The following is a 72,089-nucleotide window of genomic DNA, read 5'->3' on the forward strand; positions in this document are numbered from 1 at the left end:
TACGTCAGAGACAAACAACAAACAACAAACAAGCATTGGAAGTGCATAAGGTCTCGCATCTGCTTGAGTCAGAGCTACTGGTGTTGTAAGTGACAATGTCTTTTAGCCATGTGTTTTAGTTTGGAGTAAAGTGGATGTATGCGGTGTGTAGTGGAATTATGTGGGTTGATTGGAATTGTTATATGTGTAATTGTGTGTTGTAGAGTGAATTTGTGTAGTATAATTATGTGGCATGGTGTGCTGTGGAAATATGTGTATAGTAATTATGTGGTATTGAGTGTACTTGAATTATGTGAAGTGGGATTGTATGTTATCATGTGTAATTATGTAGATGGTATTTTGTGTTATGAAGTGGTAAGTAGTGGAGTGTGATTATATGGTGTGCTGTTGAATTTTGTGGCATGATGTGGAATTCTGTGGTGTAGATTGAATGTATATGGTGTGTTGATAAATTGTGTTGTTGAGTTGAATGATCTGGTTTGGTGTCGAATTATGTGGATGTATCAGGATTATCAGATCCAAATATGCAACGACGCTTGAAGTGTGGGCCTCTTTGTATCTGGTACTCTGAAACGTAGATTTCCATGGACGTGCTCCTCAGGGGGGTTGCAGCAGTTGGAAGCACAGGAACGCCAAAAAGGTTAAGTTCGGAATAAGTGGTTAAACCCTTCTCTTCTTTTTGTGACCTAGTTCCTGAAAACACCCATGTCCTTACAGAGCACCCCGGGTAGTGTGAGGGAATGTGGGTTCCCTGGAGCACTAGGGTTCTGTAGGCAGGATGGTAATCTGAGAGTGTACACCTCGTTGAGTGACAGTCCTCTTTGTTTTGTGTGTAGATCCCTTCAGGCAGATGTGTTATGTTATGTTATGTTAGGAGCTTTTATATTGCGCACAGCTGCCCCAGCTAAGGGGCGTCCTGGCGCATGACCGGTAAAACACAACTAACACTGAAAAAATAAAAAGGGGGGCGAAAATAGGGGAGCCGAATTTAGAACAAGAGGGTTTTTATAGCTTTCCGAAACAGAAAGAGGTCATCCATCACGCGAATCTCAAGCGGAAGCGAGTTCCAAAGCACCGCTGCTTTTACCCGAAACGCTCGACCGCCAACTCGACTGAGCTTAAACCTCGGAACTACAGCCAGCGCTTGACCCATTGATCTTAGAGAACGGGTCGGAGTGTAACAGGTTAAAAGACTCGAAAGGATCTGGGGGGCTAATCCCCTCATAATCTTAAAAGCAAGGCATAAGACTTTAAAATGGATTCTAGACTTGATCGGCAACCAGTGTAACGATCGAAGAGTACTTGAGACCGAGCAAGATCTAGGCAAGCCAACTACGGCTCTTGCTGCAGCGTTTTGAACCCGCTGAAGGCGGATGATTTCTGCCTGGTTTGTCCCTAACAGGAGCGCGGTGGCATAGTCCAGACGGGATATAACTGTTGCCTGAACCACCAGCTGCCTGGTAGGGGGGTCGAAAAACTTCAGGATAGGTCTTAAACCCCGAAGGACCCCAAAACAGCAGGCTGCAGTTTTCTTGGTATGCCCAGCGAAGCTCAGAGAGGAGTCCAACCACACTCTCAAATTTCTCAACTCCGCAACCGGAGTTGGAGACGGCCCAAGTTCCGGAGGCCACCATCTCTCCCCCCAGAGTTCCTTACCCCTCCCTACCACCATAACCTCAGTCTTCTTCGCGTTGAGCTGGAGAGAGTTGGCATTCAACCAGCTTGCCACCGCTCTCAGACCATTCTGGAACCGAGGGGCATCCACGTCCGCATCACCGCTGATAGTAACTGCCAGCTGAGTGTCGTCCGCATATGATACCATATACATGCCCCACTGTTTGGCGACATCAGCCAGCGGTCTCACGTAAAGATTGAATAACTTGGGACTCAGCGAGGAACCCTGTGGCACCCCTAGGTCCAGGGGATGGAATTTGGACTGATACGGTGGTATAGCAACGCAGAAGGACCGGTCGGCAAGAAAGGAACGGAACCACTGAAGGGCTAACCCACCAATGCCAATCTCCTCCAAGCGATGTAGAAGGATGCGATGAGAGACAGTATCGAAGGCGGCGCTCAGATCTAATAATACTAGCGCCGGCGTCTGTCCCCCATCCAGTACCGAACGCAAATGTTCAACCATGGCAAGGAGGGCTGTCTCCGTGCTATGCCCAGCCCGGAACCCGTTCTGGGTAGCATCCAGAATGTTAGCACGGGTGAGATGGTCGGCGAGAGCCTGGTTGACATGGGCCTCCGCCAATTTTGCCGGCCAAGGAAGCAGAGAGATGGGCCGGTAGCTCTCCAACCTTAGAGGATCCAAAGATGGTTTCTTCAGGATAGGAGAGACTACTGCACGCTTCCATTTAGCTGGAACGATGCCCGTAGCCAGCGAGATGTTAATCAAAGAGCAAATCGTGGACCGACCCACAAAAGACTGATCCCTAAAAAGGGCAGATCTTACCGGGTCCAGAGGAGATCCAGATTTGACCTTCTGGGCCAATTTATCAAAAGCCTCAGGGAGGAGCAGAGGAAAAGAATCCAACAAATGAGAGGCGGGAGTAATGTCCAGCGGCTCCGGGGGAAACCCCGTGCAGCGAAAGGCCTGATAAATGCCCTGCACTTTTTCCTAAAAGAAAGATGCCAAAGCCTCACAATGAGACATAGAAGCTATAACCGGAGAAGAAATTCTTTTTGACAGAAGGTCTTTAAGAGCCTTGAATATGGTTTTAGATGGATTCTTGCTGTTGCGGAATTCCAAAGAGTAGAACGCCGCACGAGCTCTGCAGATGGCACGATGATAGATCTTCACGGAGGCCAAATACACCGCTTTCTTAGCCGTGTCATAAGACCTCCGCCATTCTCTCTCAGCCCGCCTACAATTCCCCTTCAAAGCACGTAAAGCGCTGTCGTACCAGGGATTCGACCTTCTGGGGCTCAATTTACTTGTAGTAATAGGAATCAAAGAGTCAAGCGCCCTGGTCAGCCATTGACAAAACTGGTCATAACCCGTTTCAGCGTCATCCAGGGATCCTAGCGGATCGATGGCCAGAAGATGATGCAGGTCCTCTAGCCTAAGTTTACTCCAATGCCTTCTAGGGACTGATCTAACCAGAGGAGTAGAGGGACTATCAGGCAAGGGGGCCCGAATATCCACAAGGAAATGATCAGTCCATCCTACAGGTAAAATGGAGGAGACTATGGCTTCAGTTAGATTCGTAAAAAAGGGGTCCAGTATATGGCCCCCTATATGGGTAGATTGTGCTACTTTTTGAACCAACTGAAGGGCCTCGAGATCCGCTAGGAAAGTCGAGACCGCCGGGGAACTCTGATTATCAAAGTGGAGATTAAGATCTCCCAAGATCGAAAAATTGGCACAACCACAAACCAGGGAACTTACGGCGTCGGGGAAAGCTTCTCTGAACGCAGCATCGTTGCCTGGAGGTCGATATACCACCATCCCTGAAATCGAAAATTGAGGGCTGATCCTGATCTTAAAGGAGGCACTTTCGCACCCAGCGATACTTAAAACATTCCAGCTGCAGGGGAAACTAGATTTGACAGCAAGGGCAATGCCCCCTCCTCTAGTAGATCGATTAAGCGTGAAGATTGAATATTCAGGGGGAAAAGCCAAATTAATAGTAGCTGCATCATCCTCCTGCAGCCAGGTTTCAGTGATGGCGAATACATCAGGGGACTCATCCTGCAAAAGGTCCAAGATGTCTTGATGGTGTTGCACCAAGGACCTAATATTCAAGCTGAATATTCGAAGAGTACGCTCCGAACCTTTACTTCTGGCACCAAGCGAAGAAGGCTTCTGCCGGGTATGGGCCGGAGAGGCAAGAGCCCATCTTTTGCAGGCACACGAATATGGGCCGCTTAAGGGGTGGATATTTACCTGACCACAATTAAGAAAGGACAGGCCAATGGTCCGCAATGTCTCGTTGGTATATACGATCATCGCGGCGCATAAACAGAGAGTGCAAACAGAGCAACCCGCTGCGTCCCGTGCGTCCTAAGCGCGGACGGGCGCAGACTGGCAGGACTCTGGCACGACTCTGGCTAAGCGGCGGCGTCCCACTGCGCGATCCTGCTGCGCGGGAGAGAGAGACTTTAAGTAGGCGTCCCGCGAGGCAAAGCGAGCGTAATCACGCTCAAAATGGCGCCCGCCGGAGGAAACAATGCCCAAGCCAAGATGGCGCCCAACCTAAACAACCCTCGAGACCCGGACCCACCAAAACGGCGGTGAAATTCCAATTATATGCAGTAAGGGGGAGGGAGAATGCCTAACCGAATCCCAATTTAAAACCAGGGAAAAAATAAAGTAAAAGATAAAGAAAATACAAAACAGGAATATATTAAAATATGAGAGCGCTAACAGCAACGCAAGCGTGATAGGCTGTGCAAGTACCTTGTCTGGCAGTTCGTGATGGAGAAACTGCCTTAAGTAGGCGTCCCGCGAGGCAAAGCGAGCGTAATCACGCTCAAAATGGCGCCCGCCGGAGGAAACAATGCCCAAGCCAAGATGGCGCCCAACCTAAACAACCCTCGAGACCCGGACCCACCAAAACGGCGGTGAAATTCCAATTATATGCAGTAAGGGGGAGGGAGAATGCCTAACCGAATCCCAATTTAAAATCAGGGAAAAAATAAAGTAAAAGATAAAGAAAATACAAAACAGGAATATATTAAAATATGAGAGCACTAACAGCAACGCAAGCGTGATAGGCTGTGCAAGTACCTTGTCTGGCAGTTCGTGATGGAGAAACCGCCTTAAGTAGGCGTCCCGCGAGGCAAAGCGAGCGTAATCACGCTCAAAATGGCGCCCGCCGGAGGAAACAATGCCCAAGCCAAGATGGCGCCCAACCTAAACAACCCTCGAGACCCGGAACCACCAAAACGGCGGTGAAATTCCAATTATATGCAGTAAGGGGAGGGAGAATGCCTAACCGAATCCCAATTTAAAATCAGGGAAAAAATAAAGTAAAAGATAAAGAAAATACAAAACAGGAATATATTAAAATATGAGAGCGCTAACAGCAATGCAAGCGTGATAGGCTGTGCAAGTACCTTGTCTGGCAGTTCGTGATGGAGAAACCGCCTTAAGTAGGCGTCCCGCGAGGCAAAGCGAGCGTAATCACGCTCAAAATGGCGCCCGCCGGAGGAAACAATGCCCAAGCCAAGATGGCGCCCAACCTAAACAACCCTCGAGACCCGGACCCACCAAAACGGCGGTGAAATTCCAATTATATGCCGTAAGGGGGAGGGAGAATGCCTAACCGAATCCCAATTTAAAATCAGGGAAAAAATAAAGTAAAAGATAAAGAAAATACAAAACAGGAATATATTAAAATATGAGAGCGCTAACAGCAACGCAAGCGTGATAGGCTGTGCAAGTACCTTGTCTGGCAGTTCGTGATGGAGAAACCGCCTTAAGTAGGGTGGGTGAAACACAGAGACACCTGTGGAACAAGAAGACACAGGGTGTGCTCTTCGGCACCGGGAAAAATGATTTTGCTTTTCATCTTGTTGTCTTAATAGGCCATGCATAAAAGACCTTCACATGTTTAGAATTTGCACTTGAAAAGAATTACAGGGAGAAAATTGCAGTGCAAGCCCTTGTTATCATGTTTGGAGAGTTTTTTTCAGATATGCCCCTTTGTCATGCAGACAGTGGTGCTGCCGAGAGCCAGCAGGTCTGCTCTGTTAGAAAAAGGTGTCACCAGTCCCTCCACATTTCTACATTGTTGGCAAATATCCAGCAAACCTAGACAAAAATGACAGTAGGTCAGTATTCCATACTGAAAGAGGTGCGCAGAAGATGCATGCACGCTGATGCTCGACCTAAAAAACAGATCAGGACAGGCAGCCTGCAAATCCCACCTCAGCTCACAACATAATCAGCCAGTGGGATGGAGTATTTGATAGCAGAATGGCAATGCAAGCCATGGTTAACCACGTGAGCAGACTACTCAATCATACTAGAACGTGAAGACACTGCTCTCTGTTTGCTGATTGCAAGCTCTGCTGCCAATCACAGACTTCACCAAGCCAATCAGGTGACCTATGATTTATTCAGAGTCTGGGAGCAGCTGCTAGGCCCCTGTGAGTACCGGTAGGTTTCAGTCAATCATTCAATCAGGGAATTCTAAGCGAGCTACTCACCCGTGAGGGTCTCAAGGCGCTGAGGAGGGGTCCGCAGATCTGTTTAGCCGAAGAGCCAGGTCTTAAGGGTCTTCCTGAAGGTGTTCAGGGAGGGGCCGCATCTGAAGTCTGCCGGTAGCTCGTTCCAGGTCTTGGCTGCAATGTGAAAGAAGGATCTTCCGCCTGCTCTGACTCTGTGGATGAGCGGGGTTTTGGCCAGTGCAAGGTTGGAAGATCAGAGGTTTCTTTTGGGTACGTGGAAGTTGATTCTTTCGTTGAGGTATTTGGGTCGGTTGTTGTGTAGGCATTTGTAGGCGTGAGTGAGGATTTTAAAAGTGACTTTTCTCCACGGGGAGCCAGTGGAGACTTCATAGGTGTTGGTTGATGTGTTCGTGTCGGGGGATGCTGAGGACCAGTGTGGCGGCGGTGTTCTATATTGTCTGGAGTTTGCGGAGTAGGAACTTGTTGATGCCGGCATAGAGTGCGTTTCCATAGTCAAGTCTGCTGGTGATGAGTGCGTGGGTGACTGTCTTCCTTGACTCAGGGGGGATCCACTTGTAGGTCTTGCAGAGGATGAGGAGGGTGTTGAAGCAGCTGGAGGTGACTTCATGGTGAGTGATGAGTCGAGTACGATGCCGAGATTCTTGGCGTGGTCTGAGGGGGTAGGTGGGCTTCCGAGGGCAGTCGGCAACCAGGTGCTGTCTGTTAGACCTGGCACCTTGGCGTGAGTCTCCCTTCCACTTTTTGTCGCTGTGCCTCATGTGTTTTGCTGGTGTTAGCTGCTCAGAGCACTGTGCCACTGCCAACCAGTGCCACAGTGCAAGTGCTCCCTATATAAAATGTATATGTTGGTTGGATTCCATGATTGGCTTATTTGGTTTACTGTCAGACCCCAGTAAAGTGCACCAGGAGTGCCCAGGGCTTGTAAATACAAATGCTGCTGGTGGGCTTGCAGCACTGGTTGTGCCACCCACAGAAGCGGCCTAGTGAAATGTGTCTAAGGTCTGCCATTGCAGAACCTGCATGCAGTCTGGTACTGTCATGCTGAATGGGCAAGTGCACCCACTTGTCAGTCCCTAAACCTTCCCCTGACTTCATATTAGTCACCCCTATGGTAGGCCCAAGGGCAGGGTGCATTGTAAGCATAAGGTAGGACAAGCCCTGATTTATGTGGCATGTCCTAATAGTGAATTACAGCCATTTTTGTATTTCACTATTGCAATGCTACCTGTTCCCATAGGCCAGAATGGGCTGTTAGAATTGTTACATTCTATGATCCTAACAGACCCAGGGAACATGGTAGAAATTCGAGTTTAGTATGCCTGAACTCAGAATAATAAAGTACATCTTTTAGTAAAGTTTATTTTAATATTCTGTGTTTGCAAAGGCCACTTTTAGAAAGTTGGTATTTGCTTGCCTAACCATTTCAGCCCGCCTCTGCTATGATGTGTATCTGCCTGTCTGGCTTGTGTGAGTGACAGGCCTGGGGAAACCCAGAGGGGCAGGGCTAGGTAGCCTGGTGGTGAATGGAGAGGTTGACATCCAGATGGGTGGGAGGAGTGCACCTGGACACTGAATAGGGCTGTGCTCTGCCACCACAATGCTGGCTCCACCTCCTGTGGAGCGGCTGATGTCTCTGCCCTGCCCTCTGAATAGAAAGTCAGAGTCATGTCAACAAAGTGCTCAAGAACTGGTTTGGACTGGGCAAAGGCCCCTCTACCCCAGAGGAACAAAGGATTTAGGGGTATAAGTATTGGGACCCTGCTCCCAAGAAATTAGATCCTGCTTGACAAGAAGAACCGCTGCCTGAGGAGAAGGAACTGGGAAAGCTGTAAGGAGGAGTACTGTCCCTGACCTGAGGGATTGGCCTGCAGTGGTTGCCTTGCTGCTGAAGGAGAGGAGAAAGACTACAAAGACTTTATTTCAACTTGTGCTTTAAAAAGATCTCCAAGGGCCTGAGTAGAGCTGGCCTCCTGTTAAGAAGTCCCAGGAACAAAAGGACTTCACCCCCAGCTTCCCCCTGAACTCTGCTGTGTGAGTTCTGCCCCTCCTAGAGTGCTGGAACCAGTTTTGGAGCCTCTGGGAGCTGTGCCTGCTGTTAGGAAGCTAGCCAAGAAGAAAGAAAGAAAAGATCTCCACTTTTTTACGCACAGCCGGCTTAGCGAGAACATTTCCGTCGCGCCGCTCGTTAACGTGCAGAATTTTATCGCTGAGGACATCGTCGCAGAGCCTGCTGCCGCAGAGCCCAATCAGCGCTGGGAAAATCATCGCACCGCTCGTTAGCAGACCGAATTTGATCGCTACCAGCCCAAGATCCGTGCTCCACCTGTTAGCGGGCAGAATTCTATCGCTGCGAACATCGTCGCAGAGCCTGCTACCGCTGAGCCCGATCAGCGCTGGGAAAATCATCGCACCGCCCGTTAGCGGACCGAATTTGATCGCTACCAGCCCAAGATCCACGCTTCGCCTGTTAGCGGGAAGAATTCTATCGCTGCGAACTTCGTCACAGAGCCTGCCGCTGCTGTGTGAAATCGTCGCAGAACAAGCCAAGATCATCGCACCGCTCGTTAGCGTGAGTAATTTTATCGCTGCGAAAATCGTCGCAGACTCAACCAAGATAACCGCTGATGAAATTATCGCCCCGCTCGTTAGCTGGCCAAATTTTGTCGCATTGTGCCTTAGCGAGTAAATTTCTACCGGATAAGCTACACCTTGATTTTCAACGCTGAAGTGCCGCTAGGAACTTTTTATCGCATCATAAGGTACTGTGGGTTAAAACGGACGCTAAGGTGAATGATTTTGTCGCTAACCTAAGAACTCTTTCTAAAAAGCATATTCTTGAACTGTGTATGTCATTTTTGTCGTTATTTGGTCTTGTGCTAAGCCTTTATATAAAAGATCACTATTTTTGATATAAATCTAGTGTGGTGTCCATTTGTGGTGTTGTCACTGAGTTACTGTAGCACAAATGCTTAACCTATAACGCTCTGAGATAAGCCTTGTCTGCTCGCGCCAAGCTACCTAGAGGGTGAGCAGGGGTTATTTTAGGAGTGTAACCCCTTACCCTGACTAGAGGTGAGGGTCCCTGCTTGTCACAAGTACCTACCTGTGCCAACCAGAGATCCCCAATTCTAACACTGTCCCACGCAGAAGGGGTGGTACCGAGGATGAGGACTTCTGTCTTCTCAGCGTTGAGCTTCAAGCAGCTGTTGGTCATCCAGACTGCGACGTCTTGCATTCCTTTCTGGAAGTTGAGTTAGGCAGTGGCGGGGTCTTCGGTGAGGGAGAGGATGAGCTGGGTGTCGTCGACGTAGGATACGATGTTGAGGCCGTGTTGTCGAACGATGGCTGCGAGTGAGGCCATGTAGATGTGGAAGAGGGTGGGGATCAGGGATGAACCCTGTGGGTGATTTTCGTGGGGTCGGAGAGGAAGAGTTTGAGTCTGAACCTTTGGCTACTTCCAGTGAGGAATGATCGGATCCATTCCAGGGCTGTTCCTTGTATGCCTGCGTTGTGAAGTCTGGCGACTAGTGTGCGGTGGGAGACGGTGTCAAAGGCCGCTGATAGGTCGAGTAAGATGAGGGCTGTGGAGTGGCCTTGGTCCAGGAGGGAGTGGATGTCGTCTGTGGCAGCGAGTAGGGCAGTCTCTGTGCTGTGGTAGCTTCGGAATACGGATTGGGACGGGTTGAGGATGGCATTCTCTTCAATAAATCGTGTCAGTTTCCCGTTGACTGTTTTCTCTGCAAGTTTGGGTGCGAAGGGGAGAAGCAAGATGGGCTGATAGTTCTTGAGGTCAGTGGGGTCAGCTGTGGGCTTCTTGAGCAGGGGTCTGACTTCTGCGTGCTTCTAGTCGTCTGGGAAGGTGCCTGTTTTGAAGGTGGTGTTGATGGTGTGTTGTAGTTCGTGTGCGATGGCGGCCCCGGCTCTGTGGTAGATGTGAGGGTTTCTAGGGAGAAGCTCCAATACTCAAGAGAAGAAAATTGATAAGTGCTGGAGCTCATCAGTATCGATGTGTACCGGCCCATTAAAAGCACTGCCTGGAACTGCAACTTAGATTTACTTTTTGACTTTTATCTTGAGGAATGAATTCTAAGTGACTTTGTCTGCTTCACTAAATTGTTTTTCTGTACCTCAATATGCTACCTTATTCAAAGTTCAATTGAGGATTAATCTCCCGAAGATACTGGAGGGATCAGAGTCGGACTCTAATATTGAACGGTAGCTGGAGCAAACGTTGAATGCCCCATGTCAAATTCTGTAAGCAAGTCTGGGACTTCTGGGAAATCTAAACATCTCCACTGCACTGGTAGATGACTGATAAAGTTCTGTTCTTCCTTGGTCAGTCACTGGCGCGCGTTCCTTTAAATAAGTGGCCTGACCCTTTGTATTTGGAAAATTCACATTGAATAGATATTGTCCGAGCAGGCTCCCGTCGCTGCTGAATATTCGACTGATTTTGTAATGTCAATTTGAGGAGCATCACCTTGAGCCAGCGCAAAAGGAGCGCCCTCTGTGTGAGCACTTCCCCTCCTAGCATACTGGCTGCATTGCAAAAGCCGAACGGGGACTTGGAGGGTGCAAATAATTATGCAGAGTGCCACTTATCCAGTGTGAGGCGCATTCATATGGAAACGAGGGCTCCCAACCACCCTTTTGAAATACAAAGTCCTGGTATAACTTTTTTGTAACACAACCATGCCATATCAACCATAGATTGGTTGATAAATACACAAGAGATAATAATATGGTTTGCAAACCTGGCACAGTAATTCTGAGTATAAGGCGCGAGGGGCTGAAACTGTCAAATCTTCGGCGAGTGTAATGCTCCAAATAGAGCAATGTCGCTGGTGAAATGATTCCTTTAACACTTTGCATTTTTTGCAATACTGCATAATAATTTCAAATTGTTGATGCTTTGAAAAGCCTACACTTTCACGTGGCTTATTTGTCTATGATTAGAATGTAGATTTGTGCGAAAGAATATGTTAGTTCTAAAATCGTTTGGTATTTCAAAGGCATCATGAATATTCCTGCTATGTACGATAACTACACCCCTGATAAATATAAAATTCCAAGCAGACAGACATCCGGCAAAGGTCAAACAGAATGCTACATGTCTCTATTGCGCTACTATTTGAAGTTGATTCACACTGAAGCATGAAAAAAGTTAGAAATTATTTCCACTGCATCCCTTATCAGAATTGGCTCGGTGCAGCAGAGGGATTCTACAGCCTCACACTGAAGCAAGATGATGGCTGGACACAGCGAAGGCTTCACCGGAAGTCGTGTTGCCGGAAACAGGAAAAATAGTTCTCTTACCAACATATCAACAATGCAAGCAGAAGGAAACTGTAATTTACCGGTGCGCCTCAGCCTTGAAGGGAAGTGAGGTATGGCCAAAGAGAACGACTAAAGAGGCAGCAAAGATGAGCGACACAGGAGTGCGCCAATGGTAAGTAGGAGGCAGGAAAAAGTTGTATTATTGATGACAGCAGGTCTTGCAGACAGCACATGCGTGCTGATCTTCGACCTAATGAACATTCATCTGATTAAGTTCTACACAATGTGATAGGAAAGAATGCGAAATGTAGCTTCAAAGAGAGCTAGGAACATAAAAAGACCCAAAGAGGAAATAAGGGGTTAAAAAGAACAGAGAAGGACAAAGAGAGAGAGAGAGAGAGAGAGAGAGAGACTGACATAGCAGAAGCAGAATGGGCACTAACAGGAAGGGACAGACTAAAAGAAACAGCTACAGATAGAAAGAAAGAATGAGATTAAAACAGACAGGAATTCTGTATAGAAACATGGAAACAGATGGATGGAGTTGCTGTTGCACAAAGAGAGGTGGGGAGAGGCGAATATCCACAGAAAAGAACGTGGACAAAGAAGAGAGGGCTGTAGATTAGAGAGACAGCAATCCACATAACTGTATAAGTCCTTGGAGGTGGGCAGGTATATAACAGAAAATGAAAATAAACACACATAGGCACACGCACACACACACGTGTGTTAACATGCATGCTGCTGGAGCTCCAATATACATGGCCTCTGAGACCTGTTTCAGCGCAATTGCAAACCGGGACAAAGATCATCCAGGCATGGGCAGATGAAAACTTAGAAACAGAATACGGGATGGCGGAAGGCAGATACATCGTGGGAAACAGAACCGGAGAGAAAGAGAAAGGAAGCTAGACGAAATGAAGAGGGCGAGAGAGCCCCCCCAGAAACATGTAGGGTCTTATGGCTCAGTGCATTGTGCATCCACTCTGAGAATCTCTCTTTGATCAATCAATCAATCAATCAGCGTTTGTAGAGCACAGCACTGTCACCACTAGAGGTATCAGGGCGCTGGAGAGCGGGGTCTCCCGTGAAAAGCCAGTCTTGAGGAAACAGCGGGTAAAGGGAGGAAAAGAGAAGAAAAAGGCAAAACTGTGGGCAGAAAAACAAGCAGAAAAGGCTTGACAGAGGGCAGAAAAACAAGTAGAAAAGGCAAAACAGGGCAGATGAGGGCAAAACAGAGGGCGGAAAAACAAAGGAGAAAAGGGCAAAGCAGAGGACAGAAACACAGGAAGAAAGGACAAAATAGAGAGCCAAAAAGGCCAAACAGAGCAGAAGAGGGCAAAACAGAGAGCCTAAAAACAAGCAGAAAAGGCAAACCAGAGAGCAGAAAGGCAAAACAGGGCAGAAAAATGAACAGAAAGGCAGAACAGAGGGAATAAAAAGGAGCAGAAAGGCAAAACAGCAAGAAATGAGCAGAGAAGGCACCAACAGAGGGCAGCAGGTAGGCAGCAGAGGGTAGCGGACTGAAGGCAAGCTGGACAGGAGAACTGTCTCAGGGGGAGTTGGCACAAGGTCCTGCTCAATGGGGTTGCGCTGTGGCCTTCATTAAGTAGGTCATGGAGGGATGGTGGCGCGCTTGGTAGCGGTAGGAGGAAAATGGTGGGAGGAGTAAACCGTCAGGAAGAGGGAAATGGTGGAAAGAGGGAAGAAATGAGCAGCAAAGGCAAAACTGAGGGCAGAGAAGTGAGCACACAAGACAAAACAAAGCAGAAGAGGGCAAAACAGAGGACAGAAAAACGAGCAGAAAAGGCAAAACAGAGGGCAGAAAAATTAACAGAAAATGCAAAACAGAGTAGAAAAATGCAAAAAAGAGGGCAGAAAAACGAGCACAAATGGCAAAACAGAGAGCAGAAAAAGTCAAAACAGAGGGAAGATAAACAAGAAGAAAAGGCAAAACAGAGCAAGAAACCAGCAGAGGAGGCACAAACAGAGGGCAGCAGGTAGACAGGCAGCAGAGGGTAGCAGACTGCAAACAAGCTGGACAGGAGAGATGTTGCAGGGGGAGCTGGCAGGAGGACCTACTTGTGATCTTGTGTTTGAATCCTAATGGGTCCAACCAGATTGTCAGTACAGGATAAAAGGGTCCAGAGAGAAAAAATAAATAATGAGTAAAGCAGATTAGCAGAAGAATGTAGCCCACCAAGTTATATGCCATCTACCCCTCCTGTGGCTGCCTGTTACCTTCATTTCTTTAGTAGAAATGTGCTGTGTCAACAGTAATGGTTGTCTCCCTTCACAAGCACTCGTTTTGTATGCTGCCAGTGAGAGTAACTGTTGTTGATAAAAGCAGATTGAAAGCACAGATTCTGCTCTAGAGGCTGGTCATGCCCTCGCATCTGAAAATGATTCCATCCTATAATGGCAGGTAGAATGTGCACAGACTGACTTCATCTGATCAGCAGTATAGTTGATATTGTTCACACACATTATATACAGTTGCTTCATATGGTGTTTCATCTATTTGGAGGCCTTACATAGCAAATGACCATTACATCGGCATGCCAGTTCACATCTTCTCCTTCATTTACTATAAAATGCTGCTAACAATTTGCACTGATTAACACTAATTTAAGGTTGGTCATGAGGGCTAGCTCAGTAGTGCCCTGGGTATCAAAGAGAGCCTTTTTAGGTCTCGCATAGCAGCGCGCATGCGCTGCTCTGCAAGACTTATTATAAGGGGCTTTCAAAAGCTCACCACACGCGGGTAACCGCAAGCAATAGGCCACACACGCACGACCGTGGCCAATTGCTTGCGGTTACCCGCACGGGCGCCATATGTTTTGAAGTGTTGTGCCAAGACACGGGCACGATAATTCAAAACATATAGCCTGGTAAACATTCTCGCCTTATAACTATTTAGTTATGCAGCACAATATTCTTGGTGCAATAACATCAACTGTTGCATGGCTAAACACTTATAAGGTCCCAAAGGCGAGACCTATTGGCTATGCCAATGCTTGTTAGGTTAGCTTTTCCCTTTCTCTCCCTTGAGTAGCTGCTTTATTTATCTCCTTCGACTGGATGCTACCATTCCAAAGACTGTTTTTCTGGTTGTTAACCAGGTAGGCCTGGAGAGCATTCAGAAGGGAGAAGGTTTAAGGGACAAAGAAGGGTAGATAGCGATGATCTATGGGAAGAAAGACAAGGATATTATGCATTTGGAACAGACAGGAGTGAGTGGGAAAGTACAGCTAGAAGAGGAGAGAAAGGAAGAAGTGTGAGGATGGGATGGGATAATATGCCATAGGATGGACTGCACAACGAAAAGCTGATGAAGGTGCACCTCAGAGAGTGTGTTTACGTATGTTAAGTAGACAATACATCTGGCTGTTTGAAAAGTAAGTCTCGTGCTGAAAGTGTGGCTATTGTGATCCTTATAGCCACATCTCCAGTTTCTCTCCACTGACTAGACACCCCCCCCAGGCAATGCTCTCCTACCCCATCCCTTTTGTGGTTTTGTTTGTACGTCAAACACTCTTAAAAGGTGGGTGCCCTGTTTATGCTGGTGAATGTGGCCTCCACTGATTGCTTATATGTGTCTTAAAATGCATCACAGAGATTTCTGGACTGAAGGAAGGAATCCTGGAGAGCGCATTTTGGAACACATGAACACTATAGATAATAAAGATAAACATTACCTGGTGGTACGCTATTTTGCTGAACATTTTATGTTGTTATGTTTTGTTATGTTATGTTATTGGAGCTTATAGAGCACACTATACCCTGAGGTGTCAAAGTGCTAGCGGAGAGCACCCAGTACCAAAAAGAAAGCAACAAACCTCATAACTAAGGAAAATGGAGAGAGAAAAGCCAAGTTTGTTTTCAGCCGTTTTTTAATTGCGGCACATGAATTAGCTTCTAAGATGTAGGTAGGCAGGATCTTCCACAGTTTGGCAGCAGCCACCGGGATGGACTGACCTCCCCATCTGACTTTGCAGAATCTGGGAACTAGCACCTGCTTGTAAAAGGAAAATCTAAGAAACCTACTAGGGGAATCCCACTGAAAAAGCAAATTAAGTTGGCAAGAGACTTTCTGATGCAAAGCTAAAAAACATACAGAGGGACTTACAAATAATCCTTTTTTGTAACTGGAAGCTTGTGAAGGGACTGAATCCCTACTCTTACTGAAAGATGCCTTGGTATGTTCAAGATAAGTCGGGCATCCGCGTTCCGAGCAACTTGAAGTTTGTTAACACAGGAAGCATTGATACTGAGTGACAGTGAGTTGCAATAATCCAATTGTGAGGTGATATTGGCGATAATGACGGATTGGTGCAAGTTCCTTGAAAATAGGGAAAAATCTTTTTCAGAGTTCTTATAATGAGAATGCATGTAATTGTGCTACGACTGACCTGAGACTCAAACCTCAAGATATTGTCAAACAAAACACCCAGGCTTTTGGTGGATCTGACCGGGGTGGGAAGAGATCCACAATCCTCTGGCTGACCAAACAGACTTCTGAGTGCCAAAGACCAAGACCTGTGTCTTGTCAGCATTCAGTTTAATGGCGTTATCTTTCATCCACCTGCTAATTTTTAGACATAAAGTGATTGAACTTCTCGGCTACAGAACTCAGGTCGTTGCAAATAGACACAATGATATGGGTGCGCATATGACAGTAATTGAAAGTTGGAACCCAATAGAAAATAATTCCAGCATCAGGGATTTGATAATCTTTTATCCCATAGAACACATTAGAACAGGACTAGGGAAGGTAACAGAGTTTTGCTTCTTAGAAGAAAGGAATCCAGGCTTATTCGTGACCTTGAGATGAAAACCACTAAAGGTTTAAACACTGAGTAGGAGTTAAGAATTCATCTTGGGGAGCAGGCCCAGTAACTGCAATAGTTCTCCAAATAGAATCAGTGGATAGTAGTCTTTTTTTCTCATTCCATTTTTCATGTATTTATTAATGTTGAGCTGTTTTTATATTCTTTTAAGGTAGGAGAAACATTATTAAACGTTTCCCTTTTTCCACCTTGCTTATAGTGAGAGTAGGAATGGGGATCTTGTCACGGGAGGTGAGAGAAAATGTACCCGCTACCCTTTACTTTGTGTTCAACAAAAAAATTATAGCAGACCTAAGGGGGACAGGGAATGCTTTTAGGTCCAGCATACATGACCCTGGGTATAAGTATTAGAACAAAAGTATGCAGTTCCCTGGAGATATTAAAGAGAAAGGTAGAGTACAGGTCAGTGCAAATAAATGTCCAAAAGAGGGAGAGGGTGTCTCCTACTTTAGGATCCCAGCTGGGTGTCATGCTTCATCATAGGGCATGCTCTTCTTCAGGCCGGCATTGCACTGCCTGGCGGGCACCATATGAGGGGCTCTTTATCAGAGATCTTTTATTCCTAAAGCCGTAAGGTGTGGTTCGAGTATAGGGCCTCGTGGTGTAGATGAGTGTAAAGGATGTGGGGGAAATGTGAGGAGGATTATAAAATGGGACTCAGTGGTACTCAAAATGTATTTTAATCAGCAAGTCCACTTGTCCCAGTTAAAATTTAGAATGGCACACCACTGATGTTATGTTAAATGGTGGCTACAGCATAAAGTTCAACATGTTTCCTGCTTAGGTTGTCAAAAAGTTCAAATGGCAATTCTTCAGGACCAAGAATAAAATAACCATCTACACAGTGGTTCGTTTCCTTATTAGTATCCAGGGTAAACCAAACACTCAAGCAACCTAACAGTGAGGTATCTTGTAGTAATACCGATCTGGAAAACATAATGGTATACATCACTGAAAATCCTCAGAAAAGACAGCATGCAATAGATTTGTAGTCAAGCTGTTAGTAAAAAATCATATGTGATAGGCGCAGTGAAGAGGAAGAAATAAGTGGCAAGCAGGTGGCACATCTAATGGCTAAGGCAGGCGGGTGGCCTGTCAACCACCATGGTATGAAAGAAAACTGTTGTAACTTACCCATGTGGGGTGTCTCACCAGCTGCATTGATTGCTGGTAGGGGGAACATTAAGAATTTTTAATGTGTAAAAAAGAAGTTGTTTCAGATAGAATAATCTAACTGTCAAATCAGAAGAAGTACTGCCAACAAACTGGGGGGTGTGGTGGGGGCAAGGGTTCACCTCATAGTAACCGCAATGATGAAGTACTTACAGTTGAGCAGCGGCTCAGTAGCCGGTCGACCTACCCTCCACCAGCTCAGCAGAGTGTGGGAAATCCTGTTGGGCAAGGTTAAATACTCACACCAGCAGAGCGAAACAGAGCCGCAGCCCATTTGGAGAAGGCCGGCCGCGCTTGAGGGGCGAGGCCGGCAAGGGGGTGGTGGCACGTGAAAGTGTTGCATCTGGGTCTCCAGTCGAAAAATGCCCAAAATGGGCACCATATTGGAATGGTGCTTAACCGCTAGAGACTAAGTTACTGAAAGAGTACAAATAGCAGCCGGCAAAGGGGCTGAGTGTGTGATGGCAATGACAAGGTTGTATTCAAGGCTGAAACAGTGTGTGGGCCACAATAGGTTCATGAATGCATTAGAAATCTGAACACAGTGTGGATGCCAAATTTGAGCGGGTATGGTGGGGGATGTAGTGTCATTTGTTATAGTTTAACAAAAACAAGACTCAACGGGCAGAAACAGCATGTACGCCACAAAGGTATTAGTGTTCGTGTGGCTGCTGCTTTGTAATGCATACCAGGCCATCCCAATGGTCACGGTGGACAGGTAGTGCGTTGTCCACAGAAGGTTCATAATAACAATGTTTATCAGGCCACGGTGGACAGGTAGTGTGTAAGTGATGTGCTACAAAAAGGATAATAACAAATCAAGCAGCATGGGATGGTACAGTGAAATTGAGCGTTGCATAACCCAAGTTTGATGTCAGGCACCCTGGATGTCAAAAGACAGGGATGTTGTATAGGAATGCCAGATGGATGTACTCTGTCAAGGGCCATCTCACTATGGTTGTAATGTGGCCAAAGTACGACACACAGTTTCCTGGGGTAAGGGAACCAGGTTCAACAGTGTCTTAAGGTTGAGTGGCTACGTGGGGTCTGAGCTTTCCTACACTGTGCCACCCGCTTGGAGATGTATGGGTAGGCCCGGGTCTTGCAAAGGTGGATTTGCCTACTGCTGTTCCAATCACTTGGGTGCTGCATGGTGACACTTGGGGCCTAAGTGCGGCCATTGAGCAGGCAAGGCAGGGGCCTGACCTTTATGCAGTCCCTGCAACTACAGTTCTGTGGCTGTGGTGGCCTACGAGGGTTTAGACAAAATGTGGTGAAGAAGGAAGGTGCCGCTGTTACCCGTTGGGACCACCTGTGACCTGCTGCAAAGCTGTTTTGGAGTGCACTGCTTATGCTGGTGACTCCTTTCTCCTGCGGATACCACCCTCCTGGGGCCACGTGGGGCATTATGAGGCAGTAGAGCTCCGAGGACCGCGGTAGTGCCCCATCACCTGGACTACGTGTCTGTTGCCTCCGGCTCTGCTGGCCTCTGTCCCCTTAGGCCCACCCATTAACATGCTGTGCCATACCCGAGCAAAAGAACGCCCATGGGTGGTGGTCGGAGACTCCCTCCATACTCGACGATGAGACAACTCAACTGAAGTGCAGGGGCACATACCCTGTGACCGACTGGACTCTGTAAGAGCATAAAATTGATACTGTGGTAGTGGATCTTGGCCTCCAGTGAGCTGACCACCATAAGCCGGTGAGCGACTTACTGCTGCTGAACTTACCTCACAAGAAGTGATCCCTAAGACTGATGGCCTAACTGCTCAAATGAATGATGTGCTGGGACGGATCCAGATCCTGGAGGCCAGGGCAGAGGACTCTGAAGGTAGGGCCCGCAGGAGCAATGGTGGTGGGAATGCCGGAGAAGGTGAAGGTACAGATATAGTATCCAATCTGGAGAACTGGCTACGATCAGCAGTGTCACAGGAAGGCTTGTCCTCCTTCTTTGCGCTGGAAAGGGCACACAGGGTACCTAGGGTGGCGTTACACAGCCCCTTGTAGGATGCCTGCTGCATTTTAGGGATCAAGACCATGTCCTCTGATGTGCCAGGGAGTTGAGTGAACTAAAAGTTGACAGTAGCAAGGTGATGATTTTCCCTGACTTCATCATAGCAGTCCAGAAACACAGAGGCTCATTTCTGGAGGCAAAGCATAAACTAAGGGACATGAACATCAAATATGTGATGATCTAACCAGGACACCTGCGCATTGTCACTGAGCAAGGGACTAAATGTTTTTGGGAAGTATGGGACTGGCTGGACATGAAATCGGTTGAGCGTGGGAACACTAGAAGACCCCGCAACAAGTGAGGATGTAGGGGTGAGCCTTCAGTGGATCAGGTTCAGCGGGATTGCCATAGGGCAGTGGACAGAGCTGCCAAACTCAGGGTCTCTAGACCAGAGTGGCGCACACGAGAAGATGGGACAGTCTTAAGTGAGCAGGGCCAAAGCTTGGAGTCTGACTCTACCTTGCAAACTGACCAGAGCGGCAATATACCAGTGGTCACACCACAAGCAGATAACACTGTCCACTGATATTTTGATCCATGGAGTATTCTCTTTTTTGGGAGGGTCCTTCTCTATACTTTCTACTCCACAGCTGGGTGAATCAGGGACGATTCCCGCTGCCCGTTGAGTGAGTGGGGGCTGCTGTTTTTCTCTCCTTCCTTGGCCAGGTGCAGAGGTGCCTTGCCAAGGCTTTTGGTCATCTTATTGGGATTCCGCAACTAGCCTTCACTTCTCCTCGAGAGGTGCTGTAGCTGTGTTTCTGGCCTACGGAATTCCCTAGTTAAGTCTTGTAGTTTGGGTGGTGGAATGTTGCCTTCCTGTCCTGTGGAAGGGGTGTTGGATTGTTTTTATGATTATAGTTTTTTATAGGTGGGAACCTCCAGTTGTTTGTCTGTACCTAGTGCCTGTCTCGGTGTGGGTTCTGTAGCCTCCCCTGCTACTGCTGTGTCTGAGTAGGTATGGGGGGCTATAATGATGTTGAATGGGGGGATACATGTAATGTATATGAACTGATGTCCTTGAATGTGATGGGGTTGCAAAGTATGACTAAGCACTACAAAGTGTTGGCATATCTGAAACAAAGGAGTGCATGTGGCGCTGTTGCAGGAAACCCACTTAAACACTAAAGACGGTGTGGCCCTGTGCAAAAGATGGAGAGGACTGGGGATATATACAACATACTCGGCTTTTGGCAGGGGAATGCTGATCTGGTTAAAGCTGGGCATTCCCTCACAGGCCACCAACAGCGTGATGGACACGGAGGGGTACTATTGATGGGCAGGTTAGACAGCCGGGATTGTCAATATCTCTGCACCTAATGTTAATCAGCCAGCGGTTCTTGATGCGCTCTCATGGGTTTCGGCTCCCTTGCTGCAGCAGGAACTCCTTGTTGGTGGTGATTTTAACTGTGTAGCATATATCGATGTAGACAACTCCCAGCCCCCACCCTGGGTCTCCCCAGACGTGCGCCTGGCTGGGAAGTTCTCTATCTGCCAGCACCACAGTGGGTCGGGGGATGGCTGGTGTCACCGCCACCTGCAACCGTGGGATTAATCCTTTCACTCTGTCATGCATGCACTACCTGTACGCCACAACACATTTTTATGCTTGCCGGATATGCTGGGGCCTGTGGAGGACATTGAATATTTAGCTAAGACCATCAGCAGCCAAAATCCTTTATTGTTATCCTTGCAATGGGGCAGAACGTGCACCTGTTTACCCAGTTGGCGACTTAACCTCACCAACTTGGAAGACCCGTCCTTCTGCGAAATAATTGGAGAGGGGATACGGACATACTTTGCTGAGCATGCAGGCTTGGCCTCATCCCTGCACACAGAGTCGTATGCATTTAAGGTGGTCATTCAAAGGCAATTCCTATCTGAGTCCAAAGGGGGAAACCCACTCCCTTCTCCCTGACATAGTTACCCATGAACAGGCCCGTAGGGATCTTAAGCGGACGCGGCCGCAGAGAACAGGTATGCCATTAGAGCTGCTGGAGGTGAAGGAGAGGGCGGCAGAGCACATGGAGCAACACCAGCGCTTTGACTATAAAGCTGACATAGTTAACAAGCATTGGCATAGCCAATAGATCTCGCTTTTGGGACCTTATAAGTATTTAGTTGTGCAGCACAATTTTCTTGGTGCAACAACATCACTGTTGCATGGCTAAACACTTATAAGGTCCCAAAGGCGAGACCTATTGGCTATGGCAATGCTTGTTTTTAATGCACTTCGACCACTGCCTAGTAACAGCTGCATACAGAGACCAACAACAGTAACCAGATTAAAAATAGTTTTGGACATACACCGTGGAACAAAATTACCGAAGATGGCAAGACAAAGCTCAAGACAGTGTAGAATGTATTCGCGAAGAGATGACAGGAAATAATTGCCAGCACCTGTCTGTCATCTATTTCCATTTTTCAATTAAGAGAGAGGAGGATTTGTGATTTGCTAGGCAGACAATTAAGCAAGGAAGGAAAAGCCCCTCCGGGTCCCAGGTGAGATGCCACCCTCCCCAGATCCCTTAGGCAGATATAGCCCCAGGCTAATTCAGTCGCTTGAGGCAAGTAAGAATGATTTACACATGCGTGAAGGCCTGCGAGAGGCGGTGCAATAAAGCAGGAGAAAATGGCTCCAGGGAAAGTGCGTCAAAGCAACCACCGAGACGGCTAATGGCCAATTTCACAAATATGCACTATGACAAATGCGCTGGGCAAACCACCTGGGAGGGAGCAACACGTGGCTCGAGCCAGCAAGCGCACGCGCCAGACTGACAACACGGGAGCACGGGAGCGTGCCCCGCAGATTGTATTTACAACACAGCACGCGCCCAAAACCGGAAATATCACTACTGCTACGGATATCGATTGTCGTCACCAAGCTTGCTTTCCAAAACAAAAGAGTCGCCATGCACCACAAGGCAGATACCTGTTTTTGTTTAAAACTTCTTCTTTTTGCACAATTCAATACAAATGCCTTCCCAGATTCTAAAACCCAAGGTGGGCAGCCCAACTGTTACATATTACGGACTGCTGAGCACCAAGATATCCAAAGTGCAATGAAAATGCAATCTGAGCATGCTGCACGGAGCTGCCAACTCGCCGGATTCCCGGCGGATGTATTTTGCAGGGCACTGGGCTCTTCAACGGTGCAGAACCTGCTGATTCTCACAAGGCGCCCCAGAGACCTGGCTGGGAAAACCGCTCTGCATTTGTCACTTGCACAACACCGACAGCCTAAAAAAGTACTGCATCTATAAAGACCATCTATTGATCCAGCGAGAAGAGAATGCAGGGGAATCTAAAAGATGCGTGAAATCTACTCATGATAAATGTAAATATATGTGCCTAACCCAGCAGTCAATACATCAAGTACAGCACTGGCTCTATATGGCTAGGTCGTAGCAACTATATATACAAACTGAAAGTGCTAAGATCCCAAAAGTTATTCTGCAGTAAATAATGTAAACACAATGATGAGCCATATCAAAAGATACACCACGAACACAGAGAGAATACAAATTAAACTTTCAGATAATCAGTAAAATTAGATTTAGGGTTCGTGACATCATTGTTCGAAAATATATTGTGTAAACTGTGAAAATACACAAAAAGGCACCAGAGCTAATTAACAGGTGGACCACCCAGGCTTGCTAGCGTGTCTTTGTTAATATTTCAATTTCTGTACTTTGTTTAGTGAAGACCCTTTTATATGTCAAGATATTTATTCCTAGCAATCACAGGAGAGAATCCCTCTACAGACAGACCAAAACGTTTTTACCCTGACTCCTGAACTCCTAAATCTGTAATCCGGTCAGATTCAATGCTAGTACAGTTCGTGGTTAAACAAAGCCATCATGAACAGGATTTCAAGGCTGGCAGGGAGATGTGCCCGGTCACAAAAAAAACACCCACAAAGGACAGCTTCTGTTTGCATGCACCACAAAGAAAACATGTTGCAAGTTGGTTTAATACTGCAAGCGTATTATCAGTCACTTTGATTGTTATTATCTTCATTTGACATATGTGGTGCTTGGAGTAAACCATTCTCTCATGTGATCTGGTAAGTCTTCTGAAACTACAAAAATCAGACAGGAGGGAGAAAGAAGAGGCTCTGATCCACTCAGCTTCCTTTTCTCAAATATCACAAGTATCAAGTGGAGAGTGGATCACTAGTCCCAAAAGAACCAGGGTGTGCAATGTCAGTACTTGGTACTGTTAAGAAACCCTCATTCACGTTTTACATAGATCGAATAAAGCGGTATATTTTGATTCTCCGCTCTGTTGTTATCAACGTGACAGCATCATCATTGGGTTAATGCAATGCTACCTCCGCCCGGAGGTCGTCCCACTGGTTGTTTCAGTAGTGATCGTAGAAATGTAGGTTCAGTGCAGTGACGTGAAGTGAAAAAAAGTGATAATTGTTAAAAAATCTCGTAGAGCCAGTGAATGTCTTTAATTAAACTGGGTTCGATATGGTATTAAAAATTACTCGGTGTGCACTCCAAGACTAGTTATGGTCTAGTGCACTATAAAAAAGGTGTCCATAAAAAGGTCGACATGTTTCAGCCCTGTAAATGCCCCGAAGGGTCAAGTGGGCTTTCTTCAGGACCTAACATAGTGAAGGGGACCCTAGTCTTCAAGGGGTCTCCAGTGAAAAAATGGGATGGGACGTTTATTATCCCATATATGTATGTTCAATTTGAACCTATATTAATCATAAGAAAAAAACATAGGGAGGGGTAGGGAGGAAGGTAGAGGGAAATAACAGAAAACAAGCCATGTTAGATTTTTAAGAAACACGTGCTAAATAAAATGCAAACAATACTGGTTGAGTCAGTTATTGTAACAATTAAAAAATGGCAATTCTTCAGAAGTGAGTGGCTAACACTTGAAAACCACTGTTTATGGCAAAATTCGTCCCTCCTTCCAGCAAGAACACAACCGACATGCTATCCATTTTGTCATATGTTAAAAAACCAACTTATGGGAAGCAGTTCTGAGGAATAAGGCGTTAACAAAGACATGCACCGGAGTGCATGTACTGTCAGCCCCGTGGTATGGTTACTTAGACACAGGCAGAAAAGTTTCTATGCCAAAAACAATCAACATAAACATTTCTTATTCATGTTGCTTAATGAACTTCATTTTGTATAAAAGCTTATGGTCACAACGAGTACACTATATAGATATAGTCATGTGCAGCGTCAAAGGGGAAGCGCGCTGAGTTAGCATACTTGTGTACTATTAGTCCTAGAGGAGTTCGAGTGATACAGTGCGCGTATGTTAATACCCATTTAGGAAAACAAAGCGGGGACAGTGAAATTGTGTTAAGAGAAACACCAGCGTACGTTTAAGCTACGTGTGTTAAGATGCGTAGTGGGTAGGTCGCGCCATCAAAGGACTCAATGCCAAAGCGATTAATATAATTGAAGCTAAGCTGCCAATTCGTACGCATTGGGGGGCCAGAAGAAGGAAAACGCGTGTTACGTAAAAATACAAGGCATGCACGGGAAGGAATTAGGATCACGGTCATACCTGGTATCCCTTGTTGTGGGCTACAACGGGTACTTAGGGAGGTCGCTCACGCTCTTAAAGTGGTGGAAAGGAGGAGAAAAGAGAGTACATAAAGAGCGCCTTTACAAAATACGTTACGGTTTAAAGTGTGGCCTCTTCCTCCTTATACCTCTTCGGCGTGGGTACGTGACCAGTGCTGACTCTGCCTTCTTTGACCCGGTAATAATACGGGTACCTGTGTAGCAAGGATTTTAAAGGAAACGAAGGAGACATAGAGGAAGAAAGCGGACTTGTAGTGGGTTACTGTCTGTCCAATAGGGAAAAGGAAGAGTACATCAACACAAGTTTGTCTTGTTTCCAAAACGAAGTAATAATATAAATAAAGTATCATTGGCACAATCGTTTCTTAATGCTTTGTCATAAGAGAGAAGGTGTTTATACGTTATTCTCAACGGCAGAACGGAACATTGCAAATTTAATATTAAGCATTCCTGAGTGCTAGAAGTCACTCTCTGCCCAAAAAGGGAAGAAGAAAGGTATATCTACATTAGTGTGTTTTGTTCCCAAATCAAAGTGCTGTTATGAATGAAGTGTCTTTTGCCCAGTTGTTTCGCAATGCTTCGTCACGAAAAAAGGGGAGTCAGGAGTATTAATACGTTAGTCTAAGCAGCATGATGGAACACTGCAAATTTAAGATTGTAAAAAACATTGCAAATTTAAGTTTGTAAAGAAAACACTGTAAATTAAAGACACTGTCTGCCCAACGAAGAAGAGAAGAAAATGTCTAACATGTATAACTAACGTACATACCAAGATGCCACATATCAATAAAGTTACATTGACACAGTTGTCTCAAGAAAGATACTGAGAGAGAGAAAGAACACAGTATATCAATCCAATTAGTTCTTAATACTGAGCCATGGAATATTATCGTTCACGGTAGACCCATCTTTGTTCTTTTTCGAACAGTATTTTCTCAGCATTGAAGTTCTTGACGGTTAGGGTCTCTAAGATAACCCATTGTAGGTCATTGACAGTATGTCCTCTCTCCAAAAAATGACTGCTCATCTTCGTAGTTCTCTTCTTGCACTTGACGTTGCTCCTGTGCTCACAAAGTCTCTGTTTGACTTTGCGACACGTCATTCCGATATAGCGTAAATCGCAAGGACAAGTAATCATGTAGATGACATGGGTAGAATTATAGTTAGTATGCGATCTGATTGACCATTTTATTTAGGCGACAGTTGTAGTGTCTTAGTCGATTTTGTTAGGTGACAAACGGAACAGGAACCACATGGGAAATGTCCGGTTATTGGTGTGTTATTCCAAAGTCCGTGTGGGGCCTGAATGGCAGGTTTTCCCGGTGGTCTTGTGTGTACTAGTAGGTCTTTCAAATTCCTGGTTCTTTTGTTAGAGAACCTAGGTTTTGGCCATTTGAGGGATCCAGAGGTAAGGATTCTCCAGTTCTTATTAATGATTTTTTTTACGTCATTTGACACTGTACTATAGGTACTGACGCAGGTAACCAGGTCTGCTGTTGGTTCCTTCATTGTGGTGTCAAGGAGGGTGTCTCTTTGTTGGTTTCTTGCCCTCTTTTGACATCTTTTGATGGTATTGGCGGGATAGTCTCTGATATGAAGTTTCTCGCTGAGCTCCTTCGCTTGATTTTTGTAGTCTTGAACGTTACTACAATTTCGTCTCAACCTGAGGAACTGCCCATAGGGAAGGTTCTCTCTCATCGGGCGTGGATGGAAACTTTTATATGACAGAAGGCTATTTTTGGCAGTAGGTTTGAAATAAGTTTTTGTCTGTATTTTGTCATTTTCAATAAAGATTGTTACGTCCAAAAAATCCAATTTGTTGGAGCTAGCTCTGTACGTGAACTTCAACCACTCGTCCCTGGTGTTCAGCCATTGATGGAATTCGGTCAGGTTTTCCCTATTGCCTTCCCATATTAGAAGAACGTCGTCGGTATAGCGTTTCCAAAAGACGATGCGACTTAAGAAAGGATTGGAAGTGTCATGTATGTGGTTAGCCTCAAAATCGTTAACGTAGAACCGTGCTACGCTCGGCGCAAAAGTGCTCCCCATGGAAGTACCATGGCACTGTCTGTACATCGTTTTATTGTACTCGAAGTGATTCTCAGTAAGTGCTAACCTGCAGCATTCGAGAATGAAATGTCTCGGTGTTCTGTAATCCCATTGCTGGTTGAACAGTAACGTCTCCAGAGTTTTTTATTGTGGAAGGCTGGTGTACAAACTTTCAACATCTAGACCAACTAGTAACATTCTCTCTTCTGAAAATTGTTGGTCTTGAAGTAGATTCAGAAGGTCTTTGGTACCCTTCAGGTAAGTAGGGGTCTGTTGTACTAGTGGTCTCAAATAGTGGTCAGCAAATTGTGATAAAGGTTCCAGGATAGAACCTATCCCACAAACAATAGGGCGTCCAGGTGGTGGTCGTCGTTCTTTATGAATCTTAGGAAGGGAATAGAAGTACGGCATCCTTGGAGTTTTTGTCACCAGAAAGTCAGCTTCAGTCTTTGAAATCCAATTGTTGGTTTCAGCTTCGTCAACCATTGATGCGATGGTATTTTGTAAGCGTGAGGTGGGGTCTATAGTGATCACTTGATAACATTTCTTGTCAGAGAGTAATTCAATGCATTGCAGGTTATACCCTTCTTTGCTGAGCAACACAATGCCTCCTCCTTTGTCAGCAGGTTTTATTATTAGTTCATCATTTTGTCGTAGTGTATCCAGTGCTCGTTGTTCAGACTTGGAGAGGTTAATGAAGGTTTTTTTTGTCTGGTTTTTGAGGCCTTCTACTTCCTTCATTATTGCTTGTTCGAAGGCTAAAATTTCCACTGGGACTTGGTGATTCATTGGGCAGAAGTTAGACTTGTGACGAAGTGCCGTGTCGCCGTCTCAGGTTGGTTCATCTTGGTTGTTAAAGAAGGCTTTCAGTTTGATTTTTCTGCAAAATTCGGCCATTTCACACTGGAGTTTAAAAATGTCCATGGGTGGCGTGGGGACATAGCTGAGACCCTTATTCAAAACGTTTTCTTGTTCTCTTGTGAGCGTGATGTTAGTTAGGTTGAAGACGAGGTTGTTGCACTGGTCCCTGGTTTCGTGCTTGTCATGCTCCTCGTGTGAACTTGGCGCTGTTGATCTGACCAGGTTACCCCTTTCTGTCTTGTCCTGTTGTTGGTCTGGCCTCTCCCTAAAAAAGGTGGTCTATGTGTATAATTCTGTCCCATATCCGACAAAACTGAGATTCCAATGGGCGGGGGGCCTGGGTAGAAAGGATTCGCCCAGCCTGGAAGATTTGGGTTGAAAGCCTGAAAGGGTAATGGATGTGGTTGTGCGCCGAAGTAGGGATTAAACCAAGTATTGGGTCTCCTTCTATTCTGGCGTCTGTACTGGCCTCTGTTTCTCCTCGGTGTATAGAACTCTTCACCACTCCAGTCGGAACCATTAGTTGAGGAGCCTATACTGGAGTTACTCGAGTTGTCAAACGTGTCATCCGGGACCTTATAATCATCTGCGCTGTAAGGGTGCATTCGTTCCATTGAGAATTTCTTCAGGTCCTTCCCGAGTTTTTGTATTTTATTCTGTGTGATGTACTCTCTTGTTTCATTAATTTCTTCTAATTTTTTTTGTATACTGTAAGATGTACCATATTCTTGAGTTTTGTTTCAATCACTTGGATTTTTATCGTGAGTTCATCTGTTAGTCTCGTTGCTGTTTTGATTATCAGAACTAAGTAATCTCTTGTAAACTTCCAGGAGATGGAGGACCAGTCTTTGCGGCTGACTAGGTCTTGTAGGAAGATTCGTGGGACGTTATTCACCCAAAGTCCTTTGTTTTCCTAAATGGGTATTAACATACGCACACTGTATCACTCGAACTCCTCTAGGACTAATAGAACACAAGTATGCTAACTCAGCGCGCTTCCCCTTTGATGCTGCACATGACTATATCTATATAGTGTACTCGTTGTGACCATAAGCTTTTATACAAAATGAAGTTCATTAAGCAACATGAATAAGAAATGTTTATGTTGATTGTTTTTGGCATATAAACTTTTCTGCCTGTGTCTAAGTAACAATACTACGGGGCTGACAGTACATGCACTCCGGTGCATGTCTTTGTTAACGCCTTATTCCTCAGAACTGCTTCCCATAAGTTGGTTTTTTAACAAATGACAAAAGGGATATCGTGTCGGTTGTGTTCTTGCTGGAAGGAGGGACGAATTTTGGCATAAACAGTGGTTTTCAAGTGTTAGCCACTCACTTCTGAATAATTGCCATTTTTTAGTTGTTACAATAACTGACTCAACCAGTATTGTTTGCATTTTATTTAGCACGTGTTTCTTAAAAATCTAACATGGCTTGTTTTCTGTTATTTCCCTCTACCTTCCTCCCCCTCCCTATGTTTTTTTCTTATGATTAATATAGGTTCAAATTGAACATACATATATGGGATAATAAACGTCCCATCCCATTTTTTCACTGGAGACCCCTTGAAGACTAGGGTCCCCTTCACTTTGTTAGGTCCTGAAGAAAGCCCACTTGACCCTTCGGGGCATTTACAGGGCTGAAACATGTCGACCTTTTTATGGACACCTTTTTTATAGTGCACTAGACCATAATTAGTCTTGGAGTGCACACCGAGTGATTTTTAATACTATCTCGAACCCAGTTTAATTAAAGACATTCACTGGCTCTACGAGATTTTTTAACAATTATCACTTTTTTTCACTTCACGTCACTGCACTGAAAACCTACATTTCTACGATCACTACTGAAACAACCAGTGGGATGACCTCCGGGCGGAGGTAGCATTGCATTAACCCAATGATGATGCTGTCACGTTGATAACAACAGAGCGGAGAATCAAAATATACCGCTTTATTCGATCTATGTAAAACGTGAATGAGGGTTTCTTAACAGTACGAAGTACTGACATTGCACACCCTGGTTCTTTTGGGACTAGTGATCCACTCTCCACTTGATACTTGTGAAGTCTTCTGAAACGTCAATGGGCCATATCAGGGTATAGAACAAGTACAAGCACGCGTGCCTCGCTCAGCAGCAGGGGGAGGGGAGAGAGGAGGGGTCCTGCGCGATTCCCTTGCGGGAGGGAGCGGCAAGGCACGATAATTGCTACCATATGGCGCCAGCTGCTCGCTCCCGCAAGGGAATCTACAGACGTGCACGCGTTGCCATTGGAAGCAATGCAACGCGTGCACGTTTTTGCAGGGAAAACTGTGCCAATGACTAAAGGTCTCTTTCCTATGCAGCGCTTGCGTGCTGCGCAGGCGAGACCTAAAAAGTATACAGAGGATGACAAATCCGGCCCATTATTGACTTGGTTAGCTAACCCTGTTAGGTGAGGCTCCCCGACCCTGGAGGTGGTGACACCTGGGGAATCCAGCATGTATATGTAGGATGAGATTAACCACACCTTCACTGATTACTAATTTAATCTTCATGAGGCAGAGGACATGCCAATGGCTCAAGGTGTCGAGAGTTGGCTCACCAACCTCCCACCTTGTCGCTTAACACAGGATTTTTTGGAAGGCCTGGGAGTGGAAATATAGGAGGAAGAAATTTGGACTGAACTCTGGTAGATGGTCCATGGGAAAGTGCCGGGACAGATGGCCTTTTGGTCTAATTTTATACAGCCTACCTTAACATCCTGGCCCCTCGCCTAGCTGCAATGTACCAACAGGCACTTGCGACGAAAGTGTTACCCCACCCTCTGAGAGCGCCGTTCATTATATCCCTATTCAAATTAGGAAAACCAGCTACAAATGTGATGGTGCCGTTGTCAATGCTGAATGTTGACTACAAAATTCTTAGTGGGATAGTGGTGCAGCGATTATTACCCCACATGACAGGGTTGTTTCATGCAGACCAGTCAGGATAATCCCTGGCCACTGCACAGCTCTTAATGTTCAATGTTTGCTGGCCATATTTCGAGATGGTCAGTTGCTTCCGGAGAGGGTGGGATTAATGTTTGTAGATATCGAAAAGGTCTTCAATAGTTTAGATTGGGGCTTCCTGTGTGCTGTTATGCTCCACTTGAGGCTAGGCCACTGGTCAACACGATCTCAGCACAGTGCAAGGTTGAGCGGGCTACACAGCAGGGGTGACCATCCCCCCTATTCTTCGCCCTTGCAGTGTAACCCTTAGAATGTAAAGCTCCCAGCGGGACACCATATGCTGGCATCCAGCACCATGGGATTTTCCACTACATCTCCCTTTATGCAGATGACATGGTACTCTGCCTGCATGAGCTGCAGCGCAATGGCAACATGAAGGCGGCACAATTTCTTTTGGACTTTGGTGAGGTTTCGGACCTCTGCATAAACTTGCTCAAGTCCAGCCTGTTTCCAGTCCGCTGAGACATAGTTGAGACCTCTGATCTAGAAAAGATGAGATGGGAGCCATTGGGAGTGAGATAAATGGGGATCTGAGTCTATTGAATGCTACTTAAACTCTTACAGGGTAATATGGGGACGGCAGTGATGGCTTTCCGATCAAGTGTCGGCTACTGGAAGATCCTGCCCCTCCCAGTAGCAGGCTGCATAGCAGAAGCCAAAAGGGTGGCATTGCCTCGCCTACTCTACTATTTTGTGGTCCTTCCACTAGTGATACCACATGCTATATTTAGGGAACTGGACTCGATCGTAATTGATTTTGAATCTTATTACTTAGCAGCGCAGCTGCCGTGGTGTATGGGTTACTTCCCGGAGTGGGGGGGCGACCAGGATGTCAAGATTACCAGACCCCCTCTGATATAGCACAATTGTGGTCCCTTTTCTCCGACTACAGGGGACACCTTGTGTGGGGCGGTATGACCTCTCAGTACTCAAAACCTGGTAGCAGAGGGTGCTTAGACAGATGGGAATACAGACCCCAAATTTTTCGTGTCTTCCACTTCGGGCAATTGTTGCGCAGATAAAGGGAGTGAAGGTAAGATGCCTACAGGATTGGGAATTGACGGGACTAGACACAGTGTGCACACGATATATGGACAGAATATTGCAGCTGTTTGAAGATTTACGTGCCAGCTGGGCAGTGAGATAGTGCACAAATTGGCATTGGCCACAGAGAGCTCCTTGACCCCCTCGCCTAGGCCCTGCCTGTTGGGCCTCTATCCCCACCGTGCCAAGTATAAAGTCACTAATAGGTTTATTGACCTGGCTCTGGAGCTTGCCAAACGCCAGATTACGATGCACTGGAAAATGCCATGAAGGACCCCGGGCTGAAGCATGGAGGGCAGATGTGCTACCCTAGGCTACCTGGGAGGGAGTGGTGCTGCAGAGAGAGGTGTGCCACGGAAGGAGGCCCATAGAGTTTGCATGAGCATGGGATACGATTCTGACTGCTCTCCATGGGGCGGGGATGAGAGCAATGGAGATGGCACTGGCTAGGGCAGCCACAGGGCACGAAGCCTCAGTGCGGGGCCTAATGACCGAGGTTTGGCCCTCCTAATCACCCCGCTATTTTCATTACCGGAAGGGATTTTCTTTGAGGGTATGGCATGCTCAAATTCTAGTCCACTGACTTGCTTTGGGAGAGAAAGATAGGGGGAAGACACTGTAGGGTGGGGGTGAGTTTTGGGAGTTTTCAATTATTCTGGTTGAATGGTGGTTTGATGATTCTGTGGAAGTCTGAGCCTGGCGACCCTAGATCCGTCTCTGTGAGAGCGGTGTACTGTCTGGGTATACTTACTAGGCATAGTGATTTATCCTCACTAAATCTCTTATGCTCTGTATCTGATCGAGATATGTCTATTCTGTCGACCTACAGAATACATTGCACTGTTATTGTTTAACGATATGATGAGATATCAACAATGAGGAAGTATGATAAATAACAATAAAATTGTTTTAAAAAAACAATAAACTGTCATCAGCATGAGCTGCTGATTTAACCTGTTTGGTGTTGAAAGTAAAACAATGAAGATCTTGGTTATGTTATAATCCGGATATAAAATGTTCTAATGCCAAACTGAAAAGAAAGGGTGAGAGAGGACAGCCTTGCCGAATTCCTCTACAAAGAGTGAAACACAACGAGGTGGAGGAGTAGGGAAGAGATATTAGGTTGATGATCTTGGGCCCAAAACCAAGCCATTTGAGGGTATGGAAAATGAAAGGCCAGTATACTCGGTCAAATGTCTTTTCAGCATCTGCGGTAATAGCTGTTAAAGATTCAGGAAAGTGAGTGGGTTTAGACAGAACATCAAACAAGAGACAGGTGTTGTCACATACATATCTACCTTAGACAAAGCCTGATTGTTCTCTGCCAAGAGCAGGAAGAAAGGATTCTAATCGCATAGGTAAGACTTTTGAAAATATTTTGTGATTGATATTGACCAAGGAAATTGGTCTGTAATTATTACAGTACTAGGGATCCTTTCCCTTTTTGGGAGTGAGGTAGATGAGGGCATCCAAGAAGGAGCCAAATGGTTTGTTTAAATGCAAGAATAAGGATATAAGGGTGTGAAACATAGGCAGAAGTAATGTGGAGAAATGAGTAAAGAATTTTACTGTGAAACCATCAGGATCCAGAGACTGATCTTTCCTAAGTGTATGTAACACAGTGTGAAGTTCTGTCAGGATAATATATAATTCTAAGTATGGTAGATCAGGGTGAGTATTGAAGGATTTTTTGATTGGTGGATAAATAGCTTAAGATTTCAAGTTCCGGATCCTTGTGTCACAGAACTTGAACACACAGAACTTATCTATGATGGATTTGATTATCAATTTGTTTTGTTTGATTTTATGCTAGTTTGTTAATAATTTGTCCGATTTATTTAGGCCACCATAAAATGTGGTGCTGGATTTAAGAAGATATGATGATGCATGATCAGTAGATAGGTTGTTGTGATGAAATTTGGCCTTGTTTGGCATTTCTTGAACAAGCACAATATGTGCACCAAGTTTTGAGAAATAAGCCAAAACTGGTTGCTATTTAATTGGAGAATTTAGGCCCCAGACATTCCAGGAAATGATTTTCAAAGGCATAAGGTAAAAATGAAATTGAGATATGAACTGGACAGAATATTAAATAGTTTGAACAAAAGCTTTGTTAGTTCCAACAAATACGATAACAAGGAAGAGAAAGATAGAATAGATGTATAAAATACAAGAGTAGTATAAAGAAAGGAGAGAATAAAAGATAGGTATAATAATGAGAAAGTATAGAAGATGAGGTTCTGGAATGAATGAAAAGAAAACAAAACATGACAATCAAAATAACAAGAAAGAAAAACATACTAAAGGGTAGGGGAGGAGAAACCACACGGAAGGGATGTCACATATGGACCCTGGGGGAAAGATGTAATGAGAGCTTCAAAACATGAGACGAAGGTCAAGCACAAATATAAATGGGCAAACCTACTTGCGAAAGAGAAATAAATAAGTTGATTAGAACAGCGACTGTAAACATATGCAAGAATGAATTTAACAATGTTGCATCATAACTATAGTAACTCTATATGACTAAAACAAAATGGTAAATAAATGCAGTGGTTCAATAAATAAGCATAACATCAAGAACAAATCAAGAACGGGGCGATCTTAAGGTGTCCATGTTCTTAACACTAAAGGATTCCAGAAAAGATTTCAATTGGTTAATATCTTCATACATTGTCATTTTGTTTTTGTAAGTCACTTTAAATAAATAGGGATAAAATAATCCCAAATGGGTTCCGAGAGATCGAAGTGATGGTCGCATATTTATAAATTCTTTGCATCTATCAGCAGTAGCCTTAGCATAGTACTGTGATGACTAAATGGTGTTGCCTGACCACAAAAGTCACTGGCTGATGACGGGTAATACTCCGAAACCGGTTCCAGGATGCTCGTTTCTGGTCCAGGGAGAACCTTGCATAGCAGTTCAGGCTGGTCTGTATCCATGAGGAATGGATTTAACCCAGATCTCTTGACTGGGGGTGAATGCACGATTTAGTCAGCATTCCATCCATCATTTGTTTGCATAGCGCAGAGAGGACTATGAGCATGCCTGTATATTTCAGGATGTAAAGAATGACTCCTCTAGATGTTTTGGATGTAGTAGTCATAGTTTATTTCTTCTGTTCTGGTTCTCTAAGCCTTCAACTTGTCTTTGTAGAACAAAGACCTGTATTTGGAGGGTATTTACTGCAAGAGTGATCCCTGAAGGCTGTAATGTGGCGCCCAACAGATGATAGTCGTCCTTCCATATAAGACCATTTGTCATTTTGTGTTTGTCTCTTCCATATAAGGATGTAAGGCCCTGATTTTGTCTAATAGGAGATTCATTGATGCACAAGGAATGGGAGAGGGTCGCCAGTGACCGTGGAGCTGCGATGGGAGATACATTGGAAGTAAAAGCAGTGGTTCTGTGTATGGATGTGCAGGAGTTCTCCATGACTGATAGTTGAGAAACTGCAGGGGAGGGCTTGACAGTTCTATGAGCTTGAGACTTTAAAGTTATTTTAATGGTTTTCAATATACTCATGCATGAGGAGAAGGATGGAAATCTTATTCATGGCCTGAATAGTGGAGAACCAAATGTCAAGAGCAGTCACCTCGCTACATTTAGCTTGGAAGATACAGCTGAGGATTATGTTGTTACCAACGTGTGTGTCAGAGAGGATACACAGAGAGGTATAGGTAAGAAGAGAAGGAGAATAGAATTCAATATAGGCTAGCGCTGGAGAGTCAAAAAGAGGCATACGTCGAGGAAGGTCTCTACATAGAAGAAGTCATGCAGCTATTGAAATTAAGTGATCAGACATTAAAAGTACAGCTGCAGGCAGAAACTCTCATGGGAGAGCAAACCTGGTTTAAATTGCAAGGCCACTGCAATAAATTAGGATGCTCTCCGGTCATCTCTCGTTCTGTCCTATTCCAAAAATAGCAGGCGCTCCTGAGGGAAGAGAAGCACACCATTGTCGGAAACCAAGAAACACGGCCCCCTCGACAGCCAGCACCGAAACCACCTCAGGCAGCCCAACCTCATGCCATTTCAGGGAGCGTCACACAGACACCGCCATTTTCCTCGGGCGCCTAGCTACGCCCCAGAACAATGACATTTTTAAACAGATGAATGTACCGATCAGTTTAGGACAGAAAATAGCTCACAACACAAGACGTTTTTCAACCAGTTGGGATTGTAAAAACAATATAACTTGACCAGTAGAAACAACAACTATGACAAACCATCAAAATACACTGTTTTAATGTGTGTATGTTCTCAATAGTCCCTCTTCTTGTGAACCATGTTTTGCTTCCATTGTGTTTTCCTCAGTGTCTGTGTTGCTTCCTACCTTATGCCATGTGACCGTGGTCATGGTTCTTTTACATTGTGCGTAGATAGATCTGTTGCGTTTGCTGGGAGTTACGTGACCTATGTGGAGTCTCATCGACGCTGCAGTGAGGCTGAAAGCTGACCCCACCCTTGCCTAGATGTCTTCAATTCAACAAACTACTAATTGTGGGCTCTGAAAAAGCTCATAGCACATACCAGCTATAAGAGCAAAACACTTGCCCATCAGGCCATTTGTGACCAATAAAATGCATTTTGCTTCGTACAAACCTGATTTTGCGAGCTGGTAAATTATTACCGATTTGCAGAAGAGGGTTTGCGAGTCGCTTTAAGGAAGGGGTGTGCCAAGGGCATCCCTTCCTAATAGCGAGTCACAGGGGGATGTATGATTGTTTTGCTACCTGAATACAGTCACAAAATAATCACAGTTAACTTCAAGCAGGTGGTAAGCCAGTTGCAAACAGGAATGGGTATCCAGGGGTCCCCTTCCCCTTTGTGAATGGTAGCAAAAATGTTTTTTGAGAGCAGGCAGTGGTCTCGTGAACCACTGCCTACTAAAAAAATGAAACAATCTTTTCATGTTTCATTTTGAAAGGCATCCCGTTTTCATTTAAGGAATAAGGGCTACATTTTTTTTTTAAATTGCTTTATTTAAAAGCAAACACAGACATGGGAGTCTGCTGTCCCCAGCAGGCCACCATCCCTGTGTTATTGAACATTCCGAATGGGTCACAAATTGCGACCTGCCTCATGAATATTGATGATGCCGGTCCCTTGCAACCCATTTAAGAATCACTAATGTGTCCAAGACACATTAGTGCATTTCATATCGTGAGTCTCTAAATGCGAATTGCAAAGAATCTCAATTAGAGACCGTACATCTGGTCTAAGTCTCCTGTTATTGCCATGTCATTTATTGTACATGTCCTTAAAATATAGGGCCCGATTCACAGAACGAACTTAAGACAAAATCCTAAACTTACTACCATTTTCGTATTCACAGAAGGCACTTACTCATTTTGGTATTCACAGAAGACACTTACTCACTTCGGTATTCACAGAAGTTAGGAGTCCTAAGTTTAGAACTCCTAAATGCCTTCTGTGAATACCGAAAGTCTTAAAATTAGGATTTTTCTCAGTTTAGGAGTCCTAAAGTTAGGACTCCTAACTTTACTACTACTAAAATGAGAAAAATCCTAATGTTAAGGCTTTCGGTATTCACAGAAGGCATTTAGGAGTCCTAAAGTTAGGAGTCCTAACTTTACTACTACTAAATTGAGAAAAATCCTAATTTTAAGACTTTCGGTATTCACAGAAGGCATTTAGGAGTCCTAAAGTTAGGACTCCTAACTTCTGTGAATACCGAAATGAGTAAGTGCCTTCTGTGAATACCAAAATGGTAGTAAGTTTAGGATTTTGTCTTAAGTTAGTTCTGTGAATCGGGCCCATAGATTTAACCTACCTAAGTTTATTTCAGTCAGATGTTCTAGTACCTGATCTCTTCAGCTGATAATTGCTAAACTGTTCCTAAACTTGAGTGGAAGAAAGTATTGTCAAAGAAGTTTGTTTTGACACGTTTTTTGGAAAACATTATTGTTGGTGGAGCTGCTGGACCCTTGCAGATATAAAAAAATATATACACATTGGTTAGAAGCAAACATATTTTTTTCGGTCTCAAAAAGCATGTGTTGAAATATTAGTCCCTGGCACTGAAGGTAACTACTTTTTGTGAGGATATGCTCCTTGTGAAAGAGCAGAATGCGATTACTCACAGTGAACATAGCCTATAGCTGAAGTGGCCTGACTCACTGCCCATGCTGCAGAAGAAAATGAGAATGTCACAACAACTGGTCAATGGATGGCGAGGGCTGGTTGACAGCCCCTGTAAGTATATTATGTACCTAAATTAATAAAATCAAACTCTCACCTAACATCAGACCTCTATAAAAAATTAAAAAACTCTCTAACAGAAAAAAAAATGTTGGGCGTCAAAAAGCATACATTGCCATAGTAGTCCACAACACTGAAGGTAACTACTTAGAGGCAGATTTGCTAACATTCTGCACCAGGATATATATAATATATATATATTCATCGCAATAGCCCTCGAGCTCTGCCAGGTCACTCGCGCTCTCACCCACCATCCGGTTTCTTGCCTTGCTGAAGCACGCAGGCTGACTGTCACTTTTACTGTTTGTTTGATGTCCGACGCGTTTCAAGGCTGTCCGCCCCTTAATCATGGACTGTGCATAGAAGGAAGCAAACACTCACCATTCGTTACTTTCCAACCTTTTATTGACGGAAAGACCGCCCCCAGTGGGCGTGGCAATTCTTCAGACAACCAGCTGGATGCTGGGAATTAAAGTCCAATACGAGGTGAGTCAAATAAAACCTTGAGTAGGCTTGCTTGCCTTGTTGGTTGCAGCATTTTGAATCCTTAAGTAGGTATGTCAAGTCTGGTCTGCGTGCGTTTTCACCTGTGGGAGCGTGCTTTCAAGGATGGGAAGAGTTTCCTTCCAAAGCCTTTTCAGTCTTCAACTCAGCTTCCAGAGAAGACGAAAATGGTGCTCCTGGGCCACGGCCAAGGGTAGCCGTGTAAATTTATTCATCGCAATAGCCCTCGAGCTCTGCCAGGTCACTCGCGCTCTCACCCACCATCCGGTTTCTTGCCTTGCTGAAGCACGCAGGCTGACTGTCACTTTTACTGTTTGTTTGATGTCCGACGCGTTTCAAGGCTGTCCGCCCCTTAATCATGGACTGTGCATAGAAGGAAGCAAACACTCACCATTCGTTACTTTCCAACCTTTTATTGACGGAAAGACCGCCCCCAGTGGGCGTGGCAATTCTTCAGACAACCAGCTGGATGCTGGGAATTAAAGTCCAATACGAGGTGAGTCAAATAAAACCTTGAGTAGGCTTGCTTGCCTTGTTGGTTGCAGCATTTTGAATCCTTAAGTAGGTATGTCAAGTCTGGTCTGCGTGCGTTTTCACCTGTGGGAGCGTGCTTTCAAGGATGGGAAGAGTTTCCTTCCAAAGCCTTTTCAGTCTTCAACTCAGCTTCCAGAGAAGACGAAAATGGTGCTCCTGGGCCACGGCCAAGGGTAGCCGTGTAAATTTATTCATCGCAATAGCCCTCGAGCTCTGCCAGGTCACTCGCGCTCTCACCCACCATCCGGTTTCTTGCCTTGCTGAAGCACGCAGGCTGACTGTCACTTTTACTGTTTGTTTGATGTCCGACGCGTTTCAAGGCTGTCCGCCCCTTAATCATGGACTGTGCATAGAAGGAAGCAAACACTCACCATTCGTTACTTTCCAACCTTTTATTGACGGAAAGACCGCCCCCAGTGGGCGTGGCAATTCTTCAGACAACCAGCTGGATGCTGGGAATTAAAGTCCAATACGAGGTGAGTCAAATAAAACCTTGAGTAGGCTTGCTTGCCTTGTTGGTTGCAGCATTTTGAATCCTTAAGTAGGTATGTCAAGTCTGGTCTGCGTGCGTTTTCACCTGTGGGAGCGTGCTTTCAAGGATGGGAAGAGTTTCCTTCCAAAGCCTTTTCAGTCTTCAACTCAGCTTCCAGAGAAGACGAAAATGGTGCTCCTGGGCCACGGCCAAGGGTAGCCGTGTAAATTTATTCATCGCAATAGCCCTCGAGCTCTGCCAGGTCACTCGCGCTCTCACCCACCATCCGGTTTCTTGCCTTGCTGAAGCACGCAGGCTGACTGTCACTTTTACTGTTTGTTTGATGTCCGACGCGTTTCAAGGCTGTCCGCCCCTTAATCATGGACTGTGCATAGAAGGAAGCAAACACTCACCATTCGTTACTTTCCAACCTTTTATTGACGGAAAGACCGCCCCCAGTGGGCGTGGCAATTCTTCAGACAACCAGCTGGATGCTGGGAATTAAAGTCCAATACGAGGTGAGTCAAATAAAACCTTGAGTAGGCTTGCTTGCCTTGTTGGTTGCAGCATTTTGAATCCTTAAGTAGGTATGTTAAGTCTGGTCTGCGTGCGTTTTCACCTGTGAGAGCGTGCTTTCAAGGATGGGAAGAGTTTCCTTCCAAAGCCTTTTCAGTCTTCAACTCAGCTTCCAGAGAAGACGAAAATGGTGCTCCTGGGCCACGGCCAAGGGTAGCCGTGTAAATGTATTAATCGCAATAGCCCGACTTCACGCTATCCCTGGAATGGGATACACCGTGAGGTAAGCCCATTGGGTCGGAGGCGGGAGGAACTATTTGATAAATGCGTGGTAACTGACGTAGCAAGTGTCTTGAGTCCCAGTCGCATGAGCAAACCTCTCGTTAGTTTGGATACATAACATGATTGCACTTCCGTATTTGTAAACATCTTAAAGCAGACATTACGCTGGTAAACTTGTGGATCACCGAGAGAGCACGGGTGTTCAGCAGGTCCAGGCGCACGCAAAGTCTGTGAACAATTTTTTTCGAACGCTGCCTTTTGATACTCCGGTAGGTGCATCGGTCGCCTCAGGAGAGTTAGCACGGTCCACAGTCACGGAGGGTGGACAAACCAACAGCTGTCCCATGTCAAAGCCTAGTTATACCTGGCAGTGCTGTTGTGGAAGTGTATTTCAACTATAATACGAACAATCATCATGTGATCAGGAGAGGTCTGCATTACGAAGGACTTATTTCTATTCTTTGTGAACAAGGATTTCCTTATAAGACATAGTGACACTTGCTCAGTTTTGATTGTGGCAAGGGGAACCCTGTATTGTCACAGGGGGGTTTCGGACTGACACACACCAAAACCAAGAGCTAGTCCACTGGAGCGCATCAGTTTATTTTAAAATGGAAGAGGATGATGAACGCAGAGCAGCAGCACAAACGCTGTTTGCGAGAGCACCTGGGAAAGGTCACAACCCTGCTCTCACCACCACGAGGAATGAACCAACCATTATGGAGACACTAAGGAAATATGAAAAACTTCATAAACAAGAAATCTCAAAGTGGTGGGAAGCGACATCATTACAGGATTACATAGACAAGAGCATGGTCCCTCGTGGATTAAGGATTTACATTACTCCCTCGTACGATTCACTAAATCCCCAAATGTTGGAAGAATGGTCGGCGAACTCTGCAAACAGCTCTACCAATATGTTAAGGATTTTGGTGAAATACGCCTGGGCAGACAGAGACAGTATCAAAATAGAGATTAGACGCATCAAAGAGGAATTAGAGTCTAACCCAGAACAAGAACTAATCTGTAAATTTCTGGATGAAATGAAAAAGAGATTAAAACTGGTGGAAGAGGATATAAAGGCTAGAAAACAAAGGAAACTCCACAGAGATTGTGGTGACTATGAGTCAGGAAGAATCCTTACGCACAGCAGAAAATATGACCATCTTTATGAGAAGGACGCAAAAAAGAACATACCGACAACCTCAATACCAGCAAATAATCATGAAGACGAGACCATCTATTCAAGCGATATGAACACTGAAGGCTCAGATACGACACCAACATCCGAAGGAACAACGTCGGAAGGGGAAGCCACCTCACGTCCAACTTCTTTTTTAGACGAATATCGGCTCATGAGACGGAGCCGCCAAACTTTGAAAACAAATCAGGAGAATCAGAGAGAAGCAACACCAACGAGAAGAGGAAGGGGCAGAGGAAGAACAAGAGGACCAAGAGGAAGAGGAGGAAGAGGATCCTACAGAGGAGACAGAAAAGACTACGATTCGGAGCCAGTGGGAAGACAACAGACACGCTCCAAGACCAATGCATAATGGATGACAACATGGTAAATCTAACTATAGTTAACCTCTCCATGAGAAACATGAGTCTCAAAGACAAAAGAACCTTATGCCTTGGACTTTCTTTCTGTCCATCAATCCCCATGAATTATGTAAATGACAGAATTGATATTTTTAAATTCTGCAGAAAACTAAAACTTAAAAAATGGCACACTTTGAAACCAACAAGAAATAGAACTAGGCCCCAAAAAGATAGCTCTATAACAGAAGAGGAATTGACTATAGGGGATATTGACCTGTTGGTCGCAATGCATGAATTACAAAATGACATAAGTGATGGAGATGCCAATATTGAGGCTCAACGAATTTTGAATGAAATGGAGATAAGGTGCGATGCATCTACCATTTCTGGTTTCAAACTAAAATCTACTTTTTTACCGACAATGAGCCATGACAATATTGACACTTTTTAGGAGCAGGTGAGCCAGAACCTTCTGAAATTTAGGCAACAAAACTGGGCCAAGAAAATGCAATCTTTTAAACACAATCTCACCCTTACACAAAGGAGGGCTATACAAGAACTAGCCGAAGAGGACAGTATCGTAATTCGACCCGCCGATAAGAGGGGCAACATTGTCATCCTGTCTAGAGAAATGTACGTAGCAGAAGCTATGAGACAACTGAGTGACACCAGCACTTACTCTAGATCTAACCGTGCAGACTACAATAACAGCATTGTACAGATTTGGGAAAAACTGGGCGAATGGAAGGATAAGGGATTGATTGAATGGGAAGAATTTTGTTACCTGAAGAAAGATTACCCTATCCTCCCTGTGATGTACCTACTTCCCAAAATACATAAAAATAAGGTCAATCCCCCAGGTAGACCCATTATTTCTCCCAGAGGATGTGTTTTGGAAAATCTATCGCGTTATGTGGACCACTTCCTCAGGGAGTTTGTAATCACTCTCCCGTCATATGTCAAGGACACAAAGGACTTCTTGGCCAAAATACATGATGTAACATGGGAAGATGATTTCTTACTGGTAACCATGGATGTCAATTCCCTCTACACTATCATTAATCATGAACAAGGAATAGAAGCATGCAAAGATTCCTCAAACACAGACACATTAGATTTAAAGAGCACACTCTGATGATACTAGAAATTATCAAATATTGTCTGAAAAACAACTTCTTTATGTTTGACAATGTGATTTACAAACAATCCCTCGGTACGGCAATGGGGACCAGCTTCGCGCCGAGCTTTGCCAATCTCTTCATGGGAGCATGGGAGGAGGACATCAGGAAGGAATCCAGCCTACAGCATGATTTCTCTAAAGTCAAACTCTGGTTACGTTATATTGACAACTTGTTTGTAATCTGGAAAGACAGCAAGCAAGAAGTCCATAACTTTATCACTAGACTGAACCAGAACAATAATAATCTAACACTCACATACACTGCAAGTAATTTGAAGGTCGAGTACCTTGATACGTGTGTAGAAATTGCGAATAACAAATTAACAACTATTTTGTTTCGCAAACCCACAGCAGGTAACACGTTACTACATGCCCTTAGCAGTCACCCTAACACACTCAAATGGAGCATCCCCTACGGGGAATTGCTCCGAGCAAAGAGAAACTGCTGCACAGAGGAAGGATTTCAAAAGGAACAAATAACCATGATACAAAGATTTAAAGAAAGAGGATATCCCATGTGGGTACTCAAAAAGGCCATGGATAGGGTCAAAACAATTGACAGAGGTGCAACTCTGGAACCCTCCCCTGATTCCAATTCACCTAAAAACAATGAGAATGTAGAAACCAGGCTGATTCTTACATATAACGGGCATTCAGATAAAACCAAGAAAATGATCTCCCAGAACTGGAATCTCCTTAAAGGAGATCCTGTTATAGGCAAGATGATACTTACACATCCCTTAATAAGTTACAGGAAAGGACGTAGCTTAAAAGATATGTTAGTCCACAGTGATTTACCCAGCAAGGAGAGAAGCAATATCATTGATCTACAAGGCTTCTACCCCTGTGGACACTGCAAGGCATGCGGCAACAGCCGCCTGCGTAAGGAATTTTGGAACAGCAGTACAAACAGCATGATTCCCATTAAACAGTTCCTCACTTGTAGCAGCACCAACGTAGTTTATGTGCTTGAATGCCCCTGCCAACTGAGTTACGTAGGAAGCACCACACACATGGCAAAGAAACGGGTCCTCGAACATATGAGGGCAATTACGAATAAGGACCAACAGTACACCATTGCTCGTCATTTTGAAATAAAACATTTTTCGGACTATACCATATTGTCCTATTATGCAATTGAACGAATCTTACCCAATAAGAGAGGAGGTGATAGTACTCTTAAACTGAGACAACGTGAATCACGTCACATAATTGGGATGGGGACCAGATATCCTAACGGCCATAACATGGATGAGGAGATGGCCATACACTTATATGGTGATTAAAGGGACAGCAAATTCCATCCATAGATTGGACGTTAACATGATCACATTTGAGAACAGATGGGATACTCTTAGGAGGGTGGACTATGAGGGAGGATGTATAGAGGCCCAGAAAGGACAACGATGAACTGTTACTATAACGAATGATTTATACTCTGATTGTCTGTTGAATGTCTATTGCAGTTTGAGCAAACTGACCTTGTGTTTCTCTTTTACAGGAAGAAAGGAAGGGACTATGTCTCGGGCCCGCGACACAGGATCCCTACCCTTTTCTTCCCATGCTGCTCTCCAGTGGACAGATAAGATCAATTCAATTTTAACTTTATGATTTAGGCACTTTTGAATCTGTTTTGATTTTGGTTAAGGATGCACCAGTGGACCAATGTGTTGCAATACAATTTAACGTAATTTTTACATCTGGACTAAATAGATACCAATGTATGGATTTTGGTACGTTTTGATGGGGCAAGTGTGACAGGCAGTTTATTTTCTTACTTCCATTAATGCATCAGTAGGATCTACGACGCAATCAATCATTAATACACAAGGACACCCAGCAACATAAGATTAAACTTACAGGTGGTTGGAAGTGTACAATAGCCAAATGTTCCGGTAATATCCACACATATATTACTAACACCGGCAGGAACTAAGGCTGTAGCCACTATGGGAGCATGTTTGACCATTAAGGTGCAATACAGATCGCACACAGGCGAACCTAACATATCTCCTGTTATTATTAAGCATACACCAGTCTACACACTTTTTGCGCTCCAAATATGACACGCGACATTAGATTGCGAAACGCTACTTAAGCTTATGGAGTAAATGTGGATAATTAACCACACGGCACGAAATGAGTCCCGGGGGTGCTTCTAATGTTTATTAAACATATATGCAAGAGCCGGGGAGCAACGTCTCAGTACCAAGCTCACTAGGAGCGATTTACCGTTGTTTCATTAATTAACAAGTGGACTGTGAAGTGTGTTTTGCCATGTTATATGTTGTTTTTTTACTGTTCTGTAATGGCGCACATTAAGTACTGCTATCTGAGATGATTTTACTTTTCCAACATGGCGCTGTAAAACCTTTGCAACAGTCCCCTTTTCATGTCCATGATTGTACGAACAATGTATGTAAACGATGGTCCGGTAGCATAACGGTGTGTGAGCAAGCCCGTTGAGGGTGAAACGCGTCACGTTGGGTTTATGAAGCAATAAACCCCCTTGAAGTATCTTGGAACGGTGTGGTGTCTTTTCCTTGACCTGAGAGCACAGTTGGAACTCCGTTTTGTAAGGAAAAAAAAAATAATATATATATTACCTACTGGCGGTCGCCAGTAGGTAGTTATAGTTAGGACCACGTTTCCATAGGAAATCCTCAACATTCTATTTTGAATAACTTTGGCGCCGGTCGACGAATCCTCGCGAATTTTTCAAAATAGGTGGGGCGCTCCGCTCCGCTCCTTCCCTGAAAGTCTCGGGGGGATTCGTCAAGCGGGGGCTGAGAAAAAGGGGGGGTCCCAAAACGCGTTTTCCCCATGTATTTTTCCATAGGACCTTTAGTCCGAGCTACAGCCCGAACGGCTGAACAGAATTACTTGAAATTTGGCAGAGAGGTAGCCCTCAGGTCCGGGATGTGCCTTTTGAAGGTCTCGTGTAAATCTGTTCAGTATTTCCTGAGAAAATAGCATTTAAATCAATATATATATCTATAGGCGCGCTCCGAGCGCATACCGTAAGCTTACTGTACGCGCACGCCACCGTGCGCGAGCGCGATTCTGATTGGTTGTTAGATCTTAGTAAACATTCGAATCGGTCGAAACCAGGAAGTGTCGGCCGCCATTTTGTCTCTCACACTCTGAGGGGGTGAAAAACAAAGGTGGAGAACGTGAAAAGGGGGCAGGGTGGACAGTTCCTGACCCCCTAGCCTTTGTCAGGGGGTCCCAGAAGGACCCGCAAGGGCAAAAATTAATTGTCTTTTTTTTTTAAAAAATCGCGGAATGCGCGTAGCGTACGCGCACGGCGTAAACGCAAAAAAACTGCGAACTTCGCGTAACGATTCCGCGACTACGCGTACCGTACGCGCACGGCAAAAAATCAATAAAAAAAAAATTAAAAGTTTCAAGGGTTGTAGAAGATAAAAACTGTGATGTACAACTGTATGTAAACATTAATTTTTAAAAAATTAACCATTCCATAATGCAGGATATAGTACATATTATATAACAAAAATCTCCCAAAAAAAATTGCATTTAAAAAACCTTTGAAATTCACTGAAAAAACCATAGGTTTCACACACGTTATAGTTAGGAATTAGCATTTAAAAAACCTTGCAAATTCACTGAAAAAACCATAGGTTTCACACATGTTATAGTTAGCAGGACATTTCACTCGTGAAAAACAAATGAAATTCCCCCGTTATAGTTAGTGCAGGCAGCTATAACTCACGCGACCGCAATCCTCTGCTGATGACGTCAGATATTACATCACTGGTGACATATGTGTTTTTCTGAAAAAAAAATATTTGTAATATATGTATAGCTAAAAATGAATGGAAGAAGACATGGGTAAATAAGTGTCTAAATACAGTGATGTAATATCTGACGTCATCAGCAGAGGATTGCAGTCGCGTGAGTTATAGTTGCCTGCACTAACTATAACGGGGGAATTTCATTGGTTTTTCACGAGTGAAATGTCCTGCTAACTATAACGTGTGAAACCTATGGTTTTTTCAGTGAATTTGCAAGGTTTTTTAAATGCTAATTCCTAACTATAACGTGTGTGAAACCTATGGTTTTTTCAGTGAATATATATATATATATATATATATATATATATATATATATATATTCACTGAAAAAACCATAGGTTTCACACATGTTATAGTTAGCTGGACATTTCACTCGTAATAAACCAAGGAAATTCCCCCGTTATAGTTAGTGCAGGCAACTATAACTCACGCGACCGCAATCCTCTGCTGATGATGTCAGATATTACATCACTGTATTTAGACACTTATTTACCCATGTCTTCTTCCATTAATTTTCAGCTATACATATATTACAAATATTTTTTTTTCAGAAAGACACATATGTCATCAGTGATGTAATATTTGACATCAGCAGCAGAGGATTGCGGTCGCGTGAGTTATAGTTGCCTGCACTAACTATAACGGGGGAATTTCATTGGTTTTTCACGAGTGAAATGTCCTGCTAACTATAACATGTGTGAAACCTATGGTTTTTTCAGTGAATTTGTACGGTTTTTTAAATGCAAATCTTTTTTTGAGATTTTTGGTAAAAAATAATATCCAACCTATGTATAAAATAATTTATGTACTATATCCTGCATTATGGAATGGTAAATTTTTTAAAAATTAATGTTTACATACAGTTGTACATCACAGTTATTATCTTCTACAACTCTTGAAACTTGTATTTTTTTGTTATGCATTTTTTGCCGTGCGCGTACGGTAAGCTGACGCTACGCGCTCCGTACGTCATAAGTACGGTGCGCTTACGTGATATGATGCGCGTACGGTAAGCTGACGCTACGCACTCAGTACGTCATAAGTACAGTGCGCTTACGTGATACGTACGTGACGTACGCGTACACGCATGCGCGTTGCGCGGAAGCAACGTCGCGGTTACGCAGGGGCGTGTAATGCGCATGCGCGAGTGCGTCTTACGTACGCGCTCCGTAAGCGCTCCGTAAGCGTCACGTTTGCGCATGCGTACTTGTTTACGAGCGCGTACCGTAAGCTTACGGAGCGCGCACGGTAGGTCATGTGATCCACAAAGAACACTTTTCATTGGTTGAAACTACTTTCAGTTCCAGAAACTTCCCACACCACACCCATTCCCCTCATTACTGCTTGAGATCCCCTAGGAGAAGGAGCTGAATTGACATTGAGATACAATGGCAGAGCAGCAGACCTCTTCTGAGAGTGAGCCTAGCAGCACCATCATCAGACAGAGAAGGAGGAAACAAAAGGGTTCTTTTGTGTGGGAGTATTTTACTTTTCCAGAGGGGCAGAAAAAGGTCAATGCTCCATTGGTCACTTGCACACTTTGTGACCGTGTTTTATCTAGAGGAGATCCAAGGAAGAAGTATTCCTTTGGAAATCACTCTATGATGAGACACCTTAGGGATAAACATCCCAGGACTTTTGCTCGACATACTGAAGAAAACTCTTCAGTAAGTCCCGGAGCCCAACCTCAGAAGCTCAGCCGAGTACATCATCGGCAGCTCAGCTGAGCCCTTCCTCTGAGGTGGGAGCATCACCTTCTTCTGCTCCTCTGGACATTATGAGGTGTACAACGTGTTGTGGTCTTATTGTTTTTGGGGAGACCAGTGTTTCCCTTATTAACAATAAGATAGACCAGCACGTTTGTAGACGCTCATAATATTCCCATTCTTTCTTTCCTCTATTCCTGTATTAACCCAACGGCTCTTTTAAGAGCCAACCTTACCTCACAATTTTTTATTTTTTTTGTAAGCTTTCCTTTTTGAAAAAGTTTTTTTGCCGTGCGCGTACGGTATGCGTCATCGCGGAATAGTTATGCGAAGTTCGCGGAATTTTTCTCACGGAATATTTCCGTTTACGCCGTGCGCGTACGCTACGCGCATTCGGCGATTTTTCAAAAAAAAATTAAAATTAATTTTTGCCCTTGGGGGTCCTTCTGGGACCCCCTGACAAAGGCTAGGGGGTCAGGAACTGTCCACCCTGCCCCCTTTTCACGTTCTCCACCTTTGTTTTTCACCCCCTCAGACTGCGAGAGACAAAATGGCGGCCGACACTTCCTGGTTTCGACCGATTCGAATGTTTACTGAGATCTAACAACCAATCAGAATCGCGCTCGTGCACGGCGGCGTGCGCGTACGGTAAGCTTACGGTACGCGCTCGGAGCGCGCCTATAGATATATATATTGATTTAAATGTTATTTTCTCAGGAAATACTGAACAGATTTACACGAGACCTTCAAAAGGCACATCCCTGACCTGAGGGCTACCTCTCTGCCAAATTTCAAGTAATTCTGTTCAGCCGTTCGGGCTGTAGCTCGGACTAAAGGTCCCATGGAAAAATGCATGGGGAAAACGCGTTTTGGGACCCCCCCTTTTTCTCAGCCCCCGCTTGACGAATCCTCCCGAGACTTTCAGGGAAGGAGCGGAACGGAGCGCCCCACCTATTTTGAGAATTTCGCGAGGATTCGTCAATCGGCGCCAAAGTTATTCCAAATAGAATGTTGCGGATTTCCTATGGAAACACGGTCCTAACTATGACTATCTACTGGCGACCGCCAGTAGATTATATATATATATATATATACACACACATGTTTATATATATATACATATAAAACTTTATTGTGCGCTAGCTTTTCAAGGACCAATAAAGTTTTGTGCCGTTTCCTGGTGTGCTGTCCCGTTATTCTTGGAATTTACTTACGGAATAAAGGATTTCGAAGTATACTACAGTGGCTGCTGCTGCCACTGACAGCACCAACGTCGCAGGCAAGGGGACTGCTCTGGCAGCAAGCTGACGAATATATATTTGTGTGTATATATATATATATATATATATATATATATATATATATATATATATATATATATATATATATATATATTCACTGAAAAAAACATTTTTCAGGGACGTTATAGTTAGTTGTACATTTCACTCCTACAAAACCATAGAAATTCCCCTGTTAAAGTTAGTTCAGCTAACTATAACCCACGCACCCGCAATGCGCTGCTGATAACGTCACATATTACATCATTCATGACATGGTCAGTGACATCTCAAAAGACATCACTGATGACATCATCCAGTGACTGTGTGTTTCTGTAAAGTTTAAATATGTTTTATATATATGCCAAGGTATTTGTAAGTGTGGATGGAGAATTTAGTAGGTGCGTGACTGACTGTATAAGTGAGTGATTAAATGTGTCTTACTGAATGCATGGGTTAGTGACTAAACTGTCTGAATATGTGTATCAGTATGTCTGTTTTTGTGTAAGCTGCAACATGGGTTGGTCAGTAGCTACATGAGTGCCTATATGGGTTATTGATTGGTTGCCTGAGTATTTGTATGGGAGACTGAGTGTGTGGGTGGGTGGGTGGTAGGAGTGTGACTGTGCATAGATGTGTGAGTGGTTGATTCACTGGGTGTATGGGTTCAAGAGTGCATGTGGAAACAGCTATATGGGCGGGTGACTGTGTGTATGGGTGTGTTAGTGAGAGATTGGATGTCTCAGTTGTACATGTCCAAGTAACTACATATGTAAAAGGCAGTGTATGTGAGAGTTGGAGTATATAAATGACTATACGTGAGAGTCAGTGATTGTGAGAGTGCCTGTATGGATGAGTGAGTACGTGTATCAGTGATTGTATAAGAGAGTAAGTATGTGTTAGTATATGTGTGAATAAGTGAGGTGGTTTGTGTATAACTGTATAGGTGAGGAAATAGGAGTGTGATTGATTCTTTGCATGACTGACTAGGTGTGTGAGTAACTCCATTGATGAGTGGTAATGTGTGAGTGTCTGTATAGGTGTATGAGTGCATATGATAGTGTTGTATTGATGAGTGACTGTATGTGTGAGTGATTGTATGGGTGAATGAGTGGATGTGTGTGTAGACCTAGGACTCAGTGAGAGCGTATGTAGTAACTGGTATTGGTGTGTCGATGGTTTCAAAAATGGTAGTCTGTATTTTACAGTGGGTGTATCAAAGGTTATATTAGAGTGTGAGGAGGTGCATCAGATTTTGACGTGGATGATGTCATCAGTGATGTTATTTGAGATGTCTTCAGTGATGTCATCAGTGATGTCACTGACCATGTCATGAATGATGTAATATGTGACATCATCAGCAGTGCATTGCGGGGGCGCGAGTTATAGTTAGCTCAACTAACTATAACAGGCAAATTTCTCTGGTTTTGTACGAATGAAATGTCCAACTAACTATAACGTCCCTGAAACCTATGGTTTTTTTCAGTGAATTTCAATTTTTTTAAATGCTAATTTCTAACTATAACGTACCTGAAACCTATGTTTTTTTCACTGAATTTCAATGTTTTTTTAAATGCTAATTTCTAACTATGCCTACAAAGGTAGGACATGTGAAGAAAGAGGATGAAAAGCGCAGAAAGAAGCAAGACAAATACAGAAAGAGGCAACAGAAGTCCAGAAAGACGAAGAAAAGGGCAGGAAGAAGCAAGAGATGTGCAGAAGGAACCAACAGAGGAGCAGAAAGTCCTCATGTGCCCCCAACCTTTTACTGACGTGTACTGGTGGTAACTGACTGACTAACCAGGACCGGAGCCAGTGCTATGCTAAAAGACACTAAGAATACAGTGAAATCACCTACATACACTAGGGAACACTAGTTGAGGTACCCCTGTGATTAGCATGACCTCCTCTGTATTTGCCATGAGTTAGTTCCTGGGTCATTGCATGAGTACATGGGTACTGAGTGGATGATTAGAGTACTGCAAGGAGAGTGCATGGTGAATTTACAAGTGCTTGGGTTTTGGCGGAGTGATTGGATAAGTACATGGTGCTGGCTGGGTGATTGGAGGAGTGTATGGGCAGTGACAAGGAGATGGCTGGACTGCATCAGTAGTGCTTAGGGGATTGTAGCAGTGCATGTGTTAGTGCTTGGGTCATTGCATGAGTACATGGGTAGTGACTGGATAATTAGAGTGCTGCAAGGACAGTGCAAGGTGAGTTTATAAGTGTTTGGGTTTTGGTGGAGTGATTGGATAAGTACATGATGCTGGATGAGAGATTTCTGGAGTGCATCGGTACAAACTGGGTAATTAGAGGAGTGAATCAGTACTGTGTAGGTGGTTAGAGGACTGCATGGGTAGTGCACAGGGGATTGTAGCAGTGCATGTGTTAGTGTCTGGGTCATTCCATGAGTACATGGGTACTGACTGGAATATTAGAGTACTGCAAGGAGAGTGCATGGTGAATTTATAAGTGCTTGGGTTTTGGCGGAGTGATTGCATAAGTACACACATGTCACCTCAGGCCCGCCCTCTCCCTTCACCACTGTGCAAACGTGCCCCCTGGCTGCTTTTAAGTTGGGGGATTAATTGCCCTTGAGTCCTGAGGGTCCCTTGGGGCCAACTTGCTCACCAGTAACCTCCAGTAAGCGCCACAGAGCTGCGTGGCAGAGAGGTGGTCTGAGGTCACGTCCCTTTTTACACCTCTCTGCAACGCAACTCTGTGGCGCTTACTGGATGTACCTGGTGGGCTAGTTGGCCCCCAGGGACCCTCAGTATTCCAGGGGACTTAATTCCCCAACATAAAACGCACCACAGGGTGCGTTTGCACACTTGTCACATCAGGCCACGCCTCCTCCCTGCACCACTGTGCAAACGCAACCCCTGATGCATTGTAAATTGGGGGACTAAGTCCCTTTGAGTCCTGAGGGTCCCTGAGGGCCAACTAGCCCACCAGCTACCTCCAGTAAGCGACACAGAGCTGCGTTGCAGAGTGGTGTAAAACGGCGGCGTGGCCTTGGACCACCTCCCTGCAACGCAGCTCCCTGGCGCTTACTGGAGGTACCTGGTGGGCTAGTTGGCCCCCAGGGACCCTCAGGATTCAAGGGGACTTAATCCCCTAACTTAAAACGCACCACAGGGCGCGTTTGCACACTTGTCACATCAGGCCACGCCCCCTCTCTGCACCACTGTGCAAACGCACCCCCTGGACCGTTATAAATTGGGAGATTAAATCCCCTTGAGTCATGAGGGTCCCTGGGGGCCAACTAGCCCACCAGCTACCTCTAGTAAGCTCCACAGAGCTGTGTTGCAGAGAGGTGTAAAAAGGGGCGTAGCCTCTGAACACCTCTCTGCAACGCAGCTCCCTGGTGCATACTGGAGGTACTCTCAGTATTCAAGGGGAATTATTTCCCCAAAGTACAATGCACCAGGGTGCTGCAGGGAGGGGACGGGGCCTAACCGCGATGCCGTTTTTTTTCAATTTATTTTTTATTTCACAAGGGGAGCTGTGTGGCTCCCCTTCTTTTAATTGTGGCCCTGGGGACCCCATCCCCCAAAGCCTGCTCTTTTTTTTTTCTTTATAAAAAAAAATGTTGGCCCCGGGGACCCCATCCTCCGGGGCATGACCATCCTTTTTTTAAAATTATTTTTGGGAGGGGGGCCGCGTGGCCCCCCCTCCCGAGGTCATTTTCGGCCCGGGGACCCCATCCCCTGGGGCATGGCCAGTATTTTTTTTTTTTTATATATTTGATGGGGAGTGTGGCCCCCCTCCTTAGGCCATTTATGGCCCCAGGGACTCCGTTGGAGACCGTTGGGGGACCCCAATTCCCCCACAGTCCAGCCGGCCCCCCGCCTCCTGCGGGAGCCAGCATTGCTTTTCCACACGGGGAGCTGCTGACATGCAGCTCCCCTTATGAAAAAGCAATTGGGCTTTGCTTCATTGAAGCGAGAGCAGGTTTCCCTGCTCTCGCTTCAATGAAGCAATGCAGAGTTTACAATGACAGGGTAGGAGCCACACGGCTCCCACCCTGTCACTGCACACAGCAGTGTCCTGGGGATGGGCACCCCAGGACACTGCAGGATCAGGCCCTGGGGGGTGGCGGTCCCCATCAAGGGCTCCAGGATGGGGTCCGCGCTGCCCCCTTCCATCGTTTCAAAGCCCCGGGGAGGTGGTGGTCCCCAGGGCATGTGGGGGGGCTTGAGCCCCCCACACAGGTCTATTTTTTTTTTAAAGCCCTGGGGGTGGCGGTCCCCGGGGCAGTGGGGGCCGTGTGCCCCCCGCAAATAATTAATCAAAGCCCTGGGGGTGGCCGTCCGTGGGGTTCAGGGGCCTTGAAGGCCCCCCCCACACATTAAAAAAGAAGCCCAGGGGGATGGCGGTCCCCAGGGCTGGGGGGCCACTACGGACCCCCAAATCTCAAAATTAAGTGCCCCGGGGAGGTGGCGGTCCCCAGGGCATGTAGGGGGGCTTGAGCCCCCCACACAGGTCTATTTTTTTTTTTTTAAAGCCCTGGGGGTGGCGGTCCCCGGGGCAGTGGGGGCCGTGTGCCCCCCGCAAATAATTAATCAAAGCCCTGGGGGTGGCCGTCCGTGGGGTTCAGGGGCCTTGAAGGCCCCCCCCACACATTAAAAAAGAAGCCCCGGGGGGTGGCCATCCCCAGGGCTGCGGGAGGGCTGAGTGCCCTCCGGCACATAATGATGAGCAAGCCCCGGGGGGTAGCGGTCCCCGGGGCTGCGAGGGCCCCCGTGGGCCTCTGCATATATTTGTTGCAAATGCCCCCGGGACCAGGCCCACCCTGGGACCTCAATTAAATGAAGCGTGGGAGCCCGCGCTTCTTTTTTTTTTTAAATGTCGGCGAATTTCACCCATTTTTAAAAAAAAACAAAATGCTTTTTTTGGACCCTGGGGGTCCTTTTGGGACTCCCTGAGCAGGCCTAGGGGGTCCGGGAGTTTCTTTTTTTTTCACCTTTGTTTTTCTGTTTTCTTGTGACTCGGTTCTACCGAGTCACAAGATGGCTGCCAACACTTCCTGGTTTGGAGTGTTGACAGCCAATTAGAATAAAGCTCGTGGTCGGGAGGGTTCGCGAACCCTCTTCGACCATAGATATCGATATTTTTATTTATGGATTTTCTCAACAACTACTGAACGGATTTACACCATTTTACAAAGGGTCGCTTTCTGAACCAAGCACTACCTTTTTGCCAAATTCGAGGCTATTCCGTTCAGCAGTTCGGGCTGTAGCCTTGCCTAAAGTTTCCTATGGGAAATTGATTTTTTGACTCTTATTTTTTTTAATTTCTCAGCAACTACTGAACAGATTTACACCATTTAAAACAAGCATTGGCATAGCCAATAGGTCTCGCTTTTGGGACCTTATAAGTGATTAGACAAGGATATTGTGCTGGATAACTAAACACTTATAATGTCCCAAAGGCGAGACCTATTGGCTATGCATTGGGGGGCCTTATAAGTGTTTAGGTAGAGCTATTGACTTTGCCAATGTTTCTAAGCTGTGCTGCAGAGAAGTGTGGCTGCTGTGCAGAATGTTGAAAAGTTGTAATTAAAAAGTGTAAGAAGCACTAAGTGATGCTGCGGTGGTTGAGTGATGCTGTGCTGGCCCTGAGTTATACAGCGGTGGAGTTGAGGGATGCTGGGCTGGCCCTGAGTGATGCTGTGGTCCACCGAGTGATGCTGTGGTGGTGCCGAGTGATGATGTGGTGATGTTTTTTGATGCTGTGGTGCTGCAGGGTGATGCTGTGGTAGTTCATAGTGATGTGGTAGTACTGAGTGATGCTGTGGTGTTCCGGAGTGATGCTGTGGTTGTGCTGAGTGATGCGGTGGTGAGGTTCCGTGGGAATCGGACCGACATTTTGGGTATGTTCGAATATGGACGAGTTTGGTATCTACGAACCGCAAATGACGAGTTTAGTGGGTGTACGCGTTTTCGCTACGCTACTATGTACGGTTCGTCTCATTCCTGGGCATGTCCATGTGAACCCTTGGGTTCCATTTTAGATACGGCGTCCATTTTGTCTCTTGCCCTCAAGTAGCCAGCGAACGGACACTGTCCGCTTCGTGACCCTGGGATTCCCAAGCTTTCGTGGAGGACACATGTTCCTTTGAAGGTGTCTTTATGATGAGGGGGATGACACGGCAAGGGCAGATGGTTCCGCTCGAGGCTCATCTCGCCGTGCTAGTTTATTGTCTTAATCGTGCATACATTAGGCAGGAGTCCTTTGATCCTGCAATCAAGTTTCCGAAATTGCTCTCTACACTGTTTTCTAAACTGTTGTGCATCCTTGTTTTTTCCTTTTGCATCTGTTTCTGTCCCTTCCTCTAATTCGTTACGGTCAGAATGGAATGTGCTTAATGTGGGAATAATGTGTTTTTACAGTTGGGAACCGGCAATGCTGCTGTAATTATGTTTCGGGTTTCTGAAAACATGAATGCGACTTTTCTGAAGTTTATTGTGGGAACTGAGTTGTAACCTTTGTTCGCCATGCTGATCAATGATGAAAATGTGAATAAAAGGAGCGATCCACTTGTGCAATTTGAAGCAGTCTCTCAGAACCTACACGTTGTGTACTTCTTGCGATTTCTGTATCCCTGCAGTAAATAAATGCTGATCTTTGACGCCGCAGGAAGTGTCCCATGTCTGTGTTTTGTACGCCGGAACAGGTAACCCACGAAGGTTTCAGGTGTTGTCCCCTGGCACCGCTGGGCCTTAGAATAGCCCAGTCCTTCAGTTGGCGCCCAACGTGGGGCGACATCAGCGGTACCGGTCCAAAGCCCGACGATCGTTAGGAACTTCGTGTGAAATCTCCGAGGGAAGGTGCACCCCGCTTCATCGATCCAGTTGTCGAAATAAGTGGCCCGAAGACTTTTCCCGCGAAGATTCCCGCTTCCTGACGGCTGCGACGGACTGATGCCCTGACTGTCGACCTGTTTTGGCGCCTGGCGTAGTCCCTTGTACGGCGAGACGATAGACGGGCCTTCCTGGTGACGCCATTGCTCTTTCAGTTAAGTATTTGTGGGTCGCTCCTAGAGTAGACCTGGTTGTTTGCATGGTTCCATTGCATTTGTGGTTCTTAGTTGTTGGTTCTTAGTTGTTGGGTTTTATTTGACAATTGCAATTGCCAAAAACCGAGGGTCTTGAATTTTTTTGCAAGGACATCGTAATTCGATAGCCCTTGAAGTTTGTAAACTCGGTTAGTGTGCACGAATCCTGGCCGTAGTACTTTGTTTGGTTTCCTTAAATGTTGCAGCACGGATTCCCGACTGGAGGATTCATGTCCGATACCTCCAGTTGGAACTCCAATTTATGAGCTCTATAGCCGCCACGGAGTAGGTCCTATCGTATATAATGAATATTGGATTCGATATACTAAAAATGATGGTGTTCTTAGTTGGCCACCACATGGTAGTTTTGAAACTGCAATATTGGATAATCTTGAAACTAAATTGTTTAAAAAGAAGGCTAGGCCGGCCATGTTTGATTCCTTTCGGTTATGGCGTAAAGAGGCCAAGCAGAAAGAAATCAAACAGTCTAAGAAAAATAAGAGAGAAGGTGTTATTGCGGTAATGCGAAATGCAGAACAGTATCAGCGAGACAAGGATGAGAAGGAGCAGGAAGTTTTTGCTAGATTGCATAATATGGCGGTAGATAAATGTTATCCGGTTTTACCGTCTAGTCCTGATAAGACGGGAGAAGAAGCGGTAGAGGATCCATTACTGTCTTATCTATTGAAATCACCACCTCCCTATGCACCAGATACTGTGGGTCCTGTGATTCCTCCTGATCCCCAACCTGCTGTCTTGGCGGCTGCTGGACAGCCTGTCGTTCCTCCTGTTCTTCCGAATCCCCTTGTGCCGCAAATTGTTCATCCTTCGCTACCCGCTCTTTTCCCCGATTGCTCCTTCGCCTGTACCTCTTCAGCCTATTGTTACTACTACTCCTGCTATCTCGACTACTTCTACTATTTCTACGGTTACCCCTAATGTAGTTACTCCTGTGCTTCCTTCTTCCTCCCCTTCTGTTCGTAGTCGTATATTTGGTGCTGTCGCTAATCTCTATTCTCCCCTTTTTGGGCCGATACTTGGGTCCGATCTTTCTGATGTCTCTCAGAGGCGCAGTCAAATTCCTGATGGTAGAGAACGTGAGTCGTTAGTGAAACTGGCGCGTAAATGGATTAGTCATCCTGCGAAGTACACTTCGCGTATAGTTTGAGACGTTTTCTCAGTTTAAAGAGCCCACACAAAGATTTGTGTAGAGGAAATGTGTAAATCTTTGAGAGAAGAGTGGGATAATGATGCGGTAGACAATGTACCGCCCGAGATCACTGAACTTCAGAATCAATTTTCGAGTGGTATGATTGTGGGTAGTAATGTTAGACATGCTTTAGAACGTCTGTTATCTTTTCGATCTACGGTATCGCCTCGAGCATTGTTTAAGGGTGAAGCTGAGGAGCGGTTGGCACAATCTGGTCAGTACCCTATGCGGGAAGTTCCCCCAGTGTGGATGCCAGGTGATCCTGCTGCTAACCCCGCTATTCTACCACACTTTCAGAGAGTTTGGATACACCTCCCCTGGAAGCGATCGGAAGTTTTGCAGGTGAAGCAAACTTTGCCTGACCCCTGCAAAAATCCGGCAGGTTATTATAAGGAGTTATCCCAATTAGTGGATGCTACTATTATGAACCTTGCCGACATCGACATGTTGTTCGGTAATGTAGTACCTCAACCGATTTGGGCGAAAATCCCCCAAGAGAATCACGTAGCCGAGTTAGGCGGTGATTGGGCTGCTCTTGCTGCGGCTGACGCACGGCAAGTTGGTGGGGCTAAACCTGAACAGCTCATTGAGAATCTACCCCAGAGGATAATTACGCTTATGAAGACGCTTATGCCAGCGATAAGAGTTAATTGGGATAAACTGTCTGCGTGCAAACAAAAGAAGGACGAGAGTGTCTCCGATTTCTTTACGAGATTTGAGGAGGCATTCATCGATCATAGTGGTCAGGATATGAGCACTGAGGGAGGTCAGCGACTGTTTGTTGATAAATTCGTATCGAATCTGCTGCCAGAACTAAGCAACAAATTGAAGAATTCTGAAAGTTCGTGGGCTGTTTCTACCACTGCTCAAATATTAGCTACGGCCCAATACTACGAAAATAGAGAGAAAGAAGAAAGCGAACGTGCGGATAAGAAAACAAAGGATCTTAAAACTAAGGTCTTATTGCAGCAAGCGTATCCCCCGCGCTCGATTCAAAATGATTCGCAACAGCAAAATCGATTGCAGTCGCAGTTCTCTAGGTCGCAGTCGCGTACTGACTCCTCTACACCACGAACTATGTTGGGGTATAATCAATGCGCATATTGTAGGGGTGAGGGCCATCTGAAGTTTAATTGTCCAGTTTTGCGTGACCGAAACAATGGTGTTTCGGCTCGAGGAGGTCGTAGTGGTCCTCAACAAGCATCCCATGGTAGAGGTCGCGGTGTTACTCAGAATCAGAATGAACGTTTTGTCACTTCAGTAGACTCGCAAAATTGCTTTGATCGGCGCGATTTGTCGGCTGGTAGATCTGCACAGTATCATGTGGACGACTATTATGTCGAGCATGATGTTGCTGCTGACGGTAATTATTAGGACAGCCATAGACAAAGAAAGGGAGGGGTATCGGTCCCGGTTGATCAGAGAGGGCCTTACGTCGCAGTTGCCACATTGGGCGTAGTTGAACCTTTTCTGTTGGATACTGGTGCAGCGAAAAGCTCCATCATGCATTCGAAACTCCCTGGCGCGCCTTTGTCTGGCTTAACGAATGTTTCCGTTGGATTCTCTGGCGCCCCCGTTAGCAATCCAGTTTCTAGCTCGTTGCCCCTTACAATTGGGTCTCATGAGTTAGAAGCTCCTTTGCTTTTGACTACTGGTTGTGGTGAGAATCTTTTGGGCCTGGATTTGTTGAAGCGGTTATATGCGACTTTGTACTGTTCTCCTGCGGGAGTGGAGCTTACGTTGGGTCAGAAAGTGATCTCTCCTATGTATTTGTCGACTGATAAGCTCCCACCAGAATTGAGTTCTCTTCCTAAGTTTTTGTGGGCGACAGGTCCCAACGATGTGGGCCTGTTGGATATACCACCTTATGTTGTTCAATTGAAATCGAATGTGCGCTTACCACGCATTCCCCAGTATCGTATCTCTCTTGATGGAGAGCGAGCACTGTTAGCGATCATTTACGATCTGATCGATAAAGATGTCATCGAAGAAACTCGGGGTAACGTGTGTAATAGTCCTGTGTTACCTATTTTGAAAAGAACTGATCCATCCAAGCCTCCTGTGTATCGTTTTGTTATTGATTTACGGGAAGTAAATAAAATCGTGATTCCACAGTTTCCCGTGGTGCCTGACATTACAGCTTTGCTGACTCCGATTCCAGCTTCTGCATCATGGTTCTCGGTAATCGATCTGAAGAATGCTTTCTTTAGCATTCCGATTGCTGAGGAAAGCAGAGATCTGTTCGGTTTCTCCTTAGGTGGTCGCAGTTTCAGGTTTAAACGCGCACCTCAGGGCTACTGTGAGAGTCCATCGATCTATAGTCAAGCGCTTAAGAGCCAACTTGATGCGTTTGTGTTACCGGCTGGTGCGGCCTTGATTCAGTACGTTGACAATCTGTTGGAAGCTGCTGACACTGAACAGATTTGCAGAACTGCTACAGTATCACATTACAGCATCTATGTGACTTACATCATAAAGTGTCACCTTCTAAATTGCAATATTGTTGTCAAGAAGTAACCTATCTAGGTCACTTATTGTCAAAAGAGGGAAGAAGGTTGACCCCAGAAAGAATTGCAGCGATCGCTCAAATGACTGTGCCAACAACTCAGAGAGATGTGCGTGCCTTTCTAGGTATCACGTCATACTGCAGACAGTGGATCCCGAACTTTTCACTGTTAGCGAAGCCATTGATAGCTCTTACGTGCAAGGATGTTTCGACTCCTTTGCCATGGACGGAAGAATGTCAGAAAAGTTTTTCTGAACTGCGTGATGCGTTGTGTTCGGCTCCTGTGTTAGGTACTCCTGATTACAGTAAGCCATTTACACTTTACGTTCACGAGAGAGAAGGTTGTGCGTTGAGTGTTTTGACGCAACAATTTGGTGGTAAGGAGCGTCCATGTGCATATTTTTCCTCGACCTTAGACCCGGTAGCTAGAGCGTTGCCAAGTTGCTTGAGAGCGACAGCGGCAGCTGCGGTGTCTATTCGACAATCCGCAGGTCTGGTTATGGATAATATGCTCACAGTGATGGTTCCGCATGCAGTTGACACACTCCTGAATCGTACAAAAACTCAACATCTGACGAGTGCAAGGTTGTCCGGTTACGAGTTGACACTTTTGGCAAGTCATATACAGATCAAGCGTTGTAATGTGCTGAATCCGGCGACATTGTTGCCGACTAATGTGGAATCGAATGATGTACCACCACATGATTGTCATTTACGAACTGAAGAAGAAACGAAGGGTCGTGTGGACCTGAAAAACACTCCATTGATAGACCCCGATGGCACTTTGTATGTTGATGGTTCATGTTTTAAGTTGCCGAATGGTGATGTGACGACTGCGTATGCTGTAGTGACGCTGAGTACGGTTGTGGAAACTGCGAGATTGAGTCAGAATTCAGCGCAAGCGGCAGAGTTGATTGCGTTGACGAGAGCGTGTGTTTTGTCTAGAGGAAAGCGAGTGAATGTGTTTACTGATAGTCAGTATGCGTTTGGCGTTGCACATAGCTTTGGTCGATTGTGGAGAGAGAGAGGATTTATGACATCGCATGGTACGAAGATCCAACACGGACAGCTTGTGAATGATCTTTTGGATGCACTTACATTGCCTAAACAGGTGGCGATCATTAAATGTAGTGCGCATCGAAAGGTTACGGATGATGTTGGTCGTGGTAATGCATTTGCGGATGAGATTGCTAAGGAAACGGCTAAGAATCTTGCATCCCGAATGTATGTTACGAGTTTAGTGCGGTGGCCGACGGAGACTGGTATGTGTGAAGACACTGTTGAGAGCGTGAAAGCAATTCAGAATGAGGCCACTAAAACTGAAAAGACCAAGTGGAAAGAAAGTACGGGAAAGTTAGACACCCATAGATGTTGGGTTGACTTGTCGGAATGTCAGAGGTGGATGTTACCGGATGCATATGTGCTAGCCGTTGTGACTATGGCTCACGGCTTGTCACATATTAGCGTGAAAGGTATATGTAGGTTATTGTCTCCTGTATGGAAGAATGATGGTATCGCTAAATGCGCTGAGAGAGTGGTTAAGAATTGTATGGTGTGTTTGATGTATAATTCTGGCAAGGGCACCCCCACTCCACCTGGCCATTTTGCCCCTCCTACGTGTCCCTTTGAGGTCATCCAACTGGACTTCATTCATATGGAGAGATGCAATAATCTGAAGTACGTTTTAGTTGTGGTTTGTGCGTTCTCCAGATGGATAGAGGCGTATCCTCTTAAGGATAATACTGCCCTGTCCACAGCGAAAGTCCTACTGAAGGAATACTTTCCTCGGTATGGAATGCCACGGATTGTGTGGTCAGATAACGGAAGTGAGTTTGTGGGAAGTGTGATGCAGAGTGTGTGTAAGGGCCTTGGAATTCGACAGAAATTCCATAGCGCCAATCATCCTCAGGCAGCGGGTTTGGTCGAAGGGTACAATGGTACTCTGAAACTGAAACTTGCAAAGATACAAGCTACGACTGGTTTGTCATGGCCTGATGCTTTGCCTCTGGCTCTCTTATCAACCAGGGCGACTGTGCACTCTCGAGTAGGGCTTAGCCCATATGAGATTGTGTTCGGCCGCCCTGCAAATATTTGGGGAGTCCCGAGGCCTAAGGCCTTTGATAGTCTTGAGTATCCAATGTTAATTGATTATCTTCATGATCTGACTGCTAAACTGAGGTTAATTCATCAACAGGTCTTTGAAGCTTTACCGGCACAGACAGAGGGTCCTGGACATCGGCTCCAACCGGGTGACTGGGTTGTTACCCGCAATTTTGGCAGAAAACGCAATCTGGAGCCAAGATTTGTGGGTCCCTTTCAAGTGTTGTTAGCCACAAGGACTGCAGTTCGGTTGGAAGGCAGAAAGAACTGGGTGCATGCCACCCATACTAAAAAGGTTCCGATCCCCTCACCAGCAGATAATTGGGTGAGAACTGGTATTGCGACAGCGAAACCGAGACCCCTCTATGTTACGTGCCGTTTAGCGATGCTCAACCTGTAGTAGACAATTCATTGCAGCCGGACACATCTGATGAGTCATCAGTTTTGGAGAACTCAAGGTCTGAATTGTCATCTGATCGACTGAACATTGTTTCACCAGCAGAACAATTATTTGAAGAGCAGACTCGACCTGGAAGAAGTCGATATTTTCTTCGTTCACATGACAAAGACTAATAAAAAAAAAATTCTATATTATCGTATACTGTTGCCACGAACACTAAGAACAATTGCATCCTTTGCTGATTTTTGAATTTCTTTCTACGTGTACCTTTTACAGCTAAGAGATTTTTTTATTAAGTTGGATGTTTGTTTAGGAAAACCTATCATCCAGGTTAACCGTAGGGCCGTGCGGGTACTTCCTCCTGTTTAGCAGGTTCCTGATACTAGGTCAGTTACCTTTTGTCGATTCCTGGGAACTCCTGGGGATTGATAATCACTACTCAGAACGAAGGGCGTCAAGGACGTCACGGACGGTTTTTAGAGGATGGCGTTCTCCAAGCTGTTGGAAGTAGAAAGGATGTCGGCGCAAAGATCAAAATTGCATAAGATTGTACGAACGAAATGTTTCTTGTTTCAGGTATTTCTACTGTTTTTGAGGCGGAGTGTATTTTGGAATACAGTCGTTATTGCCTTCCATTTCACCTACCTTTTCTCCTAAACTAGGTTCCATTACTACTGTTTCTCCACATTCCTTTCATCCTCTGCCCCAACATGAACAGGTTAGACGTGCGGAATTGATGAATAACTCCTTCGTTCAACTCCTACATAAGCATCAGTTGGTGATGAATACTACCAACTGTTGGGTGTGTGGGTTAATGCCGCACACCATGGATAGAGGTATTCCGTATTTGGTTCTTCCTTACAGTTCCCAGGGGTTAGCTCAAGCATTCCAAACTATGTTCCGTAGTGCACTAGATTCCTACCCCAGTCGAGAGCCACGTTCTGCAAATTTTGGTCCTGGTCCGTACCACAAGCCTTTGGTGATAGCGATTGCTGATTTAGATAGAGATATTTTCGATGCATCACTTATCCCAGATGAAGAGATACAAGCATATAAAGATCTGAGTGAGGCTGAGTATAGTATGTCAGTGGGTGATAGACAGCTCAAGAGCTCGTCTCCAATATGGATCGTACCCCACCTCGGTAATTTCTGCTTGAAAGGTCTTGGTCGAAATCCGAGAGCTCAGCTTGGAGAGAGTGCTTGTACTGACACGTACGTTCTACCGATGCTCTCTTCCCCTGTTTTCCTGACTGCCAAGGGTACCTATTTCGTATGTTATGAGCGTGCATATACATGGTTGCCCCGTGACTTCTCGGGAACCTGTTATATTGCGAATCTTTTGCCACCGACTTTTACGGTTGCCTCAGACTATCATAAAATTAGAGTTGTGAGAGGCGTTGTCAGCAAAGAAGACACTGCGGGTCAAGAAGCAGGAGACTTCTTTAAGGGTTTCTTGCCGTTTTGGGGACCTATGGTTAATAGTAGGAACCTGAGACAGTTGACCCGTGTGGTAGAATTGACTGCTAACATAACTGCGAGTGCTCTTGGTAATTTAACAGCAGAACTTCAGGCGGATAGACTTATGACGTTGCAGAACCGTATGGTTCTAGACGTTGTTCTTGCAGACAGAGGTGGTGTGTGCAAAGTGATTCATTCGAGCTGTTGCATTTTCATTCCTGACAACGCTCCAACCGTTTACCAAGCCATCTCGAAGTTGCATAAGATCTCCGAGTCCATACACGTGGACGAGGGTAATTGGACGCTTCTAGGATGGTTTTGGGGCCTGATATCAACCTGGGGTTGGAAGATTCTGATGATCGTAGGAGTTGTTGTAACGTTTCTGTCCACATGTTGTCTTTGCGTGCAGTGTGGTCCGGCCTTATGTGGCCTCTGTGCTAAAACGTGTATAAGACGGCCATCAGTTACCAAAGAGACGTTGATGAATAGAATGATGTTCCAGCAGCAACTGAACGATTTGATGAATATCGAAATCGATTCTGATCTCGACTAGTGCTTGCCTACATGAGGGCAAAAGGAGCGTCTGAGGTTCCGTGGGAATCGGACCGACATTTTGGGTATGTTCGAATATGGACGAGTTTGGTATCTACGAACCGCAAATGACGAGTTTAGTGGGTGTACGCGTTTTCGCTACGCTACTATGTACGGTTCGTCTCATTCCTGGGCATGTCCATCTGAACCCTTGGGTTCCATTTTAGATACGGCGTCCATTTTGTCTCTTGCCCTCAAGTAGCCAGCGAACGGACACTGTCCACTTCGTGACCCTGGGATTCCCAAGCTTTCGTGGAGGACACATGTTCCTTTGAAGGTGTCTTTATGATGAGGGGGATGACACGGCAAGGGCAGATGGTTCCGCTCGAGGCTCATCTCGCCGTGCTAGTTTATTGTCTTAATCGTGCATACATTAGGCACGAGTCCTTTGATCCTGAAATCAAGTTTCCGAAATTGCTCTCTACACTGTTTTCTAAACTGTTGTGCATCCTTGTTTTTTCCTTTTGCATCTGTTTCTGTCCCTTCCTCTAATTCGTTACGGTCAGAATGGAATGTGCTTAATGTGGGGATAATGTGTTTTTACAGTTGGGAACCGGCAATGCTGCTGTAATTATGTTTCGGGTTTCTGAAAACATGAATGCGACTTTTCTGAAGTTTATTGTGGGAACTGAGTTAAAACCTTTGTTCGCCATGCTGATCAATGACGAAAATGTGTATAAAAGGAGCGATCCACTTGTGCAATTTGAAGCAGTCTCTCAGAACCTACACGTTGTGTACTTCTTGCGATTTCTGTATCCCTGCAGTAAATAAATGCTGATCTTTGACGCCGCAGGAAGTGTCCCGTGTCTCTGTGTTTTGTACGCCGGAACAGGTAACCCACGAAGGTTTCAGGTGTTGTCCCCTGGCACCGCTGGGCCTTAGAATAGCCCAGTCCTTCAGTGGTGTTGCTGAGTGATGAAATGGTGGTGATGACTGATGCTGTGGTGGTGCTGTTTGATGCTGTGGTGGTCCAGAGCATTTGTGGTGGCGCTGAGTGATGCTGTGGTGGTGCTGACTGATGCTGTGGTGGCCCAGAGTGATGCTGTGGTGGCCCTGAGTGATGCTGTGGTGGCCCTGAGTGATGCTGTGGTGGCCCTGAGTGAGGCTGTGGTGGCCCTGAGTGAGGCTGTGGTGGCCCTGAGTGAGGCTGTGGTGGTGCTGACTGATGCTGTGGTGATGCTGATTGATGATGTGGAGCTGCTGAGTGATGTTGTGGTGGTAGTGAGTGATGCTGTGGTATTCCTGAGTGATGCTGTGGTGGTGCTGAGTGATGTTGTGGTGAAGGTGAGTGATGCTGTGGTGGCCCTGAGTGATGCTGTGGTGGTGCTGAGTGATGATGTGGTGCTGAGTGATGCTGTGGCGGTGCTGATCGATGCTGTGGTGGTGCTGATTGATGCTGTGGTGGAGCTGAGTAACACTGTGGTGGTGCTGATTGATGCTGTGGTGGTGCTGAGTGATATTATTGTGTCCCAGAGTGATGCTGTGGTGGTGTTGAGTGAAGCTGTGGTGGTGCTGAGTGATTCTGTGGTGGTGCTGAGTGATGCTGTGGTGGTGCTAACTGATGCTGTGGTGGCGTTGAGTGATCCTGTGCTGGCTACGAGTGATGCTGTGGTGGACCTGAGTGATGTTGTGGTGATGCTGACTGATGCTGTGGTGATGCTGATTGATGCTGTGGCACTGCAAAGTGATGCTGTGGTGTTCCTGAGTGATGCTGTGGTGGTGTTGAGTGATGCTGTGGTGGTGCTGAGTGATGCTGTGGTGGTGCTGAGTGATGCTGTGGTGGTGCTGAGTGATGCTGTGGTGGCCCTGAGCGATATTGTTGTGGGCTTGAGTGATGCTGTGGTGGTGCTGAGGGTTGCTGTAGTTGCACTGAGTGATGTTGTGGTGGTGCAGAGTGATGTTGTGGTGCCCATGAGTGATGTTGTGGGGGTGCTGGGTGATGCTGTTGTGGTGCTGCGTGATGCTGTGGTAGTGTTGAGTGATGCTGTGGTGGCACTGAGTGATGCTGTGGTGGCGCTCAGTGATGCTGTGGTGGCGCTGAGTGACATTGTTGTGTCCCTGAGTGATTCTGTGGTGGTGCTGAGTGATGCTGTGGTGGTGCTGAGTGAGCCTGTGGTGTTGTTGAGTGATGCAGTGTTGGCCCTAAGTGATGATGTGGTGTCGCTGAGTGAAGCTGTGGTGGTACTGAGTAATGCTGTGGTGGTGCTGAGTGTTGCTGTGGTGGTGAAGAGTGATGCTGTGGTGACGCTGAGTGATGTTGTGCCCCTGAGCGATATTGTTGTGGCCTTGAGTGATGCTGTGGTGGTGCTGAGTGATGTTGTGGTGCCCCTGAGTGATGCTGTGGTGGTGCTGAGTGATGCTGTGCTGGCGCTAAGTGATGCTGTGGTGCTGCTGAGTGATGCTGTGGTAGTGCTGACTGATGCTGTGGTGGTGCTGAGTGATGATGTGGTGGCGCTGAGTGATGATGTGGTGGCGCTGAGTGATGATGTGGTGGCGCTGAGTGATGATGTGTTTGTGCTGAGTAATGCAGTGGTTGCGCTGAGTGATGCTGTGGTGGCATTGAGTGATGCTGTTGCCGCGTTGAGTGATGCTGTGGTGACACTGAGTGTCATTGTTGTGTCCCTGAGTGATTCTGTGGTAGTGTTGAGTGAAGCTGTGGTGGTGCTGAGTGATCCTGTGGTGGTCCTGAGTGATGCCATGGTGGTGCTGAGTGATGCTGTGGTGGTGCTAACTGATGCTGTGGTGGCGTTGAGTGATCCTGTGCTGGCTACGAGTGATGCTGTGGTGGACCTGAGTGATGTTGTGGTGATGCTGACTGATGCTGTGGTGATGCTGATTGATGCTTTGGCACTGCAAAGTGATGCTGTGGTGATGCTGATTGATGCTGTGGTGGTGCTGAGTGATGCTGTGGTGGTGCTGAGTGATGCTGTGGTGGCCCTGAGCGATATTGTTGTGGGCTTGAGTGATGCTGTGGTGGTGCTGAGGGTTGCTGTAGTTGCACTGAGTGATGTTGTGGTGGTGCAGAGTGATGTTGTGGTGCCCATGAGTGATGTTGTGGGGGTGCTGGGTGATGCTGTGGTGGTGCTGCGTGATGCTGTGGTAGTGTTGAGTGATGCTGTGGTGGCACTGAGTGATGCTGTGGTGGCACTGAGTGATGCTGTGGTGGCGCTGAGTGTCATTGTTGTGTCCCTGAGTGATTCTGTGGTGGTGCTGAGTGATGCTGTGGTGGTGCTGAGTGAGCCTGTGGTGTTGTTGAGTGATGCAGTGTTGGCCCTAAGTGATGATGTGGTGTCGCTGAGTGAAGCTGTGGTGGTACTGAGTAATGCTGTGGTGGTGCTGAGTGTTGCTGTGGTGGTGAAGAGTGATGCTGTGGTGACGCTGAGTGATGTTGTGCCCCTGAGCGATATTGTGGTGCCCCTGAGTGATGCTGTGGTGGTGCTGAGTGATGCTGTGCTGGCGCTAAGTGATGCTGTGGTGCTGCTGAGTGATGCTGTGGTAGTGCTGAGTGATGCTGTGGTGGTGCTGAGTGATGATGTGGTGGCGCTGAGTGATGATGTGGTGGCGCTGAGTGATGCTGTTGTGGCGCTGAGTGATGCTGTGTTTGTGCTGAGTAATGCAGTGGTTGCGCTGAGTGATGCTGTGGTGGCATTGAGTGATGCTGTTGTCGCGTTGAGTGATGCTGTGGTGACACTGAGTGATGCTGTGGTGGTGCGAGTGATCCTGTGGTGGTCCTGAGTGATGCTGTGGTGGTGCTGAGTGATGCTGTGGTGGTGCTGAGTGATGCTGTGGTGGTGCTGAGTGATGCTGTGGTGGTGCTGACTGATGCTGTGGTGGCGTTGAGTGATCCTGTGCTGGCTACGAGTGATGCTGTGGTGGACCTGAGTGATGTTGTGGTGATGCTGACTGATGCTGTGGTGATGCTGATTGATGCTGTGTCACTGGAAAGTGATGCTGTGGTATTCCTGAGTGATGCTGTGGTGGTGCTGAGTGACGCTGTGGTGGTGCTGAGGGTTGCTGTAGTTGCACTGAGTGATGTTGTGGTGGAGCGGAGTGATGTTGTGGTGCCTATGAGTGATGTTGTGGTGGTGCTGAGTGATGCTGTGGTGGTGCTGAGTGATGCTGTGGTAGTGTTGAGTGATGCTGTGGTGGTGTTGAGTGATGCTGTTGTGGCACTGAGTTATGCTGTGGTGGTGCCTAGTGATGCTGTGGTGGTGCCTAGTGATGCTGTGGTGGTGCCTAGTGATGCTGTGGTGGACCTGAGTGATGCTGTGGTGGACCTGAGTGATGCTGTGGTGATGCTGAGTGATGCTGTGGTGGTGCTGATTGATGCTGTAGTGGCGCTGAGTGGTATTGTTGTGTCCCTGAGTGATGCTGTGGTGGTGCTGAGAGATGCTGTGGTGGTGCTGAGTGATGATGTGGTGGTGCTGAGTGATGCTGTGGGGGTGCTGAGCGATGCTGTGGGGGTGCTGAGCGATGCTGTGGTGGAGCTGAGTGACACTGTGGTGGTGCTGATTGATGCTGTGGTGGTGCTGAGTGATATTATTGTGTCCCAGAGTGATGCTGTGGTGGTGTTGAGTGAAGCTGTGGTGGTGCTGAGTGATGCTGTGGTGGACCTGAGTGATGCTATGGTGATGCTGTGGTGGTGCTGATTGATGCTGTGGTTGCACTGAGTTACATTGTTGTGTCCCTGAGTGATGCTGTGGTGGTGCTGAATGAGCTTGTGGTGTTGTTGAGTGATGCAGTGTTGGCCCTAAGTGATGATGTGGTGTCGCTGAGTGAAGCTGTGGTGGTACTGAGTAATGCTGTGGTGGTGCTGAGTGTTGCTGTGCTGGCGAAGAGTGATGCTGTGGTGATGCTGAGTGATGTTGTGCCCCTGAGCGATATTGTTATGGCCTTGAGTGACGCTATGGTGGTGCTGAGTGATGTTGTGGTACCCCTGAGTGATGCTGTGCTGGCGCTAAGTGATGCTGTGGTGCTGCTGAGTGATGCTGTGGTAGTGCTGAGTGATGTTGTGGTGGTGCTGAGTGATGTTGTGGTGGCGCTGAGTGATGCTGTTGTGGCGCGGAGTGATGCTGTGTTTGTGCTGAGTAATGCTGTGGTTGTGCTAAGTGATGCTGTAGTGGCATTGAGTGATGCTGTTGTCGCATTGAGTGATGCTGTGGTGACACTGAGTGATGCTGTGGTGACACTGAGTGATGCTGTGGTGCTGCGAGTGATCCTGTGGTGGTGTGAGTGATCCTGTGGTGGTCCTGAGTGATGCTGTGGTGGTGCTGAGTGATGCTGTGGTGGTGCTGACTGATGCTGTGGTGGCGTTGAGTGATCCTGTGCTGGCTACGAGTGATGCTGTGGTGGACCTGAGTGATGTTGTGGTGATGCTGACTGATGCTGTGGTGATGCTGTGGCACTGCAAAGTGATGCTGCGGTGTTCCTGAGTGATGCTGTGGTGGTGCTGAGTGACGCTGGGGTGGTGCTGAGGGTTGCTGTAGTTGCACTGAGTGATGCTGTGGTGGACCTGAGTGATGCTATGGTGATGCTGTGGTGGGGCTGATTGATGCTGTGGTGGCACTGAGTTACATTGTTGTGTCCCTGAGTGATGCTGTGGTGGTGCTGAATGAGCCTGTGGTGTTGTTGAGTGATGCAGTGTTGGCCCTAAGTGATGATGTGGTGTCGCTGAGTGAAGCTGTGGTGGTACTGAGTAATGCTGTGGTGGTGCTGAGTGTTGCTGTGCTGGCGAAGAGTGATGCTGTGGTGATGCTGAGTGATGTTGTGCCCCTGAGCGATATTGTTATGGCCTTGAGTGACGCTATGGTGGTGCTGAGTGATGTTGTGGTACCCCTGAGTGATGCTGTGCTGGCGCTAAGTGATGCTGTGGTGCTGCTGAGTGATGCTGTGGTAGTGCTGAGTGATGTTGTGGTGGTGCTGAGTGATGTTGTGGTGGCGCTGAGTGATGCTGTTGTGGCGCGGAGTGATGCTGTGTTTGTGCTGAGTAATGCTGTGGTTGTGCTAAGTGATGCTGTAGTGGCATTGAGTGATGCTGTTGTCGCATTGAGTGATGCTGTGGTGACACTGAGTGATGCTGTGGTGACACTGAGTGATGCTGTGGTGGTGCGAGTGATCCTGTGGTGGTCCTGAGTGATGCTGTGGTGGTGCTGAGTGATGCTGTGGTGGTGCTGACTGATGCTGTGGTGGTGCTGACTGATGCTGTGGTGGCTGAGAGTGATGCTGTGGTGGACCTGAGTGATGTTGTGGTGATGCTGACTGATGCTGTGGTGATGCTGTGGCACTGCAAAGTGATGCTGCGGTGTTCCTGAGTGATGCTGTGGTGGTGCTGAGTGACGCTGTGGTGGTGCTGAGGGTTGCTGTAGTTGCACTGAGTGATGTTGTGGTGGTGCTGAGTGATGCTGTGGTGGTGCTGAGTGATGCTGTGGTGGTGCTGAGTGATGCTATGGTGGCACTGAGTGATGCTGTGGTGGCGCTCAGTGATGCTGTGGTGATGCTGAGTGATGCTGTGGTGGACCTGAGTGATGCTGTGGTGATGCTGAGTGATGCTGTGGTGGGGCTGATTGATGCTGTGGTGATGCTGAGTGATATTGTTGTGTCCCTGAGTGATGCTGTGGTGGTGCTGAGGGATGCTGTGGTGGTGCTGGTTGAGCCTGTGGTGTTGTTGAGTGATGCAGTGTTGGCCCTAAGTGATGATGTGGTGTCGCTGAGTGAAGCTGTGGTGGTGCTGAATGAAGCTGTGGTGGTG

The sequence above is a fragment of the Triturus cristatus genome, chromosome 7 (assembly GCF_964204655.1).
Source record: "Triturus cristatus chromosome 7, aTriCri1.1, whole genome shotgun sequence".
Taxonomy (NCBI): Eukaryota; Metazoa; Chordata; class Amphibia; order Caudata; family Salamandridae; genus Triturus; species Triturus cristatus.